General features: G+C 35.5%; 7 protein-coding genes and 1 pseudogene across 9 annotated transcripts; 3 read left to right on the forward strand and 5 right to left on the reverse strand.

Annotated features, from left to right (window-relative positions):
• Positions 1 to 9,668: 9,668 nt before the first annotated feature.
• On the forward strand, positions 9,669 to 11,254 carry LOC132169123 (ferritin-like catalase Nec2). Its single transcript, XM_059580207.1, has 3 exons — positions 9,669 to 9,991; positions 10,132 to 10,342; positions 10,877 to 11,254. The coding sequence occupies exons 1-3, from the start codon at positions 9,669 to 9,671 to the stop codon at positions 11,252 to 11,254; spliced, it is 912 nt and encodes a 303-aa protein (XP_059436190.1).
• Positions 11,255 to 15,181: 3,927 nt separating this feature from the next.
• LOC132171512 (non-specific lipid-transfer protein 3-like) lies at positions 15,182 to 16,768 on the reverse strand. The gene is made up of 2 exons (XM_059582842.1): positions 16,370 to 16,768; positions 15,182 to 15,488 (listed from the first exon to the last, which is right to left on the reverse strand). The coding sequence occupies exons 1-2, from the start codon at positions 16,723 to 16,725 to the stop codon at positions 15,479 to 15,481; spliced, it is 366 nt and encodes a 121-aa protein (XP_059438825.1). The 5' UTR covers positions 16,726 to 16,768; the 3' UTR covers positions 15,182 to 15,478.
• A 1,860-nt stretch (positions 16,769 to 18,628) lies between these two features.
• LOC132172975 (ferritin-like catalase Nec2) lies at positions 18,629 to 20,193 on the reverse strand. The gene is made up of 3 exons (XM_059584542.1): positions 19,889 to 20,193; positions 19,548 to 19,773; positions 18,629 to 19,006 (listed from the first exon to the last, which is right to left on the reverse strand). Exons 1-3 carry the CDS (start codon positions 20,191 to 20,193, stop codon positions 18,629 to 18,631), a joined length of 909 nt encoding a protein of 302 aa, XP_059440525.1.
• Positions 20,194 to 27,167: 6,974 nt separating this feature from the next.
• On the reverse strand, positions 27,168 to 28,759 carry LOC132169124 (ferritin-like catalase Nec2). The gene is made up of 3 exons (XM_059580208.1): positions 28,455 to 28,759; positions 28,087 to 28,312; positions 27,168 to 27,545 (listed from the first exon to the last, which is right to left on the reverse strand). The coding sequence occupies exons 1-3, from the start codon at positions 28,757 to 28,759 to the stop codon at positions 27,168 to 27,170; spliced, it is 909 nt and encodes a 302-aa protein (XP_059436191.1).
• Positions 28,760 to 36,577: 7,818 nt separating this feature from the next.
• Positions 36,578 to 39,314, reverse strand: LOC132170638 (putative indole-3-acetic acid-amido synthetase GH3.9). The gene is made up of 4 exons (XM_059581689.1): positions 38,905 to 39,314; positions 38,706 to 38,807; positions 37,804 to 38,627; positions 36,578 to 37,434 (listed from the first exon to the last, which is right to left on the reverse strand). The coding sequence occupies exons 1-4, from the start codon at positions 39,192 to 39,194 to the stop codon at positions 36,848 to 36,850; spliced, it is 1,803 nt and encodes a 600-aa protein (XP_059437672.1). The 5' UTR covers positions 39,195 to 39,314; the 3' UTR covers positions 36,578 to 36,847.
• A 13,366-nt stretch (positions 39,315 to 52,680) lies between these two features.
• On the reverse strand, positions 52,681 to 56,542 carry LOC132169125 (ferritin-like catalase Nec2; annotated as a pseudogene).
• A 1,257-nt stretch (positions 56,543 to 57,799) lies between these two features.
• On the forward strand, positions 57,800 to 66,635 carry LOC132170531 (protein LOW PSII ACCUMULATION 1, chloroplastic). 3 transcript variants are annotated; one of them, XM_059581540.1, is made up of 9 exons: positions 57,800 to 58,074; positions 59,185 to 59,288; positions 59,817 to 59,952; positions 61,567 to 61,798; positions 61,974 to 62,131; positions 62,904 to 63,092; positions 63,467 to 63,567; positions 65,817 to 65,913; positions 66,381 to 66,635. In XM_059581540.1, exons 1-9 carry the CDS (start codon positions 57,838 to 57,840, stop codon positions 66,453 to 66,455), a joined length of 1,329 nt encoding a protein of 442 aa, XP_059437523.1. In that variant the 5' UTR covers positions 57,800 to 57,837; the 3' UTR covers positions 66,456 to 66,635. The 3 variants fall into 3 exon arrangements, 2 of the variants coding, with proteins under 2 accessions (XP_059437523.1, XP_059437524.1); XM_059581541.1 differs by having other exon boundaries at positions 57,986 to 58,074; positions 59,813 to 59,952; XR_009438972.1 differs by lacking the exon at positions 66,381 to 66,635 and having other exon boundaries at positions 63,471 to 63,567; positions 65,817 to 65,907.
• A 2,729-nt stretch (positions 66,636 to 69,364) lies between these two features.
• On the forward strand, positions 69,365 to 69,812 carry LOC132172678 (protein RALF-like 33). Its single transcript, XM_059584219.1, has one exon. The coding sequence runs from the start codon at positions 69,365 to 69,367 to the stop codon at positions 69,725 to 69,727; it is 363 nt and encodes a 120-aa protein (XP_059440202.1). The 3' UTR covers positions 69,728 to 69,812.
• Positions 69,813 to 70,808: the final 996 nt, after the last annotated feature.

Raw genomic sequence — 70,808 nt, forward strand, 5'->3', positions numbered from 1 at the left:
TTTTTAGTTTTTAATTTTTAAGTATATATTGATATATTCTCTGCAGTAATGCATATTTCAAATTTTGTATATGTATATAAAATTGATTCCTGTAATGTATTGGTTTATAGAATATTGTATATGTATATATATGTTCAATTTTTTTTTGTTAGCTAATTAACTGATTAATTTGGTTGAATTATATATTATTTTTAGTGTCCTATGTTTGTATGTAAAAATGTAGAATTGTTCAAGGTGAGCATGTATGCAAAATATTTATAGACACGTCTTTAGGTAAGTAGTTTGAAATTAGGTAAATTTTTTTAATTTTGTGTATGTTTTACAAACCTAGCTTTTATATAAATGATCATTTATATAATAAATAAAATGTAGAAAATAGATTTATATAAATCATTTATATAAATGATTACAAAAATAATAATAAAAAATACATAATGCTAAAAAAAGAAAAAAAAACGACCTACGTAGCTAGTTAGATGAATTATATTTAGGGTCCCCATATGAAGTTCAAATTATGTAACTTTATATTTTTTTTAAAAATTACGACAAAAACATAACTTAAATTTATTTTATTTAGGTCCTCCTAACAAATTACAACATTTTCAATTTGTTTAATATAATTTGGTTTAGGTTTTACAACTTTATATTAGAGTACATGTTATTAAATAAACAACGAACGTAGATGTTTTTTTTAAGTACAGTACTCATGAAAAATGTTTTTAATTTTGTATTATAATATGGTTCAAGGTTTGGAAATTTACTTCATGTCAATTTTAAGCAGAAAAATAAAAAAATAAAAAGGAAAGAAAAGAATAACAACAAAGTAATGAATCTAGTTTTACTTATTCATTGTTAGGGTCCCAATTGGCCATAGTAATGCATTTATGTGTAAGTTTGGCGTAAATCTTATATATTTATGTTTCTAATATACGTAGTAACACTATGAACAAGAGTTTGATGAAGAAGAATAGGGGTACAAAGGAATACAGAGACGGATGTAAAGCGTTTGTGGACTTCGCAGTTCAGAACTGTGACACTCCAGACAAATTGATTGTGTGCCCTTGTAAGACGTGTCGCCGTAACAGGAGACACCTTCCAAGTTTGGTATACGACCACCTGACAGGGGGGAAAGGAATGTGGCCCCAATATACATACTGGATTTATCATGGCAAGAGGCCTATTAGAGCTCCCGTTGATGGCTCGAATTCATCACGTCCTGCAACAGCTGCGGGTGCAAGCACTGAACAGGGTAAAAATATGCACGCCATGTTGCGTGATGCATTCGGCATGCACGAAGTCAGAGATGATAATAGTGAGCCTCGGGCTGAGGTGCAGGGAGAGGAAGAAGACATTGTGCATGATGAAGCCGATGGAGGTGACGTACGAAGGTACGAGGAATTGCTTAAACAGGCAGACAAACCACTTCATGATAAGACCAAACACAGCAAGCTGAGTGCTACTGTACATCTATACAATTTGAAGTGTGTGGGTGGAGGAGTTGTTAGAAAATGACCCTGCAGAACAGGTAGATGGGTCCCAAGGGACGGTTAGGTGGACACCAGATGACGCTTATGCTCGGGCGCACGACAATAAGCCTGAGTATGCGGGTCGTGTTCGTGGGGTCAGCAAGAACATTCTGCATGCACACGGCACCATCCACTCATATTATACACCGTCCCAAGCACGGTCGCAAAACCATGGCGGGACAATGGTCTTGCGTGAAGAACTCGAAAGAGCCATTGAAGCCAAGAGGGAGAAGCACAGGGAGCAAATGGATGCAAGGCTAGCGTAGCAGAGTGAGGAGATTACTGCGGCGGTGACCGCGCGGGTGACTCAGCAGATGGTTGAGCAGATGGCTGCTCAGATGGCGGCGTATGAGGCGCGGATTCGCAGCCTTGAGGGGTCAAGACGTATGGGGTCGGAGCCGGGGGTGACGACAATCAAGAATCTGCAAGATGCAGAGTCCCCAACACGAGTGATTGTGAGATCCTCAGTTGATAGCCGATCAGGTAATGCATATATTCTTATTGTTTCTATTTGAGTATCATTGTGATCTTACGAGATGAATATCATTTTAAGGGCTAGTAATTTTGTATGGTAAATAAACTTTGTTCGTTTATAGACACAATTGTACATAACACAATTGCAACGTAATATGCATGTGTAGATGACGTAAGAGTAGAAGTTGAGGACGACGATCAGAATGAAATCCAACACCAGACGCCGGCTGGACAGAAGTCTCGTTTGTCAAGACATTATACCCGTCGTTCAGGCACCCCGTGAGTGAATACATTAAACTAATCTACTTTGTTGTTCCTAGTTGGTTTGGTTGTGATTGGAGCTTTGCATAGTTAATCTTACCATATTTGTTGAAGCCGCCTCATTGAATAAATGTATATGTGTTTTTGTATGTCGTACAAATATAGGCATAGGTCTTGCATATACTATATCACAAATGTCGAGGTTGTTTATGTATGTATGTCGATTGTTTATTTGACAATTATTCGATTGTTTTCTCACTTACCTATTAGGAGTTGATAATATTATATCACAAATGTCAATTAGCTAATTGATTCCTTGTTTTATTATTTGCAGTTAGTGCGGGGAAGCCGGGAGATAATGGTCATGATGATATTCACTTGGCTTTGGTCGGAGTAGTATTTGTTTAAGGCTTCTGTTTTTTGTATTTGTGTATAACCTTAGTTGGATTAATTGTGTTTGTTTAGTGTTGGATTAATTGTGGTATGTAGTTGGTTTGTGGTTATATATATATATATATATATATATATATATATATATATATATAGTTGAATTGATCAAATATATGTTGGATTGTTGAATATATAGTTGGATTGTTGGATTAATTGTGGTATGTATAGTAGTTGGATTGTGGTTATATATATATATATATATATAACGAGCAGAGAAAATTTAATTTTTTTTTTCTATCTCAATTTTGTAACGTGGCAGATTCCTGCCACGTTACAAAATTGTAACTGGCAGAAGCTGCCACGTACCACACATGGTACCACGTTACCACATATGGTAACGTGTCAGACTCTGACACGTGACCAAATGGTAACGCGTTACAGTCTGACACGTTATTAAAGTTGCAATAGTTACGTCCAATTTAACCACCCGTCAAACACGTTGCTATAGACACGTTACTACACTTTAGTAACGTGTTAACACCATATACATGTTACTAATGGTCCGTAGCAAAAAAATTATATTCTTGTAGTGCATGGTCCCAACCGATTGAGTTACCTCTTGAAGACAGGATTTAACATATATTAGGTAGTCATAAGAGCTTATTTGTGATGTGCCAGCATGAAATAGCTTCAATGCCTAAGTTAGTTATGGGCTCCGAAGAAATTATGACAATAACAACTAGTATTTTTCTTTTGCTAAAGTAGAACCATTTTTACATGGAATGACTTTTCCTTTTCTGGGAGAGATTGTAGCCATTGTCAATAATTAGTTTCCAACAATTTTGAGATTGGCATGATCCCAAGAATTTCAGGATTTGTGGCATATCTTGGAAGCTTATCCTATTTTTCCAGATGCAGCCGAATTTATAGTGGTATACCTGAGATTCCCTACGGTGGATCTCGGGTTCTTCAGTATGGAATATTCAAGATTTCCCGTAGCATATATATCCGGGATTCCTTGGTATTGAAGAGGATGATCCTTCAAATGTACATCCTAGTTGTCCCAAGTTGTTGTTTTTGTTGTTAAACTGACACGTGTCATGACGTGTCACACGATCCAACACGTGTTGATGATGAGGCATCCACTTGACATAGATCTAACATGTGGCATGATGTGGATCACTAGAAAAAAACAAGCAGGAAATGAATAGGGAAAAACTGGAAAAGGAATACAAGGAAAAAAGAGACAAAAGCCAAAAAACCACAAAAATAGAAAGCGACGCCGGAAGAAAACAAGCCTCAGAGCGAGGCTACCGGAAAGTGATGCAAGGAGGCGATGGACACAGACGGAGCCAAAGAGCCATTGGGAAGAGTGCGAGTCGACGTGGGTTTGACGGGAGACCGTAGATCGGGCTTAGACCAGTTCGATCCAAGAGCCAGGATAAAACCGGAAAATGACTTGGCGGATCTGAGTTGAGGGGGTGTAGGAGAAGTGCTAAAACAAAAAATGGGACAAAGGAGGGGAAAGAGGCGGAAAGGAAGGGGAAAAAAACACCACACAAGGAGGTAGAGAGCATCATGTAAATAGTTTAGCTCATAAGGTGAAGAGGGAGATGAGAGGTAGTAAAGGATGAGGGGAGGAGGGGAAGATCTGAAGTTCTCCTCCTCCTCCTATGCGGCACTCTCTGTTAGGAGAAGAAACCCTTGCAGAGAGGGAAAAGGAGAGGGATTCGCCGACTTATAGATTCTAATTGCTTGTTGTTAATTATGGATTTAATTACTTAATTTCAGATCAAGGGTAGTTGGTGGTGTTGGCCCATTTACAATGACTGTTGTAATGCTATTCAACACTTTGGATGCGTGTGATGGAACATTGAATCCATGTCTTTATTCAATTCATATAAATAAATAAAAACCACTTTATTCAAACGTGGACAGCAGACAAGACTGGTCTATATTTTTTATAATTTTTTTTTTGACAGGTTTACACAAGAGAAAGGAAAGGAAATTCAAACTAGTGACTTCCACTTCATGAGGTGTGATCCACAGCTAATTGAGCTACTAGGGTCAAGTTAGCCTACAGTTTTTAATAAATAATTTTATTATTTGACTTATAATGTCTCACAAATATATATAACTGGTTAATAAAAATAAAAAGTCAATATAATATAATTTTGAGGTTTGATTAGAGGACTGCGGCTTATTATTGGTCAATGGTTGTTAATGGCTGACAATGTTAGGTAAGCAAAGTGAAAACGACAAGGAGTAGGTGAAGTAGGACTAAACCATTTTGCCCATTGCTCTGGGCGAAAGGTTAAAAGGAGTCAAAGGAGTATTGTACTAATTATGCTCATTGCGGTAGTCGAAAGGTTAAAAGCATATTCTGACACAGTAAAACAAGTAACAAAAAGAAAGGGTTAAATAACATATATTTAAGTCTTTTAAAAAAAAAATTTAGGAACGGATAGGTGTGATATTTAGATACATTAAATTATTATTTTGTTGTAATTAAGTAACTGTTTGTCATATATATATATATATATTTTTAAAAAAAATATCCATATTTCTTTAAAAAAATAAAATTTAAAAACCAAAATTTCATGCAAATTCTTTCTATACTAATCGAACCTTACTCTATGTAATTTAGTATTTAATTAAATTTATTTATTATTATAAATTCGTTTAATTTTTTGCTTATTTATGTGTATTTTAGGAAGAATACAAAAAAGTTGCCTAATTGCAATAAAATGGTAGTTTGATATATTCAAGTGTTATACATGTCATTTTCTGCTTCTCTCATTTTAGAGAGAGAAGCTCCTCCTTCTCTCTAGCTAGGTAGAGAATACAAACCACCTCCTTGTGAGGTTTACCACCACCATTTGTGTGGTTTTTTGGGGAGGAGGGATCCCTTCCCTCCCTCTTTTCCGTTTATTCTTCTCTGGTTTACTTGTTTTTTTGTTGCCCGTCCTCACAGTGTTTTCGCTCCATCTCCTGCCGTCCACTGCTCCACTGCCCTAGGCTACACTCCTCCTTCCCTGTTTGGCCGCTCGCTGCCCGCCATCCACAACGATGCAACCCGGATCTTCCTTGGTTCATAGATGGGTTTTTCTAAAAATCTGATCTACTTTCCTCAGATTGATCCGAGCCTACACAAGCCACTCCACCACCATCGCCAACCTCACAGCTTTCGATCGACACCTTGCAATCCGCCGCAAGCACTGCACCCATCGGAGCGTGAGCTCCACACACTTGAGCGTGGATCTCACACGCCAACGCATGTCCACCACGCCCTGGACAGTAGACTCTTCCGGCCGCTCCTCCACCTTCATCACTGCCGCCACCGTTGGTTGTTGGGGTTTTTGTTTCTTTTCAGCTTGTTGTCTTTATTTTTCAGTTTTCTCCTTTGCTTCTATGTATTTCTTGTTGTTTTGCTAGGGTTTTGTGGGTTTTAGTCTTATTTATAAGGAATTGGCACTCCTCTCTTATTGAACCGGTTTTATGAGATGAGTTAGGCGAGGCGCACAAATTTTTTCACGGTATCAGAACCTACCACAGGATGAATGGGGTGCACATTACTTACCCCGTGACAAGGATCAGAAAAAATACTAGCTTGCATGTGAGGGAGGGTGTTGAGGAATAATCTCACATTGCCTGTGGGCAAGATCTTGAGCATGTTTTTAATGAATGGGGAACCGTCTCTTATTGAATCGGTTTTTATGAGATGAGTTAGGTCCACGAATTTCTTCAAGTCTCCCTCTGTATTTAAGGTCTATTTTTGTAATGGAGACCGGAGACAGTACTACCTATCCATCGGTCCCAGATTCGGATCTGATCAGTGCCTTCCCTATATTGACTTCCTACGGGTGGTCAATGTTGTTCTTTGCTAGGAGTGTAGATGGGTTTGGACTTCATGGGGTGGTTCTTACACCTGTAATTAGGGTGTGTAAATCTCATTAGGTTTATGACTCTTTTTGCACTTTTTTTGCTTTTAAAACCGCTTTATGCGGTCCCTTGGAGAGGACAGGTTAATTATTTGGCTCATTTCCTACTTTGTTCCGGTTACTTGCATTGTTGATTTCTATGTTTGGGTCTATTGTATAGGAGCCCACCCATTTTCGGCATTTTGATCACTTGTAACCCTTTCCCAATTTGATTTGAAAAGGAAAAAAAAAATGTTACACATGTCAGTTCATGATTTTTTTTTTTTTTTTTTTTTTTTTAAACGGCTGAAAGTTGAGGGGGTTGAAGTGTATATAACCCAAACAAAAAACGAAGAATACCTATAAAAAATGTGCAAATATGAAAAAAAAAAAGAAAGAAAAAAAAAAAAGAAAGAAAATCTTTGATGCATTTGCCTTATCATTTCCAAATGACTAATCAAATTGCAATTAAATTTAGAAAAATGTCAACAATGGTTGGCTAACTTAACAAACTCATGAGGTTTAGTTACCCTGAATCTATATCATTATCTTTTTTTGTTCAAGTGCATAAAATTGTTTGATACAAAATTATTTAAATATCGATAAAAATACACTTAGCACTCAAAATTTACACCACTTTTAACACTTATACCATCAATCTTTAAAAAGTGAAGTTGAACTTCCTCCTATTACAAATAAGCTCCTCCGATAACAACTAGCATTATATGTAGGCATATAGGAAAAAAGCAATATTAAGGAGTAAAGTTTTAAAGACGACTAGACTTCTTTAAGAGTCTTTTCAAATGTAATGTCGCATTTCAAATTACCAATAAATCAAAATTAAGACGATTTGTCGCCTTGATGTACCCTTTTGATAATGTTTTTTGACAAGTTTTATTAACAAAAGATTGTCATAATTGTGTTTTCTTTCTCTATCTGAGATTGTTCATAAAATTTTCTGAAATCTATGGAATAACAAAAGATTGCTTTCATGCATATTATAATTTTTACTGCAAGTTTATAAATTGACTTTCCAATCATCTCAATCATTAAATAATTAAATTTATTTACTAAATTTCCTTAATTTTTTTTACGCATATTATATCACATAAATTTGTAAGAAAATTGTATAATACGAAATAATCACCATCTCAGACATGGGTGGGGCCATATATATTATATTATTATCAAGAAAAGACAAACCATTCTAAAAGCAAGCGAATGATTCTATCTTAGTACTAACTTAACAAGCTCTAGAAGAACACATAATATATATATATAAACTCAAACAGCGGTTGGCTGCTTTGAAATTCCCTAATTGTTTGCCACTGTTCCACGTGGGCTGCTGAGCCCTTGTTCCGAATTCCATTCGCACTCCTTTTTACTGCATTTCTTATCTTAAAAAACTTAGTTTAATAGGAAATAACAAATTTAATTATTTAATTAATATTTTAATTTTTTTAATTTTTTTTAACAAAGACTAATTCAAATATTATTTTATGGAACTATCATATCAACACTTTAAAATAATTGTATAATAAAAAAAAAAAAGTAAGTTTACTTGGCATAGAAAATAACGTTTGTTAAATAAATTTATTAAGTTACGCATAGGAGCAAGCTCTCCCGTCATTTTGTTAATTTTTTCTTGTCTTTTAGGTGACCCCGTCATCTTATCTGAGCGGTCTGACCGCCCAAAAATATACTTTTGGGCAACTATAAATTACTTGCACCGACAATTGAGTTAGTGGGAAATTTTCATGTCGTCAGGCTAGTCTAATCACGGAAAAAGCCTAAGCTTACAAAGTTAGAACGTGTTGATGAATATCACCATAAAATTACTACATTTATATTCTGGATATGATATGAAAGTTGATTGTATAGGTTGAGACGATTGCTTGCATAAGCTGAGGTTTGACAATTCAGGGGAATATCATTATCAAACATTTACAATTGTAACAAATCTCATTGACAAAATATTTTGCTGTATTAAGTTGATACAATTTTTTCTTTCTGTTCATGATAGGCCCCCATTGTCGTAGTGTTTAAGGAATGATTGAATTTAAGAATTTAAGGGAAAAACATCATTTACACCATTTGCAATTATAATCTAGAAGTTTTTTTAAAAAAATTGCAATATTGGTATCCCATTTGTTTTGATCTCTTTTAATTTTACCCCCCATTTTTTTAAAGTGATAATTTCACTTAGGACCCCTAAATTACCACTAGTTTTGAGAAGACCCCTCAAATTTTAAAAACTCTTAATTCTACACCCTAAACTTTTAATTTGATGCAATTAACCCCTCTTTGTCAATTTTTGTCATTGAAACCTAACGGAAACCATTAAAAAGATCAAATTACCCTCACTCTTTTTAATTTTTGATTTGAAATTAAGTGTAAATTTAGAATTTTAAAATGTAAGGGGTATAAAAGGTCATTTTATCACTCATAGTTCAGGAGCCTTAAGTAAAGTTTTCGCTTTTTTAAATGTCCAAAATGCTCACATTTTAATTTGATGCAAATTTTTACTTTGTTCTTTTGTTTTTGTTTTTTTGTTTTTTGTTTTTTTTTTTTTTTTAAGGGGCATTTTTTTTTTTTTTTTAACAAACAAGGGATGAAATAAAGAGGGGTTGAAATATGAGATATCGACATTACAAATTTAAAAACTTCGAGATTATAATTGCAAAACCACTTATTCTTTAGGGGGCGTAAGTGAAGTTTTTCATAGTTTAATTAATATTTGAGCGCTCTCTTCCATGTATGGGTTCAAACTTCTCTTTAATAAATGAGACTCAACACATGGCATATTTAATTATAATGAGAGGTAAACTATAGAATTAAAAATTGAACTTAGCACGTTTATTCTAATATCATGTTAAATCACTTGTTGTACTAAAAATTTAAACCGATAAATAATTAATAATTTATTCATATTGTGAGGCACATGTGTCAAATTTGACGTGCGGTCTATTGACATAAAGTTTTGCGAACTAAATTCTCTCTTCCAAGACTTGTCTCTATATAACTTGGTAATGCCTCAATCATGCATATACGTACCCACCTAAAGTTGCTTTAGTTATAAGTTAATTAGCAAGAAGCAATGGCCAGAGCTCTCTTCCTTGTCTTTATCTTTCTAATTAGATTGAAAGTTAGCCAGGTGATGGGTGCTGCCAATCAATGCGGGCCAATTGTAGCCGATGATATTGATTATATTCAATTTGCTCTTAACCTTGAATTCCTTGAAGCTGAGTTTTTCTTGCATGGTGCACTTGGTAGAGGGCTTGACACTATCGCTCCGACTTTTGCTAGCGGTGGTCTGCCTCCGGTCGGTGCTAAGAAAGCCAACCTTGACCCACTGATTGGCCGGATTATTGAGGAATTTGGATATCAAGAGGTTGGTCACGTCAGGTCCTACGAAAAAACATATATATTTGATTTTCATTTACTAATTTATAATCACCTCCATTTTCCCTAATTTGACTAGTCATTTCATTTTGGCAGATGAATAATATTTAATAAATTGATGCTCTTTGACAACGATTTTTCTGGGGTATAATTACAACAATAGGGGGAATTCCAAGGCCGCTGTTGGATCTTAGCCCTCAGAATTTTGCAAAACTATTTGATGAAGCAGTTGGTTTCAAATTGAGCCCTCCATTCGACCCTTACTTGGACTCAGTACACTATCTCTTAGCATCTTATGTGATCCCCTATGTAGGACTCGTGGGTTATGTTGGCATCGTTCCAAACCTTTCCAACAAAACTTCTGTAAGTGTAAGACCTCTATCACTCTCTTTAAGATATCACTTATTTCAGAAAAAAAAAAAAAAAAAAAAATTTGTTTGTCTCGACGTGAAATATTTTTTAGGTTTCAGTTATATGAAAAATTAGTAAATATTTCTTATATTTTCATTTAATCATATTAACTTATAAATATATTTTATTGGTAACATAAAATACTAGTATAAAACATTTGAGAATGAGAATAGATGGCCTTTGGGGTGTGAGATTGGGATACAATGCAATTATCTGTTCATATTGCTTGATATTTGGACATATAATTGTGAGAGGCTAGGGTCCTTGTAAGACCAGCATAGCTAGCTAGGCAGATATTTGGGCAGCCCAAGACCTGCTTGAACAGGTAGATCTCTCACACGTACTTATTTGGAGATGTTGTAGAGCAGTCGAAAATAGTTTACAATAGACTATTTTACATTTTGTGAAGATTATTTTCCTTCGTTATTTGAAACCATTTTCTTTCACCATGCAAATATTACCCTATAACTAATCAACACTCTTTCTTGGTAGTTGGTTGCATCGCTTTTGGGCGTGGAAACCGGACAGGATGCGGTTATAAGAACACTACTATACGAGAGAGCTAACCAAAAAGTTCTGCCATACAACATGACAGTGGCAGAGTTTACAAACAGAATCTCTGGGCTCAGAAACAAGTTGGGCATGTGTGGCAACAAAGATGAAGGCATACAAGTACCTCTCTTTCTTGGGGCTGAAAATCTTACAAACAGCAACATCCTCTCCGCTGATTCTAATTCCCTGTCATATGCTCGAACTCCACCAGAGATCTTGAGGATAATATATGGAAGTGGCAGTGAGTACAAATCTGGTGGCTTTTATCCTAATGGTGCAGGTGGAAACATTGCAATGAGCTTTCGTCACAAAGCTTAGGAAATAATGATGAATAATTTTATAATTATGGTGCACGAATAAATAAATGCATGGATGTGCTTAGAATGGATGTTAAAATAAAAAATAAATTATTATAAAGGACTTTTATAACGTGTTATTGGGGGTTTAATTCTTGATATCTGTACGCGTTCGTTTAATTACAAAGGGCTTTCATAACGTGCATGTTAGCATATCCATTAAAAAAAAAAAACAAAAACAAAAACAAAAAATTATATGGTCAAAAAGTGAACATGTTAACGCTATATGGCATGTCGCGGAAATAAAATGAATGGTCCAAATCATGACAACAAGAAAAGCTTTTTGGCTTAGAGTGGTAAGAGGTGGTTCAAGGTCGGCACCCTCTTTATTATAGGGATGGTTCAGTTACCCCACCCAAACTAGCCAATGGGAGTGACTAATCCACCCCAAAATTAGTCATTAGTGGCCAAGAGAATGATTTGTCCACCTCCAAATCATCTATATGTAACATGCTCAAAAGAAGTGGTTTAGCCACCCCAACAGCCAGAGATGAAGTGAGGAAGTCTTATGGGAAGGGGTCAAAACAAATTATTATTATTATTATTATTATTTATTATTTATTATTTTTAATTTGGTTGTATTTTATGAACCAAAGACTACCCTAACTATAATTATCAAATTAAAAAATAAAAAATAAAAAAAATAAATCTGTCTACAATCAAATAACTATAATAATTAAATAACACTAAATAACTATAATTTCTTATAAATACCAATAAAAGAGGAAACCCCATGTACAAACTTTTCAAGATGCCCATTTGGCATCCATTTTGTTTTTTTTTTTTTAAAAAAAAAAAATTCTTTATCCAAAAAAGTTGCTCATTCTTTCACATTTGCAAACAATTTTCTTCATTTTTTACTCATAAAACATTCAAAACTCATTTTACTCACATTAACCCGCCGTTATGTCTTATGATCAATCTATTTCTTTCTCATTTCCATTCGACTGGCTTGTTTGCTTGTGGTAGCCTGGTAGGGACTAACAAAATTTGTATACAATTAGGGTTTCTAAGTTTGAATGGGTAAGTACCAAAAGATTTATTGGGTAGGGATTACAAAATTTTTTTTATACAATTAGGGCTTCTACATTTGAATTCGTAAGGGCCAAAAGATTTATTGAGTGAGCCAAAAAAAATTAATGAATAGGGCCAAAATTTTTAAGAATTACGTACACATAAGACCTTAATTTGGAAAGTGTTAGTTCTTATGTTGGCTTAATTCAGTTCCAAAATGCAGAGGCTATGGTTCATGGGCTCAAACACTGATATAGAATGTTCAGAATCAAATCTCCACCGTTCATAATGTAGATTCATATGTCATGAACGTCCCTACAAAATTTCAGCTCAATTGGACCACAAACGCCTATCGATCAGAGCTGTTGATCAAGATTGGACAGCATTTTCAAAATGCTGTTTCACCCGGGTCCGGACCAGCCTTCCCCGTGTCCGGACCGCAATTCCAGAAACCTTATTTTTGCTCCGCAAGGCCGTGTCCAGACAGCCCATTAACCTGTCCGGACACCCCTTACCTATTATGCCCAAAAACATGTTTTTAGTGGGCCTAGGTCTAGGGTTTGATGTACTGATATATATACATTATTATAGAAGAGAGATGTACGAATTTTCACCCCCAGAGAGTTCGTCGGAGGCTGTACTAAGAGAGATCATATGTGGTGAGTGTTAAATTGAATCTCTTAGAGTTTTAGTTATTCATTTGATAAATCTACGGTTGAGAAGTCTATCGAAAGGGTCCGGTAAAGGAGAATCACGTTGAAGAAGATTGTGAGCAAGGAGACGAGTTGAAGGTTTGTCGATCTTACAAAGCCAAGGTCTTGCAAATGGTTGTAAGTGTTCCTAGTGTTTGTAATCTCTGAATAATCTTTTGATAGTGATTTTCTGGGTTTGGCTGCCCTGGAGAAGTTTTACTTTTAGATCGGTTTCTAAAAGGTTTCCTCTTCGTAACCAAAATATTTGTGTCTGCCTCTTTATTGCTTTATATATTTTGGGTGATTGAATTGTTTATTACTTCATAGTATTAATTCCGCATAAATTATGGTAAACAAGTTTTTGGAGTTGACATAGCATTTTTCAGAAAGCCTTCTTCAGCTCATATGCCGTGGCTTTGTTATCTAAAATCCATCGTTTTCATATTCGAAAAACTGTTTTAAATTATTTCTTATTATATCTAAGAAATATTGGTTTTGTTTAGGGTTCTCTAAATTTTCTTGTTATCTATTTATTTATCTCGAGTATCATACTCTCCTGGGTCACCAAGATAATGTCGATCGGGATACTAGACGTCTCAACCAGCCTGGATCTCCATTACCATTAATGTTGGTGGGGATATCAGATAATCCCAACCCAATAGAGACTCGATTACAATTTTTGCATGAGAAAATCCCCATCAGGTTGGATGTCTGCAACGAAGATCACCACGTACAAAGTCACAATCTTCAACATTTTGTACTTCACAAAGATCCACTCTTCTTTCATAATTGCCTCTCACATGTGCTAAATGACACATATCACTCCATGTTCGGAGAAATATTTACCATCCGAAAAGAGGAAAAAAAAAACAGAGTCTTTGTCTAAAGAAATGCTTTGAGAAAGGGTAGATGTATAGAACCTTTCAACAAGATAATGCTTTTTCAACTCTCTCAAAATGGAATCTATTCCAAACATATATGCCATGGTTCCTTACTTGTACAAATATCTAAATTTGATATTTTTAAATATATTTTTTCTAACCTATTGCCGATACTAAGTAGCAGCCAAAAATTTGTATCCATTTTTCATGATGATAGTATGCATGGATCAGATATATCGTAGAAGCCAAAAATTTGTATCCATTAATTTTTCATGATGATATTATGCATGGATTAAATATATCATGGCGAATTCTTCAGAAAAAAATTGTGGAAGACACAATGCTTAGGTAAAAATTTGTCTCATTTAATTAAAAACTTATTCTTGTTCATTCATAGTAGAAGATTTAACTAATTAATTAAACCAAATCTTGTAATTTTCTCTTGAAAGGGTTTTCTATGTAAAAGTGAATTTATAGCTAACTCTTCTCGCATTCAATTTTGTCTCCCATTTTTGTCTATAGATTATTAGCTCTCTCTTAAACTTGATATTTAAATACCAACTGAGCAGGTGGTACAGTTACTACAAATTTACTTCCCGACAGGGACGTAGCCAGCCTTGAGAATGGGCAGGGGCCATAGCTGAAAAAATTTAATGGGCAGGGGCCCATTAGCAAAAAAAAAAAAAAAAAAAAAAAACCATAAAAAATTGTTTTTAATTACCTTTGAAAAAAAAATTTGTCATTTGGGCCGGGGACTTCCTCCGTCCCTGCTTCCCAACATATTGTAGTTCGATCTTATTAGAGAGAGAACCAATTAAATCTAGTGATCCTCGATCGATGGGTATGTGTGGACCACATTTCCCCACTGTGATCCCCGATTATTTTAACATTAGAAATGTCGAGTATTTTTAACTTGTTCATATTTTTTTATTTTTTATTTTTTTTATAAATTTAATAAATCAACTATTAGATTTGTGAGACTTATTATTAACTTATACAAGATTCACATAAATTTACAAATCTAATGGTTGATTTGTATTAATCTATTCACTATATATATGGTTAAAACTTAAAAGACGATTAAAAAAGAATAAATTTTATTATTTCACCTTTTTTTTTTTTTTTTTGAAGTTCTGCAGAGTTTAATTCCAAGCCAAGTTTATCTCATTAGTGAGTCATAATCTTAATATATAGTATGACAAAATTAGTCCTAGATTTAAATTAAATTCCAGTTCTCTTTCCTATTGTTTTCTCGTGCTTAATTAAAACTCCTTTTGGTCGTCATTAATTAACACAAATCACTCATCCAAAACTTACATATATTGCGTACGTAAGAGAAGCCAAATACAATTAGTGGCGTTCTAGACGCTAGCTAGCTTTTCAGAGAAAACTGACATATATATATCCATGCCACCAATTTAATCTCCTCAGATCCGTAGGCAAAGTACTTGGAAGCAAAAAGCAAGATCCAACTTAGATAAGAGTCATCAGAAGATCCATCAACTACAAAGACGAAGCTGGGAGACAAAATCACCCATTTATTTATTCTCACGCTACAAGATCCTCCAGAGGAAACCCTCCAGTACTTCTCCATCAACCTCACTTTATGCTGCAACATGGAATTGCAAGCCACATATCATACAGAAAAGAGTTACAAACATTCCATAAAAAATAACAAAATAAAAAAGGAAAAATAACTCCACTTATGCCCCTTCTTTAGAGTATAAGCGGTCTTACAATTATAACTTTGAAATGTAAAAATTTGCAATATCGGTTAATATCTTTTAATTTCACCGCTTTGCCCAGAATGCCTCAATTATTTAAAAAATGAAACGGCGGGGCCTTTTTGAATTCTCTCTTTGTTTTCTTATTTAATAATAAAGGGATTTTGGGCATTTTCAAAAAATTGGGTGAAATTAAAAGACATCGCTACATATGAAAAAAAAAATAAATAAATAAAATAAAGATTTCCTGCAAATCGGATTAGAGGAACAATCTTTAAAAAAACTTATGTCCCTTAGCTAGCAACGCGTTTTTTTAATAACATGTAAAATGCATATACTTTTTTAATAAAATTTCTTTTCACTTCGTCCTTATTATTAAAAAAAATAAAATGCTACGGTTTCTCCTGATTCGATGTGAATATTATTTTCTAAGAAGGTAGGAAAAAAAAAAAACGTGTTTTTACTTTCTTTATTGTTTTTTTAGAAAATAATATTATCGAACTAGGAAAATATTAGGAGAACACTTAATATTCTTTATTAAAAAAATATGTGCAAAACACATTGTGAAGGGACACATTATTTTTATAAATTCCTCAAAATCAGCTTGAAAAAGAACTGCCTCATGGAATACTGAGATTACAAATTTTCGAATTTCGAGATTATAATTGCAAAATCGCTTATATATGGGAGATGGAAGTAGTGAAGATTCTCCAAGAATAAAATTTACTAAAAGCAAAGAGGTCTAGAGAAAGGCAGTGATATATACTTGTTGCAGTCTGAAGAGGGGCTGATCTTGTAGGGAAGGTTGACGCCACATTTGTTAGGAAGTCCAGCTGCGAGCCCAAGATTGTAACTGGTGTATGGAATCCCGTTAATGGCTTGCTTTAGGCATTTACAAACGCTCTGGCGGTCAGCCGTGGTCTTAGCCGCATTGTAGAGGGACTTGATCCCGCTGCAGCAGGCGGCGGCCACAGAGCCACCGTTGGCTACATAAGAAATGCATGGCGTCAGGTTTCTCACAACCTGGTCGCATGATATGTCCGCTTTGGCGCCCTTAGGTGCACTTATCGCCATGCACGCAAGCACCAAGCAACTCAGCTTAAACACAACAGAGCTAGCCATGTTCAAGACTCTTATCAGAATTCCTAGTTTTAAGGTAATTTTGAGAGCTCCTAGATTGGTGTTTATATAATGAATGCAGAGGGTGGTGCATGTCGGAAGATATTTTATTTGTTTTCATGGGGGAGATTGTTTGGTAGTTGGGTTAATTAGTGTTCTCTGGTGGAATTTGGCTGGGTGTGTTAAATGCTCTACTTCTTTGGAGAGGAAGCAAAAGTCAAAAATTTGAAATTACTGCTTTGCATGTGAGAATCGTACCAAAACTGAGCGACTTTCTTAAATGAGGACAATAATGGTAGCTGGGGTGGGATTAAATGGAGTCCGGCCACCAACCAGTAAAATGTGAAAATGTATACGTAATTCATTTATCTTCTTTGTTAGTACTATTTTTTAAAAAATTATTTTTATTTTTTATGTCACATAAATTATTTTTTATTATTGTTAAAATAAAAAAATTCATTACAAAACATTTTTTTTTTTACTTTTCATATATATATATATATATATATATATATATATATATATTTGGAATAACTTCATTGAAGATCCCAAATCCCTCATAAACTTCAAAATTGTTCAATTTAGTCCCTTAAACTTTCAATTGCTCTCAATTAGTCAAATTTAGAAGTTAAAAATATCAAAAAAGACCAAAATATCCCTAATTTTTGTTTTTTTTTAATAAAAAAATTAGGGGTAAAGTTGGAATTTTACAAAAAAGAATTCAAGGGTATAAACGTTATTTAACGTTTAAGATTCGATGGAAGGGTCTAAATTGATTGCAATTGAAAGTTCATGAGACTAAATTGAGATATTTTAAAGTTTGAAGGAGGTTTGTCAAATTGGATAAAAATTCAAAGGTTTTAAGTGAAGTTATCCTTATATATTTTTTACATCAATTAAATCTTGCTATAGTTTCAACCTTCAGCTGGCCACCAAACAGTAATTATCGGATGTCAAACAGCCCCACAAATACTGCATAAAAATAAATGAAGCATCCACAAACAAATTAACAAGACAGCAGTTGTTGTTTGAAGTCTAAATTGGATCTTTCGAGTTTGACTAATCCCCTCTCTCGAGTGTTTTTTTTTGCCATTAATGCCGTATATAAGGTCGAAATCACCATTCTGCAATGTTGTACATTTTAGGAAGAAATATCAAATGGGAGTAACTCTAAAGTACTATCATTTTGTGCAAACATGTCTTTTCTTCACCTATCTGTCATATGGTCACCAATCTTGATTGCACAATGGTAGAATGGTCGGTTTAGTCATCTATATAAAATGAAACCATCCTGACAGCAAGGGTCATCAAAACTTAGAGAAAGACAATCGTTGTTCACAAAATCACAGGACAATCACAATCACAACCACACGTAACGGACATAATTAAGTGAGAAAAGAAAAAGAGAAAGTTCGCAAACAAGTGTGGGAGAGTGGCTACAGTACTGACTTATATACTCCCATGCGTAAGTGTTAAAGCCCCTTAAAAAAAATAAAAATTTCCACGTCAATTTAGCTCATGTCACGTACGTCATTACTTATATATTTATCTATAAGTATATTAATTGCACTTACGTTAGGGTGAAAAAATCAAATTGCTGACATGGACAAGACATGCATATATAGTATTACAAACCCCATTCCTTGCTCAATGACTCCAAATGATTCATTCAATAGTTTTCAACATTAAAAATAGTTTTCAAGATTAACACCCTTGAAAAATTCTTCCAAACCTTTATGATTACACATGTCAATTTTGTGTGAGATATTTACGTTTATTGATGGCTCATAGCATTTTACAGGAGCTACAATCATTGATTTTATTGTATATATATCCATACACCCATCAATTTATTGGTACACCACTATACCATATTTAACATTTCAAGCTTCGAGTAGAGATACTCCTAGTGTTTTGGAAGAAAGCTCTGCGCAATCTTCCCACCCCCACCGTTAGGATAAAACCCGCCAGGTTTGTACTCATTGCCACTTCCATATATTATCCTCAAGATCTCTGGCGGCGTCCGAGCATACGAACGGGAGTTAGAATCAGCAGAGAGGACATTGCTATGCGTACGATTTTCCGCCCCAAAAAAGAAAGGTATTTTTACGCCTTCATCTTTGTTGCCACACCTGCCTAACTTGTTTCTGAGCCAAGAGATTCTGTTCGTAAACGTAGATACGGTCAGGTTATATGGCAGCACCTTCTGATCGGCTCTCTCGTATAATAGTGTTCTTATAACCGCATCTTGTCCAGCCTCAACGCCCAAAAGTGACGCCACCAACTACCAAGAGAGAATATTGATTAGTTATAGGGTGATACTTACATGGTTGAAAGAAAATGGTTTAAGCACTTGTGATAAATAATAATTAGCCTCCAACATCTAGGCTACAACAATTCTATATGATCTCAATCCCATCCTTGAGGTCCTTCTATTCCCACACACTATTTTCCTCCGAAACTACTCAAATTATATGAAAATATCAGAAATATTTGGTGACTTTTCATATGGGACAAACGTGAAAAAATGTGTTTTAACCCCTTTTTAGGGTTGTAAACAAATTCATGTTTTTAGCTGAATATATTGCTTGACAGAAAATTAATATTTTACGCCAAAACAAAACGGGCTTTATTATGCTATCAGAGAAACTATTCTAGTTCAAATCTTATATCTGTCATTAATCTTGATACCGTATCAATGAAATATTAATTTTCTCTATTGAGTGTCATCACTTATTAATGCCACGTGTGGGGAAGAGTGTTAGAATATAATTAAATCAACTACTTTCTATCAGCTTAAAATGAGTACTAGTAGAGGTTCTTACACTTTGAGAAGTTTCGTTGGTAAGGCTTGGAATGGTGCCAACATAACCCACAAGTCCTACATAAGGGATTGCATAACATGCTAAGAGATAGTGGACTGTATCATAGTAAGGGTCGAATGGAGGGTTCAATTTGAAACCAACTGCTTTGTCAAATAAGTTTGCAAAACTCTGAGGGCTAAGATCCAACTTGGACCTTGGAATTCCTCCTATTGATGTAATTATAGCCCTGAAAAATCATTGTCAATTTATTAAATATTGTTTATCTACTAAAATGAAAGAAAAATGGAGGAGATTACAAAGTAAATGAAAATAAATCAAATATATTTTTTCATCTATCGAACCTGAGATGACCGACTTCCTGGTATGCAAATTCCTCAATGATCTTACCAACTACAGGCTCAAGATTGGCCTTCTTAGCACCAACAGGAGGTGGACCACCAGCAGCAAAAGTTGGAGCGATGGCGTCGAGTCCTTTACCAAGTGCACCATACAAGAAAAATTCAGCTTCAAGGAATTCAAGGTTAAAAGCAAATTGAATCCGGTCAATATCATCAGCAACAATTGGCCCACAGTTGGGATTACCCAAGACGTGACTAAGCTTCAATGAAATAAGAAAGATAAAGGCATAAAAGGAAGGGCTGGCCATTGTTTATAATGTTTAAAGCACGCAGCTTAGGTGAGATGTGCATGATTGAGGTATGCATTAGCAGCTTATATAGAGAAGAATTGTTAGGGATGAGATTAGGAAGAATGAGATATGTTTAGTATTTGAGTTGGAATTATTAGAATTAGGTTATTTAAAATTAGTATTGGGATTAATTAGGACTTCTTATCCATCAGTTTAGGTGTCATCCTATAAATTGCATTCTATTTAAAGATCAATTTGTTGTTAATAAAAAAAAAAAATTAAGATAAAGTATTTGTGAATCTATTGTATGATCTGTCGCCTTGAATGGAGTTTTGAGTCGCCGCATATAATGGCGACCCGTAAAGATAGCATTTATAATTTCCTTAATTTTCAGTTTATTGGCAGTCAACCTTGGCTCAGTGCTATACCTACATACTTTTCGGTATTTGGATCTTGCCGGTAAGATTTGAGGTTAGAGCTATTTTGGAACTTAAGTGCCTTTTTCTTTGTTTTTTTCACACTACAACTGAGTCTTGGGTGCCCCTGAGTGCAGACCAATTTGGACAGAACATGGAGATTTTGAAAGCTGAGTTTTTCTTTAACGGTTTTAAAAATCAAAACATTTTTTAAATCTGATCCATGATATATATATAATCACCATATGCATTGCTTACATTTCACAAATCTGATAATGTGTGTATGCTTTTTGTGTAGGTCACTCTAGCTAGATATGAATATAACTATGGATATACCTCTTCACTAGATGAATCAATATTCGATAAAGTTTTTCTTTAGGGAAAAATATAATTTAGCCCCCTAAATTACCAGTCATTTTCATTTTAGCTTCCTAATGTTCAAAAAAGTGATAAAATAGCCCCCAAACTACCAAATAGTTGCAATTTGGCTACTCCGTTAGTCATTACCGTCAAATATGATGAAAAATTCAAAACTATGTCGTTTTGGCAAGGTTAAGTTACTAAAATGCCCTTTTGAAAAAAAAAATTAAAAAATGCCCACCAAAACGACGTCATTTTGAGGGGGAAAAAAAAAAAACCCGGTGGTTTCCAGCCACCCCCATTGCATCAATATCTCTCTTAAACTACTAAAAAAATTTAATTCTTTCATAATTATTTCTTCTTCTTCGTTGATATTTTGTTGTGCATGTGGCCGATGTGAAATCTAACTAGCAAACGAGAAAATACTGGCAGCTGCCTCTAGCAGTACTCAAACCTTGCATAATTTGCATTATATGGGAACACAGAAATATTTCGTTCCATCAAATCCGATTGAGTTTATCTTCAAGAAGGACTTGGCATAAAAGAGCCATTTTGTGCCTTCCAATAATAGCTTGCCACAACATGTTGAAACACAAAAACACTATAAGCATAAAACAGCCGATTACCCATAAGAAAAGATAATCCTTTGAACAAAAGGACATTATTGACCATATCAAATCTTTGATGCTACATTTACACAGTAACACACAGCTTCTCTTCCGCGGCAACCAAAACTCTCCTCTCCTTGATTTTTTTTTTTTTTTTTTTTAGTTTATGCGATCAGGCTTTGTGGCGGTGACTCTTTAACATTTTTCATTTCTTTTTTCTTTGTTAATTTTTTAGAATGTTTTTCCTAAGGTTGTGGTGAATGGAGACGCCGCTGATTCTCTCTTCATTTCACTATGAAATTGACTTTTCCAAATTCTAATGATTTTGTTAATTTTGTGGCCAATAAATTTGGTGTGAAAGGGGTTTTAAGCTAAATGTGTCTTACTGCTCCAAACTAACATGGCCGGCAAGCTGTTATTGAAGGAATTAATCCTACTACCCTATACCCATGAAATGTGAAAAATAAGAAGAATCGCGGAATAACAAAGATTAAGCAATCAACATACGATACCAAGATTTAAGTGATTCGGCTTAATAATCCTACATTCATTGGCAGAGACAACCCGAAAAAAATTTACTATCAAAATATGGAGTACAAAAATAGAAGAGAGAAAATCACTCAAATCCCAAAGCCCAAAACACCAAAATCTTACTATCACACAAGGGAGACTATTCTCAAAAGAGAAAACAAAAGACAAAAAATACAAACTCTTCTTTTGCTGGAATAGATTGCGGCTGATCTCTATTTTTCTCTCTAACTCTGCAACACTTTTTCTTCTTCTCTCTTGTTTTTGGCTTCTCCAAAAAACTCAAGAAGAAAACACTACTTGCTTGATGCCCTTGCACACACTTTTAAGTTCTCTCTCTCATGCGGCAGACATAACTTCTACGGCACTCTCTTCTCCTAACCTGCAGCCCACACTGAAAGTATAAAATATACTCCAAACTACACCTAGAAGGGGGTGAATAGATGTTTATAAAAAACAACGTGGAATTAAAACTAAGAACCATGCACCAATTAATCACCAAAATATGTAAGGCAATAAAGGATATAGACACAGATATTTTGAGGATGAAGTGAAAACCTTCGAAGAACTCTTTAAATGGAAAAACCACTCCATGGCAATCAAACCCATGAAATCATGCACTATAGAAGAATGAGAAATTACAAGTTATTCATACTTACAAAACCTTTGTAGTTGACACAGACTTGTCTAGACAAGTGACCCTTCTTGCCTTCTATCGAGGTAGTTCTCACAGAACCTCTAGAAACTTCTTCTATTGATTTCCCATGTCAGAACCTCTAACAGGCTTTTTGATTGTCGTTGAAGAACAACTTCTCAAATATCAGCAACACTAAGAGAAATATAATACTCACGCTCTGAATTTCTAAAAATTCTCTCTTAACACAATATAGAATTTTTCCCCTTAGTTGCTTGAACAAATCTTGCTTTGAAGAGCCCTATATAAAAGCAACTAAGAATTAGGTTTCCTTGTTGAAAAGGAAAACCTTTATATGAAAAATCCAAGGCAGCGTTCAGACGTCTGACAGTCCAATTCGAACGCATCTGGAGTTATATAAAAATCCAAGCTGAAGTTCGAAAAATCTTAAAACGACAATTGACAACTTTCATTCAGACAAACTGGATACTCGTTCGGACACGGCTAAGTTAAAGTTCATCTTTGTCATCTCTTGTCCCAACCCACAGCAAACGGGCTTGCGAATGGAGCTCTCGAAATTCACTATGTACAACTCTCGTTCGGACGGCCCAACAAACCCCCTGCGAACGAAGGTCTCGAATTTTACTATGGACTGCATCCGTTCGGAGGTCTAGCAAACACCTAGCGAACGAAGCATCATGCCTTCTCTTGTATCATTAGCCGTTCAGATGCCAGGAAACGCTCTAGTGAATGAGGCCTTCTAGAAAACATGCAGAGGCTTGCCGTATCAACTTCACCGAATGCGCTTGCACACCGAAGCTCCACAAAAAGAAAACTTACAAATTTTGACCACTAAATTAGCCAATAAAAAATAACTAACACACACTTTCCCTTGTGCGGTTTTATGCTTGTCGCATTGCACCATTCCACACGGACACAACATGTCCTTTTATAAGAGCACTAAGTTGGTGCCAAGTCCAAGTTGAAGGTCATCTAATACTCTGAAAGGAAAACCAATTCCAAGAGCAATTGGGATTGAGAATGAAACGTGAAAAAAAGGAATTCTCTTTTAAAGCCAATGGATCCCACTTCAAGACTTGTTAATTCAAGTCACTCCATAACACAAAGAAGCTCTATTATGCCAAGTCCTAATAGAAGTTTAATCTCAATTCAACCGGGGTGATGTGAGAAGAGAAATGAATTTTGGATTAATTTCTACGTTCTTTGTGATTCCATTTTATTTCGTATCACTTTTGACTTGTGTGCATAGGGTGAACTCGTTGTGGCATCCATTCCACCACAACTTGTATGCATCGTTCAATTAGGCTAAAATCTAACCATAACATTAATGCACATGCAACAAAGTTCTAAAGTTTTCCATTTTATGGTATGTTTGCTTGGACTTTTTCCATAACAGGAGCCTCATCTGATTATGACAAACGTCATAACATATTGGGGTAATTACATTTTCCGCCCATCAACTATAACTCATTGTCACTTTGCCCCATGAACTGACAACCATACTTCCCGACCCTATCAAACTACAATTTTGTGCCCAAAACCCCCTTCTATTAGTTAAAGGTGTTAACTTAGACGGTCAACCTGTAACGTGCGCCCCACATGCCATTTTATCAATTTTTATACCACTTTTGCCCTTGCTTTGAATTATTAAAGCAAGCTGGCCCATTTCACTATACTTACCACATGTAAGTGCATGATAGGGTGAGGAGAAAACAAAAAGATAAAACATAAATAGCAGCCTTCATCCACCTTCAAACCGCAGGCCATGGGTCATCTGCATCTGTGGGTTTTTTTTTTTTCTTAATTTGATGCATCACGTCATCTCTTGAATGCATTGATGTGTTGGCTCAGATCCGAGTAATAGCCACCACTTTAGCCTCAAGTTCCTTCCAATCTCTATCAGCCATATCTTCTGGTTTCTTCCCATACAACACCTTCACCATCTCTTGTTGCACCAACAAATCCTTGATATGTCTCTGCCATAACCTGAAATTATCGGATTCATCGAACTTCATCACGTTGAATTTTGTAGAAGATGTACCAACCCCAGCCATCATAGAATTATGCTCTGATACCAATTGTTGTTACAGTGCACAATACTGATAAACAATATAGAATCGAAAAGAGAGAGAGATTAAGTGAGAGAGTCGAGAAACTGATTTAACGTGGTTTGGTAATGTGCTTACGTCCACAAAGAAATGACTGTATTTTACTCTTAATGATTCAGGGTTACATCATAACATATATATATAGGAAAAACCCTAAACCCTAATTGTACAGATGTATTTTGGAAATTTTCAAAATACCCTGTACTGTATGGTGAACGTCGCTCTACTCCCGTCTACTTGGCATTCCACTAGTGTTAATATAAGCCACTAGTTCCAACAACTTTCTTAATTTTTAATAATGATTCTATTTCTTCCAACCTATAGAATCTCTCATAAGCAATCTTCCAGTCTATATCTAATGGAGCTTTTTGGCTTGGATTCCCCATTCAAATCATCAGATATGGACAAATTTGTGTCCTATAAGTTCCAATTCATGCTCAGAAGTTGAAAAAGTTGCCGCAAAACCTTATTACCGAGAGACCCGAGAAGCATGTTGGGGTGGAACTGTGTGCCATGAGGTAGCTGATTTAGCAGAGAGACGAAGGAATTGTTGTTGTCATCCATCCCTCTTGAGCGTTCGCTATTAAGATCGCCGTGGAATCGCTTCCCAGAGGAAGACCCCCCCATCGGCCTTCTCGTCATTTCATTCCAAAATTGTGATGGTAGCGTGCGTTTCACCGCCAGTGTGTGTTTGGAGCTTGAAGAGGCTAGCTGATGAGAAATATTGGAAGCGATGTTTTGCTACTGCATGCCTTCGGCTGTTAATATCCCATCAAAATAATTCTCATCGTTTTCAAGTAATAAGCCGTAGTTTGCAGTATAAAATAGTGTGATGTGCACAGGAGGGTCCTAGCCATTTTGGTTATGCTCACTAGTGTAGTGTAACTTGTATTTAGTCATATGGTGGGTCCATCAACATTGGAAGACCTATTTTGTTGGCTCACGTGATTTATGGTTTCCTAGTTAGTTTTCGAATCTTTTTTTTCCTTGTAGGATTGGTACTTGGTATTCGCTTTCAACTTGGACTTTGACTCCTTCTCCACGTTGGTTTCGGAGTTTTTTTTGACCGACTTCATACAATATAAAAGGGAGGCTTTGCTACATAGCAAAGTGGAGGGAGAAAAAAAATGCACTGTGTGCCGTACAAGAGAAGTGTTAAGGTTCAACAATGCCGTTGTTCTGCTCATTTGGATGGCTCTTAGATACCTTGTGGGGTGCGATTTCGAATGCCGTAAAAGGATTTGGCTTCCCTCATTGGAAATTAATTGGTTTTCAGATGAAATGGTCAAAGGCCCGATCCTACAAATGGTATTAGAGACAGGGTCATGGGTTCGAGTCACAGGAGCGTCATGTTGAGGGAGGGATTGTTGAGGTTCAACAGTGCCGCTTCTCTGCTCACTTGGACAGCTCTTAGATACCTTGCGGGGTGCGATTTCGAATGCCATAAAAGAATTTGGCTTCCCTCACTAGACACCAATTGATTTTCAGATGAGATGGTCAAAGGCCCAATTCTACAAGAAGAGAAGCCAAAGTGGGTGTTTTTCTTCTTGGGTTTAATTTTGTAAGATAAACAAGAAAGAAAAAACACAAGAAGCCTATTTGTCCTTTGTCCATTACTAGGCACTTGTGTGAGAGAGTGAGTTTTGGGTGTATTGAGGCTTTGGGTTCTGAGTGGTTTTTTTTCTCCCCACTACTCTTGTACTCCATATTTTAAGAAGAACTATTTAAATCTTGGCGTTGTGTGTGATTGCCTAATCTTTATTATTCCTTATTTTTTTAGCATCTCAAAAGTCTTGGGAAATAGTTGTAATTTCTTAACACTCACTTCACACCAATTGATGTGACATGTGCCAAATGACCACTTAAAATAACCAAACCTTCCACGTTAATTCGAATCATGTCACGTCATTGGTAATTTGGTATGAAATGGATATGGTAAAATGGTCATGGAGAATATATTTATGTATTAGCATATTAATTGCACATACGTTTGGGTGAAAACAATCAAATTGCTAATCTAGACAAGACACAATATTACAAATCTCCCCTTCCTTGATCAAATCGATGACTCAAAATGATCATTCAATAGTTTTCAACATTAAAAGTAGTTTTCAAGACTAACACTTGGAAAATTCTTCCAAACCTTTATGATTACACATGTAACTTTGTGAAAGATATTGACATTTCTCGATGGCTCATAGCATTTTAAAGAAGCTAGAACCATTGATTTTATTGTAACATACAATTATCCATCCATCAATTTCTTCTCACACCACAATAACATAATTAACATTCCGAGATTCGACTAGAAAGGCTCCTAGGCTTTTGGAAGAAAGCTCCTTGCGATGTTCCCACCTCCACCATTAGGATAAAACCCGCCAGGTTTGTACTCATTTCCACTTCCATATATTATCCTCAAGATCTCTGGTGGCGTCCGAGCATATGAACGGGAGTTAGAATTGGCGGAGAGGACATTGCTGTGTGTGCGATTTTCCGCTCCAAAAGAGAAAGGCACTTTTACGCCTTCATCTTTGTTGCCACAGCCACCCAGCTTGTTTCTGAGCCAAGAGATTCTGTTTGTAAACGTAGCTACGGTCAGGTTATATGGAAGCACCTTCTGGTCGGCTCTCTCGTATAGTAGTGTTCTTATAACCGCATCTTGTCCGGCCTCAACGCCTAAAAGCGACGCCACCAACTACAAAGGGAGAGTATTGATTAGTTATAGGGTGATACTCGCATGGTTGAAGGAAAATTGTTTAAGGTTTTCTAATAAATAGAAATTAGCCTCGGTCATGTAGACCACACACAATTCTATATGATCTCAATCCCATCCTCGAAGCCCTTCTATTCTCACACGATCTTCCACCAAAACTCCTCAAATTATATGAAAATATAAAAAATATTTGGTGACTTTCCATACGAGACAACTGTAGGAAAATTTGATTTAAACCCATTTTTGGGTTGTAAACAAATTAATGTTTTCAACTGAATACATTTTCTGACAGAAAATAAATATTTTGCGCCAAAACAAAAGGGGCTTTATTATGGTATCAGAGCAAATGTTCTAGTTCAAATCTTATATATGTCATTCACCTTGATACCATATCAATCAAATATTAATTTTGTGTATTGAGCGTCATCACTTGTTAATGCCACGTGTGGGGGAAAAGTGTTAGAATATAATTAAATCAACTACTTTCTATTAGCTTAAAATGAGTATTAGTAGAGGTTCTTACACTTCGAGAAGTTTCGTTGGTAAGGCTTGGAATGGTGCCAACATAACCGACGAGTCCTACATAAGGGATTGCATAACATGCTAAGAGATAGTGAACTGTGTCATAGTAAGGGTCGAATGGAGGGTTCAATTTGAAACCAATTGCATTGTCAAATAAGTTTGCAAAACTCTGAGGGCTAAGATCCAACTTCGACCTTGGAATTCCTCCTATTGATGTAATTATAGCCCTGAAAAGTCATTGTCAATTTATTAAATACTGTTTATTTGCTAAACTGAAAAAAATAAAAATAAATAAATAAATAAATAAAAACCGGAGGAGATAGCAAAGTAAATGAAAATAAGTCAAATATATATATATATATATATAACCTGAGATGACCAACTTCCTGATATGCGAATTCCTCGATGATCTTGCCAACTTCAGGCTCAAGATTGGCCTTCTTAGCACCAACGGGAGGCGGACCACCTGCAGCAAACGTTGGAGCGATAGCATCGAGTCCTTTACCAAGTGCACCATACAAGAAAAATTCAGCTTCAAGGAATTCAAGGTTAAAAGCAAATTGAATCCGATCAATATCATTGGCAACAATTGGCCCACAGTTGGGAGTACCTAAGACCTGGCTAAGTTTCAGTGAAATAATAAAGATAAAGACATAAAAGGAAGGGCTAGCCATTGTTTATAATGTCTAAAGCATGTAGCTTAGGTGAGATGTGAATGATTGAGGTATGCATTAGCAGCTTATATAGAGAAGAATTGTTAGGGATAAGATTAGGGTACATGAGATATATTTAGTATTTGAGTTAGAATTATTAGAATTAGGTTAATTAAAATTAGTATTTGGATTAATTAGGAGTTCTTATATATCCATCAGTTTTGGTGTCATACTATAAATTGCATTCTATATAAAGATCATTTTGTTGTCATTAAGAAAAATAAGATAATGTATTTGTGAATATGTTGTATTCTCTCGCCTTGAATGGAGTTTTGAGTCTCCGCTAATATTTTTGCCACTATTGCTACAATTTATTGTAGTGTGGTAAAGATAGCATTTATATTTTCCTTAATTTTCAGCTTGTTGGCTGTCAACCTTGGTCAGTGCTATAATTTTCTTTGTGATTCCATTTTATTTCGTATCACTTTGGACTTGTGTGCATAGGGTGAAGTAGTGACAGCCTGTATGCATGGATCAATTAGGCTTACATCTAACCATAACATTAATGCACATGCAACAAAGTTCTAAAAATTTTCATTTTACAGTATGTTTGCTTGGAATTTTTCCACAACAGAACCCTCATCCAGTCATGACAGAGGCTAGAACATATAAATGTTTATGCAATGTCATCATTATTAATGTATACCGTTATAATTATAACCAAGCTCCCCTAAGAAAGTTATATCATTTTTCTTAATTTCTAAGTAAAATCTTAACTTAGTTGATGTATAATTTGTGATAGATGTTTAGGCATTAAAATCTAAACCATTTGTTTTAATCCATTCAAAACCATCCTAATAAACACGAATTTTAAATAAATCAAAAGGAGTTTGAAAGAGATAGAAGAAGAGGAGATTTTCAATGTGTAAAAACTACTCTGACAGTAGGCTGCATATAGTGTAACTATAATCGTTTTAGTGTTTGTTCATCGACAAACATGTACTTTCGAAAATAATATAAAAATAATTATTAATTTAACAATTATTAAATTTCAACGGACACTTAATCTTAACCGTCAGATCAATCTTATAATTAACAGTTATTTAATTATAATCATTATATCATAATTAATTTTAGTAATGATTACTTAATTTCAATTGTGAGATAAAACTGATTTAATGTTACACAATTGACATTGCTAAGGGCCAAACAAATCTAACCGTTGGATCTAATTTAGAAGTATCTTTATCTAGATCTAATCGCCAGATTGAATGATAACAACCGTCCAAACATTAACGATTCCTTAGCCAGTTTTTTTTATTTTTTTTATATTCACGCAAGAGGGGGAGATAAATTTAAACTAGTGACTTTCATTTTATTAGGCGTAATTCTAGCCGATTAAGCTACCTTGGGGACAGCCAATGTTGCTTTTGATAAGTTATATATGGACTTGATTGAATATCTTTTTTTATTTCAAAAAAGTCCAAACAGAACTTTTTAAACTATACTTGAGATTACAAGTACAAAAGCATAACCTTAGAAAAAAAAAAATGTAAGTGAATATGTCTAATCTTTTAAATTAATGGTATAAATTCGCACTTGATTAAATATTTAAAACATTTGTTTTATACTCTGTTAACTTTTCCGCATAGGAATGAAAGGAAAACTCAATTTTAGTAATTGTAATTTTAAAAAGTGGAGAATAATCGAGTCTCAAAGGAGTAATTCAATCAGTTAAGAATTACGCCTCATGTAATGGAGATTATTAGTTTAAACCTACCCTTCTTGTATGGACATGTAAAAAAAAAAAAAGTACAATTAAGAAACTGGTTTAAGAACTAGAAGAGGAAATTGAAATCATTTATTTCTTTCTAATCTAATGAAAATAAATAAAAAATGAAAAATAAAAATCAATAAGAGTTTTAGGGAAAAACTTTTCACAAAGGTAATTAATAAAAAAATGAAAAATAAAATAATCCCCTCTCTCTCTCTCTCTCTCTCTCTTTATACTATGGCAGGAAAGGTAGCACCTAGAAAAATAGGATCCCACCAGTAGGCACTTGACAAATATATCTCACGTTTTCTCAAAATATCACAAGTAAAGCTGATAAATTTTTACACTATCATATATATGTGAAATTGACACGAATTAAACACGAAATTAATAAGTTAAGGTTGAAAAGTCTGACATTTAAACTAAATGAATCAAGTCAGAATTAACTTATATAATATTATACCTATACTTCAAAATGATCTAAACCCATTGCACGACAAATTGTTTGACAACTTTTTACACGACTCGTAAACTCAACACAAACCCAACACAAAATTACCGAATTTGAATTGACCTATATAATTTTATACTTATTTTTAATACGGCCCAAACTCAAAATACGAACACGAATTATCGCCACTAATCTCAAATAATTAGAAGAGGTTAAAATTATCAAAATAAACAATTTGAGGAAAGTACGAAATTAAACTCAGCCCAAGTTTGAGAAACTTGGGCAGGAAACCCATCTCATCCTTGTCATTGGGACCTGATGAATCGAGCTTAGCTGGCATAAAGATAGGGTAGGAGATAAATGCCAGATCATATTTCCTGACGTTTATTATGTGATTAATGACATTTAAAAAACGTCAATAAAACACTCTTTTTTTTCTTTTTTTTTGGTTGGAGATAAATGCCATGATTATATTTCCTGACGTTTATTATGTGATTAGTGACATTTAAAAAACGTCAATAAAACACTTTTTTTTTCTTTTTGTTTTTTTTTTCGGTTGTGAACCCAAGCTCAAATTTCATATATTTCTAATGGGTACTGAGGTTCAAACCAAAACCCGGTTGGTAAAGTTCGGTTCACACTTATTTGTGGCGGACGTAAGTCTTTAAAACCAAATCGTCTTAAATCTCGTGTTCCCTTTCTCTCCCTGTTTTCGCTACTCTTCTCGTATTTTATATTTCACATAAATTTTATTCTCCACAAATGATCAACAACCTTATCCAAAAAAATCTTTGCCCCAAGGTATGTGACTGAGAGAGAGCACTCCAAACTTTTTAGCTTTTCTTAATGAAATTATGAAACTACTTTACATGTCGTTCGACCTCCACACTCCTGTCTTGTCCGCAAACATAGGCTTTCATCATTTACAGACAGACTTTGAAGCTTTTCTCATTGACAAATTGGCTGCATGGACCATTGATAATGGCTATATGTGACCAAATATAGATGTATTCAAACAAAGGGGTCTTTGAGTGTGCTCCAATTTTGATCTAATTCGTTGAGCTTTAAGGATAATGGTAACTGAAATATACAGTGATAGGCTGATAGCTTACCTACTATATGTAAATTCTCGTTGCAACTAATGCAACCTTCATCATAATGTTCTTAAGACATGACACAGTGCGCATGCATGATGGTTTGATTATTCATGGACTTTATATATATAATAATATAATTGTAAAAGATGATGTGACATCAATGCATGTTCGTTTGATGATCATGTACTCAACGTGTAGAGTATATATATATATGCATCATCTGTTTTGGCTTTCTCTCTGGCATACAATTGATATGTGCTAAAGCACATAGCAATCTTTGTGGTGGGGGAAGATTTGGATCCATCCCCGATCGTCATAGGGCTATTGATGGAAAGATATGTACCCTCTCCACATTTGATTTACATAAACGTGCTTCTTGAAAATAATGCTCACAGTTTTAATTGGTTCAAAGACAATTCAGGTCAACCTCTAAACCCATTTTTACTTTATCGTATGTAACACATTTTCAATGAGTCTTTACCATGTTGAAGGTTGTGGAAAAAACTAAATATGGAAATAATAGCAGAAGTAAGAGAGATAAAAGAAAGTCAAAAAATTAGACACTTACGACATGCGCTCACATTTACTTGATTGTTTAGAGTATATAGGCCCTTAATCTATACAAGAAAATATAAATCGGCCTATACTAAGAATATAAATTAATAATATAAAATATAAAATATATTCTATCACGGTATTTGGATTGAGAGGAAAATAATTTTTCGAGTGAGATCCATACATCACAAGAAGGAGAGACTATTGTAATAAATTGACTTAGACACAGATGATCATTGTCATCAATTAGGTAAGGAAGAATGTGTTTTCCATAAGAGGTAATTTTCTCGAGTGAGTTTTGAGCAAAATTTGATGAAGAATAATTTATGTTGTGAAAGTGATACAAGAGGAACTTATAGGATTACTTCCAACTTCCGTGAATGTTACTATACGATCAAGTTCTATTTATAAGAAGTTTTATAACTTGTTTCTTCCTACGGAAACTACTAGCTATGGATACATAGTTCATGATATATTCTATCAATCTTAAGCTTATGATGATCTTAATTCCTTTGGTGGATATTGGTTTAGGGATAATTGTGTTCCAATAACATAGCATCCAGGCAAGTGGATCTCTTTTTAGAGCACACAGAAGCAGTCAACTCTTTCAAAATCCACGAGGAAATTGCATGCGCATGTTGGGGCACGCTCGAACATGGTGTCCGGCGCATCCACTTTATAACCATGATGAGGTGCATGACTGCACAAATTTCAAACCGGAAGGGCACTTTAAATTTCAAAGCTGGTGGACCAACAAAAAGTGAAAGTATTTCTTATGATTTACAGTGGCCATTTCTGTTTGGACTGTCTCAAAGAAAGTGTCATATCCTATTATCGTACGTATTAGGACATTTCACTTCCTCAATATAAGCATACGAAATCCTGCCCCCTCCCTCTTTCCATGTATATATATATATATATCTTGCTCAAAAAAAAAAAAAAAAAAAAAAAAAAAAAAAAAGCGCATGGGAAATCCTGGTGAATATCTGCAGGATTCAAACTAACCTTCAATTCCTACTTTCTTAGTGCTTGTACTAATGGCCACGAGCCAAGGACAGTGGATTTTTGTCAAAATTATTCTACCCATCTACTTTGTCACAACTCAGGAAAAGTTTAGTCACATGTGTGGCTGTGTGATATATTTCAAAGAACTATAATTGGAGCTCTTTAAAATTACTCATGAAACGCAATTTTACTACATGGTATTACTATATATAATATTGGTTCTACCAATTGTCACGATTGAGGAAAAATTCTAGTCATGTCTAGATTATATCCTCCAAAATGACTAATCAAATAATTACAATTGAAACTTTCTAAAATCAGTTGTGAAACTTAATTTTAGCTAATTAATAAGAAATGAATATATATATATATATATGACTTAACATTGATACAATGTATTTACAATCCACCCATCTAATATAGGATTTAACTCTATGAGAGTCATATCTTGGTCCATACCTAAGAATAAGATTTGCATTATGCTCACATGAGTAGATGTAAGCCAAGTCTCCATAATTAACCAATTATATTCTTTTTAATGGGTTGTAGTTGTTTGGGAGAGAATCGCCTAAGAAGTCCATAAAGAGCACATTAATGTATACGTTTGGACACCACTCTAACCCCAAAGCTCAAACTAATTATGTGTTTGGGTCCACTTATATATATTAACTATTTATTTTGTTTATTTTTCCTTAATGTATGACTCAACACTAATATGTACACTCATAACACATCTTCCTCTCATGTGTAAGTCTCTTCTACATTGCACAACTCCTCCTTGCATGTGAGTCCTTTACAAATCTAAGAGTGTCATATATACAAAAGTTCTAAGAGCCATCCACACTCTTTATTAGAGCCAAACCAAACACGTCAATGACAAAGACACCCATTTAAGTGAAAGCTGAAACGTAGCTCTCATACCAATTTGTTAGGGAGAGAATTGCCTAGTGAGTCCACAAATAGCACATTAACATACATATTTGGACACCACTCCAACTTCAAAGCTTGAGTTAATGGGTTTTGTTCTATTATGTATATTAACTACTCAAATTTCTTTAAATAAAATCTCTCTCTAAGGCCTCTCCACTCTCTCTCATAAAGTATGTCCCTTCCTATCCTCTGGCCTTCTCCATTTCTCTCAGTCATAAACCCTGACCTAGAAGATATTGAGTATCGGATTACCCAAATAAAGGCCCTTAATTGACAGGATAATTAGAGAATTATGGAAAGTGATCGCGCTGGAGATCTTTCAAATCACAAAATCAATTAGCCTTCCCCTTTCTATATTGACCGAAATCCTTGATTGGTTCATTAATGTTCTAGCTGTCAAAAGCCAACTAAATAATCTATGTTAGGGAGATTGATATTTGGAAAGTCTTTTTTAAGTGAGTCCATAATATAGAATGTAGAGACACTACATAACCCAAAAGCTTAAACTTATGAGTTTGGGCCCAATAATACCATATTAACCACTTATACTTCTTACATATTTCCAAGGTGAGACTCTGTCCATCTCACACATATATACTTAACATTATCCCCCTTATGTGTGAGTTCATCACCACAGTGCTACACTTCTCTCAAACGGAAGCCTTTTATCAATCTTATGTGGGCTATATGGGTTTGTCTGCGCCACACATCTTTGTCCTTACTCCATAGACTCTCGTTGTGCCTTGTGTATGTGCCATGAACCTTTTTGCTCATTTTCTAGTGATCATTGTTCATTCTCATAACTTGCACATTTGTTCTTATTCCAAGAATCATTGTCAAGCCCATGCCATGAACCTTTGACATTCACTTCAAGGACGCTCATCCATGCTCACATCTTGTATCTTTTTGTCCATACTCTAGTAACTTTTTTGTTTATGCCTATGCCACTTCACCATTGCCCATCACTTCAAGGACGCTCATAGCACCTTGCACCTTTTTGTCCGTACTTTAGGGACTTTTTTGTCTGTGTCTGTGTCTGTACCAGTGAACTCACGTATACCACCATTGACTCTTATACCACTTATTAGGGAGATTGATACTTGGAGAATCTTTTTTAAGTGAGCTCATAATATATAGTATGTTGAGACACCACATAATCCAAAAATTTAAACTTAAAGGTTTGGGTCCAACAATACTATATAAACCACTCACATTTCTTACATATTAAACTCTATCATTTTAAACTCACACATATATACTGAATAATCTCGTCATCGACAATGAAATGACCCAATAGTAAATCCTCACTCCCCTTGCGATCCCTCCGCGATAAGGTATATAACACATGTCCTACATGTGACAACCAGTCGTATATATGGTGCTTTTATTTTGTCATGAAGGCATGGCTTTTCATGTTGTGTAGTTGTTGCAGATTCCGATTCTTAGTGTCTAGTTAATGTTTCGCATTAATTTCATACTGCGAATGAGGTGAGCAGTGACATAATGAAGTTCCGTCGAGATCAAAATCAAGTGGCCTTTGGTAAATTAAACAGAACGTACAAGGGAAAATGTGCACCTAGTTTTTTAGTACCTTTTGCTTTGTCTTGTCCGACTACGAGACACATTGAGAAATGACACCGCAGGTTATCCTGTTTCCATGTTGCGTAACAGCTGGCAACTTCAACTCCATTGCTTCAGATATACATTCGACAATTAGCTACCAAAGTCTCTTCCCATTTAGATCACTTGGGATTGATTTTTTTTCCTTTTTCTTTTTGAGTTGTTTTATTTGGACGGAAATTTCGTGCAAGAAGATTGTTCTATTGTAAAATATCTCATGAAAGCGTATAAACAGGCTTTATTTGTTCGGACAGATATTCGAACAGATGCAATTTAAATTGTTCAGACACTCCTATCTAAAAAGATAAAAGTTGTCTATACTTTCACATGAATTGTCATTTTGCAAACAATCTTATTGCACTATATCGGAATCCATCTTATCTAATTGCTTGTTATGGGATCACGTCATACCCAAACATTCTTGCTCCCCTTTTTTCATAAAGTCATAGATAAATGATGAATACATGAGTTCACCAAAAAGGCATATATATATATAAAATTGCTCCACATGCAAAGGCAGTGGCACCAACTTATGATGCACCCCGGCCCCTTCAAACTGCTAAAGACTATATATATTATATGTCTAGCTAGCTACTAGCATGAAAGGAAGATTATTAGCATAGCTAGTACTATAGGTAAGATAAGTCTAGCTTGCACATACATAAGACAATAGTATTCTAAGGAACCCACTTTGGATCCCTAGGGCTAAAAAAAGATGCCTTGACATGAGAATTAAGCAGCTTGAGAGCTGCTTTAGATTTGATGCACCTCGGCGTTTTATATTGGTTTATCGACCCACCTCGGTCGATGAACAAGTCCATCAATTCCTCAAAAGTGCCAGGCTCCACCACACGAATCTCAAGGGGCCCTACAGACCTCTCATTTACTCGGCATCCTCTGTATATGTAGTCAAGCTCTTCTTCCACAGCAATGCAACATTCTTGGAGCACCTTATCATCAAGTACTGCAATGGCTGCACCCATGCCTGCAGCCTTTGATCCATGAAGTTGGATTTCCCAAAACAATACATAATGTCCAGGCAAAGTTGACGTGTCTGCATAGCTTGTGTACTCCACCAGCAAAGCATTGTAAGGCTCCAGCAATTTCTTTGCCGCAGTGATGCTCTTATGCAAATCCTCTTCGTTGGTTTTGTCATTGTCAATGCTGAGGAGGACATTTCTCCTGCAGATGAATCTGAACTGAGGGGCTGTATTGTGGAATCCAGTCACTTGCAGCACATCACCAATACGATATCGATATAGCCCTATATCATTTACCAAAAAAGCTTAGCATTAATGCTACTACAACCCTTACCAATTGGTACCACAAAAAAAAAAAAAAAAAAAAGGCTTTTGAAGTAAGAATCTTTTTAATCTGTACTTTATCATATATAGAAAAAGAAATGTTACACGAACTCTCTTTTATGACCTTTTTTAATCCCTTTTACTTAGGTGCTTCTTACATAACGTAAACAGTTGCTACGTTTGCTTTTCACTACACTATTTTTTTAATCTCATATGCTTATTAACTTGGGTGTAAAAATAAATGGAAATTAACAATGTTTTTAAACCATGAATATGAGAGGAAGCAAGAAGGGAAAGAAAATGGTTTAATATTTAAAGAGTAGTCTTACCAGCAAAAGTAGTGACGACCAATTCATAATAGCAGCCGAGCCTAACCTGCACCAGGTCGACAAGCTTATCACTGTTCACCTCCTCTTCTTCACCGACGTCCATTAACATTGTACCATTCTCTCCCAATGGTATAAATTCAAAATAACACATGTTGGGCATGAGGGTAAACGCAACGTCGGCGGGGTCACATAACGGCTTCAAGTTGACGCCGAAGTAACATTCCGACGAGGCGTACATGGTGGAAACCAAGGGCAATTTCCCATCACTGTAATACTCCAGCGCCGGTATATACTGTGCCATGGAGCCGGTCACCACAGCCTCAATGTACTTAGCTCTAGGCCAAAGGCGGCACAAAACACCCTTCCACGATGAACGGCTGCAGATGTCGTAGATCTCGCTCGCAAGACGCGGGTCCGGCGACGAAAGCACAGCGGACATCCCCGAACGGCATCGGGGGTCGGTGATGGTCAGGTCCAGTTGGCCGGTGCGGATGTCGTCGCAGAGACGAACCCAATTCCGTTCGAGGAACGAGATTGCTCGGAGAAAAGCAGAGGCAAAAACCGCCCCTAGCCGGAGGACTTGGTGGCGGTGGATTAGCCCCGCGAGCAGCTGGCAATACATGCTTTGGCTGCTGTCGTTGGACAAAATGGCTTGGTCGGGGCTTGTATAGTCGTTGAAAGGGTCGCGCGCGCGGCACTTGAAGTGCTTGCTTTTGTAGAAGCTCGTCAGCACAGCCCGCGCGGGTAATCCGCAGGGTGTAGACATTTCTGCCTTGATAAAATAAAGGTACATCGCCTTTCCCCCGTCAAGACCGGAGACATATCTGCCATTTTTAAATTGATTTAATTAGCTGCTCAAAATGATTTTAAATGTCTCTGAAAATAATGTAAATTGGATTAACTGATTCATGATTGGCATGATGAGATTGTATAAAAATGTTCTTCTGTCAAGATCTTCTGCTATTGAAGGCATCAACTTAGGCGCTCCAGCTGAAGTCCCTGAACTGCAAATATATACCATGATGACACAAGTTTATTAATATATAGAAAACCCAGAAACAGAACTCAAAAAAAAAAAAATGAGAATCATGCACAGATCACCTGCTAAGCATTTCCGTAATGGGGTGACCAGAAATGAGAGAGGAGTCTTCACCATTAGCAATTCTTTGGATAAAGGGGCGGATACCCTTGTAAGTAATGACAGGAACATTAAGCTTGAACTCTAAGACATCTTTTGATCCTTTCATATACTTGTTGAGATACTCAGTTTCTCTGTTTCGGGTTAAGATTTCTTTCAAGATGTTCTTTTGAACTTCGTCAGCCTTTTGTGTGAGCCTCTCAATCTCCTTCAATGCCTCCTCGCCTTTGTACTCCAATTTCTTCCCATCCATTGTCTCAGACGGAGGAAGATGAGCAGAAGAGCACTTTTGATCGACTTGGAAAAATATTATATTCTTCTTGTTGAAACGCTATAGAACCCACAGGGGGTTTATATAAAATCTCTCTCTACACTCTACACGTACACATCATATGGTGCTGAATGCTGATGCCATTCATATTAATGCATATGATGTGGCCCCTCACAAGCTTTTCTTGATTTGAAGTTTTTTCCTCTCTGCTTAATCTACCATACTGCTTTAAAACCTTAAACATCTTTCTGATCAAATTACCGTTTTTCCTTAAGAGCATTAATTACAAATCCACACGACTAATCAAAGACGTACGTTTATGATGCACGGAATGATGATCATCTTATTATCTGTAGATGTATTTAAGCAAAAGCATTATCCTTATCCTCTGCCCCCAGCTGATAACTTTGAAATTATGTATATATTAAAAGCATCAGGATTAATTCTAGAATCAATATTCTTGCGTAACACACAAGTGCACTTGTTCAATGTCACCTGCATTTCAAACTTATTATGGAATGAGAAAAATTAATTAGCATGTAATTTACTAGAAATATTTAGAAACCGCCTTTATAACATGTGGGTTTTATTCGATAGTGTGCACGTAAAATTGATATTAAAAAATGGAAAATTATTAAGAAGGTATGATTGACAAGTTAATCACTAACTTATTAAATTGACAAATTATAAATTGTATATATGTACCTATCAAGTTAGTTTGTAAAAACTTTATAGTAAAAATTGAAGTACTTTAATGCGAGCATGCGTGTATATATAAGAACGTGGCCTAAATGAAATATTCATACGGCATATAAAACTATATAATGGACAACATTGAGGTTGTAATTAGTATCTGGTTCTATGTCTCATGGGATTATCCACATACCAAAGCTTTTTTCTCTTTCCTTGTCTCACTAAAAGCAAGAGAAGAAAAGCAGGTAAAATCAAATCTCCTTTATAGTATATGTTTCCCTCTCTCAAAACGGAATGTGACGTGTAAAACACGCAAACAAAACCCTACTTCTTTCCTTTCAATAGCAAAGGTAGTGCCTTACAAGCTGTGCTAGAAAGGTGCATTTAAAACAAACCCAAGTTGCAGGCACAAAGAGTCATTCAAAGGCCCCATTAACATGATAAAGTGATTCCTAAATACCATGCACATATATATATATATATATATATATAAAAAGGAATTGCATGCAGCTTCAATCCATCCTCTTCAATAGTGAAAAAATAAGAGACAATCTCAGCCGTTGGATGGCTCCTGATCATCTGTGTATATCAGCAATATCCTTATCCAGATGGAAATCAAACCCCAAGTGTCGTCAGCATCGACATCTTTAAGAGATGTACCATTCAATGAGGTTGGTGCCCGCCGCATCTGTTTACAATCTTTCTTCACCTTTTTCAAGGTCCTGAGAATGATTCACTGTATCAATAAGGAAGCTCTCTTGCTCTCAAGCCCCCACAATGACAATTCAGGCAAGACATTAACACTAGTGCAATCGAATTTCTTTTGCCATTGCAGGGAAGTTTTTGATAATGGAGGAGAAAGTGAACTTTTCGGGGCATCATTTTTCCATGACTAGATTGAGCACATCGCGTGCTTCACTCAAATCATGATGTCCCCCAATACCTCCTTGGAAGTATTCACCGTACCATCTTTCTACACTTACCAACATTACATCCATCATCCCCTTCAGTGCCCTTTTTTTTTAATTTTTTCTATGTACTTTACCGTCCACGATCTCCTTTTCTTTCTCTAGGATTGTTCATAATTTTGATGCAGCATGGCGTAATGGGTTTGTAAAGACAAACAGCATAAGAGTCGCTACTCTTTTTAAAATTAAGGGTTGTTTGGCAAACAACACCCCCACCTCCAAACACTATTTACTTTATTCCTAAAAAAAATCAACATCAAAGCATTCTCATTTTTATTTTACATCATTCACTTTTTATATCATATCATTTACTTTTTACTAATAAAAAAATTTAAAAAAAAATCTCACTATAAAATAAAACTTTTTCACTTTTCAATACACTTTTTCACTTCTCGATCAATACTAATCACTATTTTTATTTTTATTTTTTTTAGGTGAACAGTGTGTGGGGGTGTTTGTGTTGTTTAACAAATTAAACACCCCCTAAGATTTGAGCAATATTTATTAAAAAAAAAAAAAACTAAAAAACTATTGAAAAGCGACGCTTTAGGTTGCATGTCCATAACATGTATCTATACAAAACGAACTTCTAAATCTAGTAGAAGGCTTAAATAAAATCGATTTAACAAAATTATCGACAGCTTGTACAAATGGGATCACTTACTCGTTTGCAATAAAATTTAAAATTTCATTCTTAGATCGTAAGGAACACCCAAACAAGATAGCGAACGGGGCATTTTAGAACCTTTCCTCAGACTTTTGCCCTGCCTAGATAGTATGAACGAGCCGTATACCTCTTACGAACGCCTATGCTAGTTCCATTTGTTTTCTTAAATTCAAATGCTACCTGGTCTACATCAATCTTATTTGCTGTTTAGATGTAACTCACTTCATACATGCCATAGTAACAACAATAGACATGAAGGAAGACATATAATACAAGAGCTTTGAAAGTAAATGAATTAAGAGCAATAATATGTGCGAAACCCTTTCACAAGGAATTTGCTGGCAAAAGCAAATTATCACTATAAATAGGAAAAATGCAATGCGTGTGTACGTGGCAATATTGTTTCAATGTGTGATAATATCTTTCTCAATGTCTATAAATGGGGGTCACATGGGGCCTCATTAACTGAAACCCATCATAAATATCTTTGAGATTTTTCACAAAACGTGGCACTTTTTTGAGGATAGGGCTTCATCTAGTTCTGAAGACTCTTATCCCTTCTCTGATGAAATATAACCGTACGTACAATGAATATTATTTTGCACGACAAGCACTATGCTCTATGACAAAAAAGGCCTACGATAAAAGCTTCCTATAAGGATGTATAGGCCAGCATTTTTCTTGCAAGAAGCATTATGGAGGCCACCTTTTGGGTAGTGTGAGGAAGGTGAGAAAGATCCACCAAATGAGACGTACAAATTAACCAGCTGCTTTAACATATCATGAAATATATATATATATATATATATATATATATATATATATAAAATAGTTCTTCTTTTTTTTTCTTTTGGAAAATGTAGGTGTAATGACGTGTATAATTCCTGAATAAGCATAGCATATTATGTATGCATGATATGATGTGACTATGTATAGTAGGTGCGTCGGTGACACTCATTTTACTCTCTTTCTCTCATGACTTCGCTCCATCATGAGAAGGGGTTTTCATATACAGAAACATGCATTGTTTCTGGCCAACTTCTTCAATTCAATGCCAATGCCATGACTTCACTTTTGGGACATTCAATTCTAGGCGTTAATGGAATATTTTATTCTCTTCCATGTTCTTACTAGCTTTTAATCATAGCTCTTAATGAGTACTGAGTATGCATCAATAATGAGACATTTCATGTATGTTTCAATAAAGCACTCTTAGCCAAGCAGTGTTGGCGACTTATGCAATACCCCGAAAGTTTGGCAGCAAAAATCATTAAAGCAAAGTATTACCCCAATGGGTCTTTTTTGTCGGCTAAGATGGGGAATAAGCCGTCGTATGCTTGGAGGAGTATCATGGCAGGCAGGGAATTATATGAAGAAGGGATCTTTTGGCGTATTGGTGATGGTAGGTCAATCTGGATCCGAGAAGACAAATGGATTCCACTACCTATCACGTACTCACCACAATTGGCTAGTCCCAACATACGTGGGCAAGCAGTGGTGGCTGATTTACTAGATGACAACCTAGTTTAGTGGAACAGGTCTTATATTTTCCAGAATTTTGGTGCAGATGAAGCAGCTGTAATTTGTAATATCCCTTTGAGTAGATATAACCAAGCGGACAAACTTATTTGGCGAGGGTCCAAGTCGGGGGAATTCTCAGTTAGAAGCGCTTACCACCTCAAAAAAGAGAGACAGGCTCGGAGGAAGGGGGAAAGCTCCCAGGGAGCCCAATTACAGGCCGTATGGAAAATGATTTGGAGGCTGAGGATTTCGAACGCGTCAAAGGTGTTTTTATGGAGGGCTTGCAACAATATCCTTCCAACAAAAAAAAACCTTAAGAAGAGGAAAGTCATCGCAAATGACACATGTTTTTTCTATTGTAGGGCCACTGAAACTGTCCATCATATTCTTTGGGACTGTCCTTCATCCCAGGATGTCTGGAGTGTAAGTGGCAGTAAACTCCAAAAACAGAGGACAGGGGGTGACAACTTTAGGGAGGCGGTGGAGTATCTAAAGGATTCCTTACGCAGAGAAGACATGGAGTTATTCGTTTTGACTGCCAAGAGGATCTGGAAAAGGAGAAATGGGATGGTACATGGGGATCAGTTCACCCATCCATGTGTGGTATCGAAAGAAGCCAGGGATGAAGTGCAGCAATACCAGCGGGCCAACGAAAAACATCAAGAGGACTCTACAATCTCGCAGGTGATTAAGCAGAAATGGGAAGCTCCTCCATCGAGAATCTTTAAAGTCAATTGGGATGTTGCTATTGTCGAAGCGAAGGAACGAATGGGAGTGGGGTTTGTTATACGAGATGAAAGGGGGGCTGTTATTGTTGATAAGTGCCAAATATTGCATATTTGGACCCCTATATTTACATTAGTTAATCCTTTAGCTGTGTCGTTATTTAATATTTTGTGTTAGTTTTGTGTTTTTAGTATTTTGTAAGTCATTGAAGAAAAACTGCAGCTTTAAAGGGAAAAATGCAAAGTTTGGAAGAAAGAATACTTTGAGAAGACCTAGATTGTGTGGTTAAGTCTAACCAAATCCAAGAAAAGGTTAAATCAGATTAAAGTTCAGATTGGATAAGATTTCGGATCGGATTCAAATTTAGATTCTGCACACGTCTTAGTATTTTGACCATAACTCTTTGCTCAAATATCTGATTGAAGTGATTCAAATGGCATTGGAAAGATAGCTCAAAATACTACAATTTGTTGTGAAATAGGATTTTCGTAATTCGGACGGTTTCTATGCCAAAATCACCCCATAATTAAAGGACACAAATCTGGAATAATCTTATTCCGATTTCAGACTTCTATTTTGACTAGGAGATAGACCTTCGAATTATGTAGGTTTACTTGGGCTTCTAGGACTTTCCTAAGCCTATAAATAGACTTCTTTGCATTCAAGAAAAGACACAATACCAGAGAGCAAAATTCTTTTGTTTCGTTTTTCTTTAGGTTTAGATTTAGGTTTAGATTTTATTTTTATGTGGAGCTAAATTCCCAACTAAGGTTGGGGATAAAGCCTCACCAATGAAGAACATCAATACTTTTATGTAAGTTTTTATTATTCTGATTTTATTGGGTTTTATATTTCAATTGTTTTACTTTTAATCAATTGTATGGAGTGATTCTTGGATATCTCTTGTGATTCAAGGATACATATGATGATTTGAGATAATTTCATATGATTGATTGCTTGGCTTTTAACTCATAAAAATTGGATATCCCTTGTGATTTGTTCTACGGATACATCTGGTGTTTCAATTGAATTTGGATTCCTTTTGTGATTTGGTCAATGAATGGATACATGGGATGATTTTGATTAATTCTTTGAAGCATAGTAAAACATATCTATGATTTAATTTGTGAGAACTTCGGATTAATATTGATGAACATAAAGTATGTTGTTATGATTTGGTAAGTGTGAATTCCCAAACCTTAGTACCTTTATCCTTAGATTTACTTATTTTATTTAGTTTATGTTTATCCTTTAATTTTTAAAACTCAAAAATCAAAACCCTTTTGGAACTAGATTAGGATTTAATTAGTTTAGATATAAATTGCTCTTTCAAAAATACAATTCTCTGTGGGATCGACCTCGCACTTGCAATCCATTAAACTACAATTGATTCGTGCACTTGGGAGTTAAATAAATTTGCACAACAAGTTTTTGGACACTCCCAAACTTACATTTTGCTAGTCCCTTAGCAAAACAAAACGACAAATAAAATGAAAGCAAGAAACATAAATCCTCTTTCGTGGGAGAGACGATTGCATTTAGCATATGCAACAAGCCTTTTAAACCCCTAGGCATCCCTAGTGGATGAGTGAAGTCTCGTGAGGGCTTAACAAGAATGATACCCACAAACATTGTGCACTATGTTGTTAACAAGAAAGAAGTTTCACATAAACCATGGTTCTTGTTCATGAGGAAACTTAAAAAGACAAACACCATCATCACTGTCAAAAGGAAATCCAGAATCAAATCACTTATAAATGGACAATTAAGACCTCATATATTTTGAAATGTGTAAAGTGTAATTAGCATACAATCATGAAGCTTTCAGTTTAAACTCAAGACAAGTTCTATAAAGTTTGTAAAAATCTCTATCAAATGAAACAACCAAGGCAAGATATGCATTTTTTTTTTTTTACAGGCTCTGCAATGTTTAACTCCCTTAAGCTTTCTAATTGACTCATGTAACAAGTATTAGGCCAATGACTCCCAAGCCAGTGGCTTTAGGACACTAGATGTAAAACATCCCTAAGGGCTTATTAACTTAAGTCAAAAAGGCTACGAAGTCAGACTAGCCATATCATAAATCAACACTGAACTTCACACCTTTTGACGCGAACACTCAATGCTTAATGAGGCAAGAGGTCCGGTTACTCAGTGAAAAACTCAACATGATCTTTCTTTTCTTTTTCCTTCTCTTTTTTATTTATTTATTTTATATCTTTCAAGCCAATAGTTATTCATCAATAGGTCATCCAACAAATCTCAAAGAGAACAAGCTTAAGCTTAAACATCATACCTCACAGAAAACATGCTAATGTGCTCATGAAAATTTATCTCAAAACAAGTGAAATCTCTTTTATCCAAAAATAAGTCAAGGGACTCAGACTCCTAATGACATAATAATGTTGTTCAACCCTTTAAGTAAGCTAATGAAATGCAAACCATAGTCACAGTTTAACTCAAACTTGACAACAACATAGCACTTTTTTTTTTTTTTTTTTTTTGTAGAAACAAAAATCAAAAGATTAATTGCTGTTAGAAACAAAAAAAAATAAAAATAACATGTAATGAGAAAGGAAAGAAAGAATTTGTGGAGTGAAGTGCAGAAAATAAACTGGAGGAGAAAACTTTACAGCGCTTCCCCCTATCATGCGGATGTCCAACCAATCCCTTCCACCCTTTCTTCTTCAAAACTTCATACCCCTCTGGAAGGATATTTCGCCATCTTATGTAAAATTTCTTGCTTCGGAGGATCTTTTTAGGAAAGTGGCTCCTAGATTTGTGTGCTTGTGTGCACAAGTCCTTGAGTATCTTGACATAAGATGGCTCTTTGAGACTTTTAGGCAATGAAGCTTTGGGCTCTTGATATGTCTCAAGAGGGACAATGATGCAGGCAGGAGCTTCAGTACTCACTTCCATGTCACTGGCAGATTAGGATCCATTGAGGGTTCACTATTTTCATGGTGCTCAACTTGCTCAGAATGCTCAACTTGCTCATCTTTCTCTTCCTCCTCTTTGTTATCCACAATTTCCTCACTCTCAAGTGTGATGGTGACTTGGGCATGCTCATGATAAGAATTTTCGGAATCATCCTCATCCATCATGTAGTGCCTTTCAGCCATCAGCTGACTTTGAAGCTCTTCTTCCTCTATTCTGTTGAAGTCAGGAACTAGATGACCGATCTGTCCTTCTATCTTGGTCATGGCCTGCTTAAGTTCTTGTATGTCTCTACCATTAGTCATGTTGGAATTCTTCAGCTCCTGTACAGCTTGATTGGTAAAACCTTTTAGCTCTTGTATAGCTTGGAGTTGGAATTTTTGAGCTCTTGTATAGCTTGGGAGTTGGACTGGTCGACTTTTTCTATTAGTGTTTTCATCATGGCTTCCAATGATGACTGTGGTGCAGGCTGTGACACTTGAGTAATGGATTGATAAACAGGAGGTTGAGCTTGATGATCGAACTGCGGATATTCTGAATGGTGCAATTCATCAAATTGGTGAGCATAATTTCCTGTAGTCTGAGCTGATCCTAAGAAATCAAATTGGTTGCTCCAGTCCGGGTTATAAAAATTGGAATTTGAATCAAACCCTGGACTGGAGAAACTAGTATTCATTTGCTCATATGAAAAATTAGAAACTTGTCCCCAGGATGGACAGTCACTATAATGATGATAAGGATTGGAGCAGTATGAACATGGCTCATGTGGGTAAAAATTTTGAGAAGAGTTAGTAGGAGCTGGTGTCCTATAACTAGGAGAGGCATTAAAATCATTACAATGAAAATTCATGCTTCCCCCTCACTTTTTAGCATGTAGATTTCCCATATATAACATTTACCATTTTTTAAAAAAAAATTAAAAATAAAATAAAATAAAACGACTAACTAACAAAAAATAAAATAAAACTAAAATTTAAAAACTCACAAAAAGGACCAAAAATAAATTTTTGGCAAAGATCTACGGAACTGCTGCAATTGTTGCCTTTGCTGTGAGTGCGCTTGATCATACTGATGTGCGGAAGGTGCTACGGTAGAACTGTAAAACAAGCCAAACAAAACAAAAAACAACAAGAAATTTTTTTTTTTTTTTTTATAAGTAACACGAATAAAATAAAACAAATTGCAGAAAAATAAAATCCTAATTATAACTAGTAGAAGAATAAAACTAATTTAGAAATAAATTGGTTTCAAAAATTGAACAATTCCCCGGCAACGGCGCCAAATACTTGTTGTGCAAATTTATTTAACTCGCAAGTGCACGAATCAATTGTAGTTTAATGGATTGCAAGTGCGAGGTCGATCTCACAGAGAATTGTATTTTTGAAAGAGCAATTTATATCTAAACTAATTAAATCCTAATTTAGTTCCAAAAGGGTTTTGATTTTTTAGTTTTGAAAATTAAAGGATAAACATAAACTAAATAAAATAAGTAAATCTAAGGATAAAGGTACTAAGGTTTGGGAATTCACACTCACCAAATCATAACAACATACTTTATGTTCATCAATATTAATCCGAAGTTCTTACAAATTAAATCATAGATATGTTTTACTATGCTTCAAGGAATTAATCAAAACCATCCCATGTATCCATTCATTGCATGAATGCTTTCATCATGTCTTCCAGTGATGACTGTGGTGTAGGCTGTGGCACTTGAGTGGCAGACTGATAAACAAGAGGTTGAGCTTGATAATCGAACTACAGGAAATTATGCTCACCAATTTGATGAATTGCACCATTCAGAATATCCGCAGTTCGATTATCAAGCTCAACCTCCTGTTTATCAGTCTGCCACTCAAGTGCCACAACCTGCACCACAGTCATCACTGGAAGACATGATGAAAGCATTCATGCAATGAATGGATATATGGGATGGTTTTGATTAATTCCTTGAAGCATAGTAAAACATATCTATGATTTAATTTGTAAGAACTTCGGATTAATATTGATGAACATAAAGTATGTTGTTATGATTTGGTGAGTGTGAATTCCCAAACCTTAGTACCTTTATCCTTAGATTTACTTATTTTATTTAGTTTATGTTTATCCTTTAATTTTCAAAACTCAAAAATCAAAACCCTTTTGGAACTAGATTAGGATTTAATTAGTTTAGATATAAATTACTCTTTCAAAAATACAATTCTCTGTGGGATCAACCTCGCACTTGCAATCCATTAAACTACAATTGATTCGTGCACTTGCGAGTTAAATAAATTTGCACAACAATTGTAGCGCTATGTAAGCCAGTAGATGGGCTCCACGACCCAGTAGAAGCCGAAGTAGCTACTGCTCTCAGCGCCGTAGAATTTTGCATGGAGGTGGGAGTACACGATATTCTCCTAGAAGGGGATTCGTCTCTCGTGGTAAAGGCGGTAAGAGATTCGATCCCAAACTGGCTCCACTATGGGCAGATAATTGATGACATTAAAATTGTTTTGGGGTCTCTATGTTGATGGAGTATTCGACATGTTAAACAGGAGGCGAACTTAGCGACACATGGTCTGGCCAAAAATGCAACCAGAAATCCAAATCCTCAAGTTTGGCTGGGGGAACCACCTAATTGTATCCTTGATATGGTTATTTTAAAGCAGTTGGCTCTATCTTTGTAAGGTTTTGGCCTAAATATTTTCTAAATTATGAATGAAGTTTATCATTCCTAAAAAAAAAGACATTTCATGTTCAATTATCTTATTATTTTATCAATATTGGGTCATTAATGGTGGGGTTCAAGTAATTAAACAGATTGATAGCAATTAGTTTGCTAGAGAAATGTAAAAAATAAGATGGAGAAAAAGTATGTGTGTGTTATGTGGGTATTCTTTCCTTAGTTTAAAACATGATTTACATTTTGAAACCATTTATATAAATTAAATAATTAAATTAACAATTTTCTATCAACTTAAGCTTTTAGGATAAATAATAATTTAACACGGTGATTTAACATATTTAACAAAACTGTGTTTCATGAGCAAATTTCAAAATATTGATTAATTTCTGGTTTTTTCCTTGATGATTATGTATGTGGTTTTATATCAATTAAAAAAATAATTGATATACAAAATGCATTTTAATTCTCATGGCTTATTATTTGAAGAAGTTAATAAGAAACAATCATTAGGGTTTTCTCATCCTCATCAATATCGTAGGGCTTGTTTGGATGCAATATTAAACAATGATATTTATGGGCTGAAGCAAAGCCCCACGGGCCCAATTATGCTAATTGAGCTCGAAATTACAAAAAATGGACTTCTCTACTTCTCAGTCTCATTCATTACGTTTTGTACTTCAAGAAGCTTCTCATGACGTCATCCACTGCGATTGATTCCTTAATCCACTCATTCAATTTGGATTTTGCGATAAAAACAAGTTGGTGATCTTCATTATAATGGTCTCTTGCTCTCACAAAGGCAACACATCATCAATTGGCTTAACATACTCATATGCTACACAGCGATATTATAAATTTAATATAAAGTTATTTATAAAGTGATGGTGATAATTTATAATTGAGGAAATAATTAAGTAAAAAAAGTTGGCTTATCAATTTCTCTAATTGGGGGGAAAATACACTTTACTCCCCGAAATATCCATGCATTTGTGTTTTAGCGCAAATGTTTAAAAAGTGACGAAAGACCCCCACAATGTATTTGACATTGGCAAAAACCACCATTTGTCCATCAAATCCGTCTATTTGGACGGAAACCAAGTCATATGGTGGCACGAGACATTTTTCAATTGAAACTTTCGAAAATGTCATCGGGAATAAAGTGTAAACATAAATGACTTTTGGGGTAAAGTGTAAACATAAAAATTTAATAAAAAAAAATTTTAAAAAAATAAAATAAAAACACTAGACCTAAAACTTAAAACAAAAATTTTATATTAAAAATTAAAATTAACAGAAAAAACCAAAAACTAAACCTAAACTAAACTAAACCTAAACTTAAAACAGAAAGTTTATATACAAAATAAAAAATCAATGAAAAAAAAAAAAAAAAAAAGTGGGGGGTGGCCAAGCCATTTGGGGTAGCTTGGCCCCCTCAATTTGGCCAAGGGGGCGGCTTGGCTACCCCAATTCAACCGGTATGGGGTACTGAACCACGTATGTGCCCTATGGGGGTGGTCCAACCACTTCATATGCTTGAATAGAGGTGGGCGAAACAACCCCAAATGGGTTTGAGGGTGGCCGATCGTCCGAGAGCTCATCCCTTAATAGGAGGCAAAAGAAAGTTGTTGATGAGGGAACATCTTTCAAATACTTTAAATTCTACTAAAAAATCTTTAGTTTGCTCTTTTTCTGGGCGTGGAGCAATATGGGCACCGAGGTAAATCAATTTGCTCGTAACTCCTGTTTGTCTGCTATGATGGGTGAAGAAGAAGATTCTCTCCCAAGTTTAGAGGTATTGGGAATGGAATTGATTGAAGGTTATTGAGATGGATCCTCTAGAGTACTTCCCTCATAAGGGGGTATGATCACAACGTCTAACTTAGCCAACAAGGGAGGGTTTTGTGGCCATGGATGTAAGGCAGAATGGGAAGGCTAGTTACAATTAGAAGTCCTCATTCGGTTGGTCTAGGGGTAGCTTGGCTAAGTAAAAGTTTTTTTTAGGGGTTTCTTCTTCTTCTTATTTTTTTGTAGTTTTTGATTTTTTTTTTCTTTTAATTTCTTTTTTATTTTGTATATAAACCTTTTGTTTTAAGTTTTAAGTTTTTTTTTTTTTTTTGTTTAGTTTTTGGTTTTTGATTTTTCTTTAATTTTGTTTTTTATTTTTTACATAAGCTTTTTTCTTTTTCTTTTTTTACACTTTATCCCCCTCCCCCCAAAAAAAAAAAAAAAGTCATTTATGTTTACAGAGGTTATTTTTGAAAGTTTTTGTTAAAAAAGGTCACGTGCCACTCACGTGACTTGGTTTCCGTCCAAATAGATGGATTTCATAGACAGGTGACTTTTTTGTCAACGTCAAATACATTGTAGGGATCTTTTGTCACTTTTTAAACATTGAGTGCCAAAAAGCAAATGCGTTGATACTTTAGGAGGCTAAAGTGTATTTTTCCCCTTAATTATTTTATTAATGATAGATTGTCAGGTTAGTTTGTAAATGATTTTGTCGTAATAGTTTTAGTACTACCCCTAGTACCCCGAGTATTTTCCTATAAAGGAAACATCACTTATACCCCATGAAGTTTCATCACTTTTGAGAAAAAAAAAAATAATAATAATAAGAGAGAGAGAGAGAGAGAGTTTGAGGGTAGAACAGCTCTTATATCCTATTTGGGAAACAACCAAATGTTAAAATACCACCTTCCCATATAAGAGACCACTTGTTAAACAACCACCTGTTAGACCTCTGATTGTGGAATAGTATAATGTACATAGGAGGCTCCTAGCCTTTTTGGTTATGATCACTTCACACCAATTGATGTCACTGTGTCAAATGGCCACTTAAAATAATAAAACTTTTCACATCGATTCAGCTCATGTCACGTCATTGGTATGAAGTGCATATGATAAAATGGGTGTGAAGAATATATTTATATATTAGCATATTAATTGCAACTAGGTTTGGGCGGAAAAAAATAAAATTGTTGATATGAACAAGACATAGTATTACAAATCCCCCATTCCTTGATCAAATCAATGACTCCAAATGATCATTCAATAGTTTCAACATTAAAAATAGTTTTCAAGACTAACACTTGGAAAGTTCTTCCAAACCTTTATGAATACACATGTAACTTTGTGTAAGATATCGACGTTTCTTGATGGCTCATAGCATTTGAAAGAAGCTACACCTACAACCATTGCTTTTATTGTAACATACAACCATCCAACCATCGATTTAATAGTACTCCACAATACCATAATTAACATTCCAAGCTTCGATTAGAGAGGCTCCTAGGCTTTTGGAAAAAAGCTCTTTGCGATGTTCCCGCCACCACCATTAGGATAAAACCCGCCAGGTTTGCGCTCATCGCCATTTCCATATATTATCCTCAAGATCTCTGGCGGCGTCCGAGCATATGAACGAGAGTTAGAATTGGCGAAAAGAACATTGTTGTACGTAGGATTTTCCGCTGAACGAAAGAAAGGTACTGTTACTCCTTCATCTTTGTTGCCACACTTGCCTAGCTTGTTTCTGAGCCAAGAGATTATGTTCGTAAACATAGCAACAGTAATGTTATATGGAAGCACCTTTTGGTAGGCTCTCTCGTATAGTAGTGTTCTTATAACCGTATCCTGTCAAGCCTCCATGCCTAAAAGTGACGCCACCAACTACCAAGAGAGAATATTGATTAATTATAAAGTGATACTTGCATGGTTGAAAGAAAATTGTCTAAACTTTTGGGATAAATAGTAATTTATGCTCGGACGGGTTGGCCACACATAATTCTACTAGATCTCAATCACATCTTCGAAGACATTCTATTCCCACACACTATCTTCCTCCAAAACTCCTTAAATTATATGAAAATAAAAGAAATATTTGGTGACTTTCCATATGAGACAAACGTAGAAAATTGTGCTTTAAACCCTTTTTAAGGTTGTAGAGTGTAGACAAATTAATGTTTTCAGCTGAATACATTTCCCAACAGAATATTTTACGCCAAAACAAAATGGGCTTTATTATGGTATTAGAGCAATTGTTCTAGTTCAAATCTTATATCTGTCATTCATCTCGATACCATATCAATGAAATATTAATTTTGTGTATTGAGCATCATCACTTATTAATCCCATGTGTGGGGAGTGTTAGAATATAATTAAATCAATTACTTTTTATTAGCTTAAAAGGAGTACAAGTAGAGGTTCTTACACTTCGAGAAGTTTCGTTGGTAAGGCTTGGAATGGTGCCAACATAACCCACGAGTCCTACATAAGGGATTGCATAACATGCTAAGAGATAGTGGACAGTGTCATAGTAAGGGTCGAATGGAGGATTCAATTTGAAACCAAATGCTTTGTCAAATAAGTTTGCAAAACTTTGAGGGCTAAGATCCAACTTGGACCTTGGAATTCCTCCTATTGATGTAATTATAGCCCTGAAAAATCATTGTCAATTTATTAAATATTGTGTATCTGCTAAAATGAAACAAAAATGGAGGACCTACAGTTGGGTTTACCCAAGACCTGGCTAAGTTTCAATGAAATAAGAAAGATAAAGACATAAAAGGAAGGGCTAGCCATTGTCTATAATGTCTAAAGCATGCAGCTTATGTGAGATGTGCATTATTGAAGTATGCATTTGCAGCTTATATAGAGAAGATTTGTTAGGGATAAGATTAGGGTGCATGAGATATGTTTAGTATTTGTGTTGGAATTATTAGAATTAGGTTAATTAAAATTCGTATTGGGATTAATTAGAAGTTCTTATATATCCATCAACTTAGGTGTCACCCTATAAATTGCATTCTAAATAAAGATCATTTTGTTGTGGATAAAAATAAAAATAAAATAAAATAAAAAAAAAAATTAAAAAAAAAAAAATCAGATAATGTATTAATTTGTGAATCTGTTGTATTCTCTTGCCTTGAATGGAGTTTTGAGTCGCCGCTTATATTATCAATGCTATTGCTACAATTTATTGTAGTGTGGTAAAGATAGCATTTATAATTTCCTTAATTTTCAATTTGATGACTGTTGTAACACCCAGTGAAAATCAATTAACTGTTAATTGATCTCATGGTTCATCTCTCAGCCTTATTCCGCAGGAAACAAGACCAAAGGATCTCTACTCCTCAAAAAGAGAGGATACTAAGCAGCAGAAAACATTAAGATTTTATAAACATTAATCATTACAACCAGATCATTTACCAAGGAAAATCACAGTAGATGTAATCACACCATACATATCATCTATACAGGGGATTCATTATATACCTTAATATGCAAACATGCATAAAAGCTCTTAAGTCTACAGCATAACCCAAAAGTACTAGTTACCATAAGCACCTGCCTAAGCTTGCAATCAGTCTTCAAGGATCTCCCGGATCGAATCTTCCACAATAACCAGATGTTTCGCGGTATCCATCTTCTGCTAAACTATCTATAACAGCATGTACATATGGAGAAAAAAGAAGAAGGAAAGAATGCAAAGGTAAGTCCGACGACTTAGTGAGTATAAATGTACATGAAGTACCCATCATTAAATGGTAAACTCGGTTATTTATAAAGAACATGGAACATTATATGAGATGACAATTTATCATGTATGCAATATAGATATAATATATATTGTAATATGATAATCAATGATATTTCAACTGTATAGTCTACTCGAGATATTACCTCTTCCCGGCATGGTTGGCGTTGTCCCGAGGGACCTGTATTATAATACCAGTGCCCCGAATATTTTACGCTACCGTCCATAAAACTAATAGTCCGACCGTGTCCGACCTTGGGTGGCCCATACTACTAGTGATGTATGTCCTGTCAGTGGCGGAGCCAGAATTTTGATTCAAAGGGTCAAGATTAAAAAATGAAGTTGAACGAAAATTGATTAAAAATTTTTAAAATAGAAGTAAGGAAATAAATTAACAATTCAACAAAATGTAATTATTGTTTAAAACATATAAATATAACTTCTTTTTTTGGTCACACATAATGTTAATTTAGTCAGTTGTCATCGATGAGTGACATGAGTCTTTATATTTTAAAACTGCTACATAATTTACTGTCTTTAATATATTTTTCTCAATATACTTAACCATATAATAATTCTTCTACTAATATCCATTCGGTTATGTAAATGATTTTTAATAATATTTATTGTTAAAAATGCTCTTTCAGTTGTAAATGTTGCAACTAAATCAATAACAATGTTACAAATAAATAATTGAATAGGAATAAAGCAAAAGAGGAGAATTGTATGAAAAAAGGTTATACAAATAATTCAAATGGAATTCGCAACTACCAACACAATTTAGGTTCACTTTTTTTTATTTATATATAATATGCTAATATTTCGGTCATTTTTTTTATGTATAATATACTAATATATATTTTTTTTTCAAGAGTCACTTTTTACATTTAATCATAAAGGTTAAATGAAACGGTGCATATTTTGATCTCTCGAGTTTGGCACTACACGTCTTCTCGCAATTCAACTGTCAGGCATGAAAAACGTAATGTTTTATCTTGGATGCCCTCAAGATATCCAAAAAAAATCTAGTGGGGGCGAGGGAAATTTTATGCCCCGATTGTAACATTTCACCCCAATGACACACAATATTGTTCGTTTTTGGCTCCCCTCGAACCAGACTTCCCAGGGTGGTCACCCATCCTGGTATTACTCCAGCAGAAGCACGCTTAACTGCGGAGTTCTGATGGAATCATGACCATCACGGCTTTAAAGCGCATTGTTTGGAATCAGAGATACACAGTAGCATAGCAGAGCCCTTCCCACAACAATATTGTCCTCTTTGGCGCCTACCAGGAGTCGATCCCACGACCTCCTAGCATCCCTCAAGGCTTTGTTCCTCCCTAGCCACCACTAGGCTAGGAGAATGCGTTGTTTTCATTAAGGGTGTAGTATACATTTAAGCACATCCTCATCTCTATACCCAGACGATGTGGGATGTCACACCGATCAACCCCCCTCCCTCCGCTCCTACGTCCTGTAGTGACCAACCGTTAGGCATGGCTACGTCGGTCACGAAATAATCATTGGATCCAAGGACCACATACACATACATTTGACCATAAAATTAATCTGTATAGTAAGCTTATGACTATTATCCTGCACGTACCGATGTACCATGTCATACGATGCAACTAATTTTATCCATCTCTTACATGTATACTTTTACAAGTCTCATCATTATCTTGTTAATTAACATACGTTTTTCATAAAAGAGAATTTATAGTAGTTCCAAAAAATGTATTCCATGAGAGTTGTAAATATGTATGTTTAACATAAATAAAATAGACGTGCAATGTGGGAAAAGAAATAACAAGTATCCATGTGAGTTTGTACTCACCCGAGTCATAAGGCTCTTCCATAAAATCTCCTCAAGGCTCCATAACCTCGAATACTAAGAAAAAAACCTATCATTAGTTTTAAGCTCGAGCTAAAACGAACCTATAACATAAAATAAGGACTATAGAACATCGGACCAAGATGATGTTCCCTGGAATGTGGAAAACTTTTTACAAAAAATATTTTATATCGAAACAAACGAACTATAAGTACAACCCTTGTTTTTCATTCGCGAATGAAACATGTGAAGATTGACTTCTACTTTGTGAGGAAAAAGGTTGAAAGAGGAGCAGTGGGAACATCTCTAACAAGCCAACCGACAAAAGGCAACAGCATTACAGATTCTTAATGAATTGTTTGAAGAACAACAAAAATCATGCTGATCGAAGCATCAATGTCAGTGATTGTGAGATGAGAGCTGCCTAGAGTAATACTAAAAGGAAGATTAGAATCATTCTTGAGTTCTCCAAATGTGACTTCACTTTTAAAATTACCATTGAATTTGAAATGATAATTATTAAATTTTAATCTGCTGGTAATTTTAAAAATCAAGTCAGATTTAAGAGGATTTTTCTCCTTTTTGCATTACTCGAACGACTTAATACTATGGATTAATGCTATAAGTCACTCTTGTGTCCTTCCAAGAATGATGTAACTCTTAAAATTAATATTTAGCTTGTAATTGATTATTATTGAATTTTGATCAAATTATAATTTTAAAAGCCATATTATTTTTTGAGTAACACAATAAAGACTTATAGAAGTACTTAATATTATGACATAACATTGAACAAAATCAGGTTGGATCCTGAGTACAAAGATCGCATCGAAGAATAAGGTAGTTGTAACAAAGCATGCACATATGAAACGACAATAACAACAGTGTTGTTGGGAAACGACATGGATCTTAATGCCGTATAAAAAAACGATCAGAACCGTTCCTTCTTACAAGCAACGTACCTACACACGGCTCAGATTTGAGCTGCAGGAGATAAGGGCCCCACTCTCGAAGCTATTCGGATAGATTGACAACGATAATCTGCGACTTGAACTCTCTGTGTCTCAAGTATCTCTCGATGGCCGTGGCTGCTTTTGCTTTGCACCTCCAATTGTTCAGCTTCACAAACTCAGAAACAAGTGCAAGGCCATGGCTTTCATACAAAACAAACTTTTTGCATTCTCAAAAGAAAACTCATTTCTGTTTAATTTCTTGCTCTTCCTCTTCTTCTTCTACTTCAGAGTCTCCAGAAGCCAATATAGAGACAGCTGAGTCCTGCGTCAACTTGGGTCTCCAGCTCTTCTCCAACGGACGGGTATGAATTTTATGGTTTTGTGAAATGGGTATGTTGGAATTTGGTGATTTTTGGTCATAGACTGACAAATTTGACGATGTACAACCTGGGTTATGATTTTTCGGTGAAAATTTCCTATAGAGACTGTAGTGATTAATTTTTAGCCGAATTGTGTTTCGCATATTTGAGAAGTTTGAGGCTTTGATTTGGAGAGAGGGGGTGACTTTTACTCTTTGTTGGGAGCTGAAACTTTTACTGTGTTGGAAATCATCCTGTCCTACTGTTGTTCCTTAAAAATCCAGGTTTTTTGTACAGCACAGAGGTAAGTTGTGTCACACTTCGCTTAGAAAATCTTTAACACTCAAGTCCCACGTTGGAAAGATGATTAGCCCACGTATAATTACTAGAATATAAAGGAGCTCTTGAGTGCTAAGTCCTAGTTCCTTGCTAGGTGAGACTTGTCTTTATAAGCAATTCTATGGAACTTCAATTGCAATTTGATTAATCCTTTTGAAATAGTAACGCAAATGTAACTAGCACTTAATAAATGATACTGATGCAACTTAGCAACGCAATGTAGTAATGGAGCGGACGTCATAGATTTAAGGAAGGAGAATATAACACCCAAATCCCACATTGAAAAGATGATGATCCCACATTGAGTGGGTAGATTATAAAATAGCTCATAGGTGCTAAGTCTTGCATAGTTTCCTTACTAGGCGAGACTAAGTTTTATATGCGATTCTACAGAGCTCCAATTATAACTTCACTACTTCTTTTGGAGTATGGCTATCGCTTGCCCTAAGTTGCTACAAATTCTCTATAACTCATGAACTCTTTTTTAGGTGTTTGTACTGGTATCATGGTTAATGACTTGCCTAAACAATATTCCCTCCTCCAGTTTTAACTCAATATATGTCCAAGCCACATGTCTCAGAAGGCTGTATTGTCCAATCATTTAATTTTTCCCACGGGACCAGTAACAACATGTCTTTGCATGATGTAATCTTTGTTTTTGTACATCAAGTAGGTATATTTTGTTCTTATATCTATTTTTTTGTTCTGCAGAGTTCACTTTTTGAGAATATGTAAATAAATTTAATTTGATCTCCATAATGATGGATTTATCAGGTAAAAGATGCTCTGGTCCAGTTTGAAACAGCACTTAATTTGGATCCTAACCCAATGGAGGCCCAAGCTGCACTTTATAACAAAGCATGTTGTCACGCCTACCGGTAATTTTTTTTTTTTTCTGGATGATATGGTTTTCAGGATTTCCTTTTGTTTTGTCACTATTCATGTCATTTCATTGGACCTATTTCTTCCTTTGTTTTAGTATCAACATTATTCAATTACATGGAAATCACTTGTAAAGGGTGAAATGAATGATAAGCATTATTAAAATGATACAATATGAACTCCTGTTAAGGAGTATGTTACATTAATGCTTACTTGAAATTGCTTCCCAACCATATAGTGTAGCTTGTCTATTAAAACTCAAAATTTAGAATCTTCTTTCAAAGAAAGGCCTTGAATAGTCACAGATACTTACATATGGTTATTAGGCAAGCATCGAATCCAATCAATTTTCCTGACATCCACATGCTCTTCTTAAAAAGAATTACCTAGATAAACAGCTGTTAAAAGGTTTTCTTTGTATCTTTCTCTTAGCCTAGTGTTTCAAACCAAATTTTGAATTCATCTTTAAGAATTGCTTTACAAAGCTGATGGATCTAGTTTTTTTCATTCTTATTTGGAGGAAGAGGGGAAGGAAAAAAAGCCGCTGATTGTCTACGAACTGCATTGAGAGAATATAACCTTAAATTTGGTACAATTCTGAATGATCCTGACTTGGCCTCCTTTAGAGCTTTGCCTGAATTCAAAGAATTGCAAGAAGAGGTTTGTTGCTAAACTTTGGGTTCTTAAGTTGTGTTTGTTTCAACATAAAACATTCTTCAGAGATTATCTACATTTTCCATTCTTAGGTGTAGTTAAAAACCTTATTTAACAGAAAACAATTTCCTAGTCCGCAGAAAACTAAGCAAAACAAGCGAAAAATGATTCTTTCTAAAAAGGTAAACATTTTCCAAACGTTAAAACAAGCGAAAAATGATTCTTTCTAAAAAGGTAAACATTTTCCAAACGTTAAAAGCCTCTCTCTTGAGGCCTTAGCCCTTGCCACCATGGCCAACCTAAGCCCCAGTGTCACTACCCTTGTCATTGAAGTCCTTGTCAGACATGCTGGTCTAGATGATGTTGTTGGATCAAGTGCCACCATTGATGACCTGGCCACTCCAGATTGTCAGCCTTGAGTACACCATCATGATAATAACATGGATGTGCATGAGGAGTGTGGCAGCAAAGTGGATGCTACTGATGCTACAGAGGATGACGACAAGGGCCATAGAGATCTTGGCATACTTGTGGTCAAGCTTCTCAAGGTGAGGTTGATGCCTTGACAGGCCATGCTGACCATTCGGACAATGCTACCAACGATGACCTTGCCGCTCAAGTAGCAAGCACGGAGTGCACCATCTTGATAATAACATCATTGTGATGGAGGCAAGCAGGCGGCAATTTGGATGCTATTGGTGCAACAAAGGATGATGTCAAGGTCCATATATATCTCAGCATACTTGCAGTTCTCAGGGTGAGATTGATGCCTCGGCAGGCCAAGATGATCACATGAATGGCCTAGTTGACTATGTGCAGGCACTCAAAGACGTTGACAACGGAGTTATCGTTGTTGTGGTCCGCGGTGGTGATACCGAGATGGTACATCAAGAGGTAGTTACTCTCCACACTGACAAATGGCCTGGCTTGTTGAGGTGCCAAGGGGTTGTCACCACAGGAGGCACTGGGGTCGTCATCAACAGCAAGAAGCATCAGATTGTTCTATCAAGAGTTAGCAGAAAAGCTTAAGCAGGTTTGGCGGAAGGCAGAAACTGCAACGAGTGTACGGGCTGGTGGAAACCGCTCACGAGTCTAGACGAGGCTCTTGAATTAGTTTGCGAGTTGGAGAGAGAGAGAGAGGAGGGGAGGGGGGGCTAAATAGGAGATTGTAAAGAACTTAGGACTGATTTTCAATACAATCCAAACTACAAAAGAATGTTTTCGAGATTATTTTTAAGGTTTTAAGCCAAACAACAGAAACGTTAATACTTTTTTCTTAAGATATTTTCTACTGAAAACATTTTCCAATGGAAAATATTTTATAGTGAAACAAATAGATCCTTAATGTCTATTCCTGTTTTGTCCTTTTCTTTTTACTTTTATCTTTTTTGCGCAATGGAATTTTGTCAAGCCACCTTTAACCTTTAGAACTAAATATTTCACCTCATCTTCAGCTTCTTCTTTTTTTTCTTTTTCTTTTTTTCTAACCATGCCAAAATAGGAATTGATAGAATCTCTTGAAAGGATTTTAACTATGATTAAACCCTCACCATGATTTCTTCTATCTATGGATTCAAATTCTAAGACGTTATATCTCACAACTATTTGTTATTTTTACAGGCTAGGTTGGGTGGGGAAGACATAGGCTACGGTTTCCGAAGAGATCTCAAACTCATTAGTGAAGTCCAAGCACCATTCCGGGGTGTTAGGAGATTCTTTTATGTGGCATTCTCTGCAGCTGCAGGAATATCAACGTTCTTTACTATACCCAGGCTATTTCGTGCAATTAAAGGTGGTGATGATGCACCTGATTTATGGGAAACTGCTGGAAATGTTGCCATTAATGTTGGAGGTAAACACTGAGCTTTTACTTACATAAGAAGAGATTGGAATGTAATTGATATACGTTGTCTTTGGTGAATGATCTTAAGTTTAAAATGGTCAATAGGGAAAAAGTATGATTATTTAGAAAATGCTTTATAACTTGTTTCTTAAAATGACTAAGCTTTTGAATCAGCATTCTACAGGTATCATTGTCCTGGTGGCACTGTTTTTATGGGACAACAAGAAAGAGGAGGAACAACTTGCCCAGATATCCCGAGATGAAACCCTATCAAGGTTGCCTTTGCGCCTTACCACTAATCGAGTTGTTGAACTCGTGCAGCTGCGAGACACTGTTAGGCCAGTTAGTATCAACACTTAATTTTACTTAAATTGTTCCTGTCAGAATTTGTGTGCACTATTCTAGATTACTTTTCATGCACCAATGTCATCAAAAGTATTGCCCTAAATATTGGTTGCATCTTTCTTCATCTCTACTTATAAAGCAAGAGAAGAATGTTATGCAAATTCAGATTAGACAGTTTCAGTTTTTCTGAAAATGTCTATTCCTCTGTATATTCATGAATATATTGTGATACTTTCCAGAGTGGTACTACTTCAACATGAACTACTAGGTTACTTTTAAAATTTTAGGACTGTTATGTCAAGGCAGAGTGGTAAATTTTGCTTCCAATGCAGTTTGAAGCATCTCATTGATGCTCATGCATGTCGAAAGCAACCAGAAATTTCTGGCAATGATATGTCTTTTACTTTCTTCCCCCTTTTCCATATTTTCTGAGAAATTAACATCAACTGGGGAGAATGGGGAGTGGGGCATAAATATGGAGAGAATCAAATGTATAAGGAGAGGGACTGTAAAATTGAAAAACTTTGGGCTTTTGCACTTGAAGATTTCATCAGAAATCTGGGACTAGATTTTGAGTGTGTGTCCATCTCTTTAAGTACTATTGCTTTCTTTTTTCTGCATTGAATTTCTTACTCCATATGCTAAGTGTAATCTATATGTGTCTCCATGTGTGTGTGTGCATGCAAATGCAACTTATATATAGATCTGCTTCCTTTTCTTTCCTGTCCATTCTTTTGTCTTTATCTGAATTTTTAAGGCTTGGATATAGGTTATTTTAGCAGGGAAAAAAGAGACTGTTTCTTTGGCCATGCAGAAGGCAGAGAGAGTCCGGACTGAGCTCCTTAAGCGAGGTGTTCTTTTAGTCCCTGTTATCTGGGGTCAAGGTAAGGAACCACAAATTGAGAAGAAAGGATTTGGTGTACCGCCAAAGGCAGCTGCTGCTCTTCCTTCTATTGGAGTAAGACGTGAAGGCTCAAATCTGAAATTGTCCTGCAAACATCATTAAAATCATTTTAGTCATTGAGTTTTCATATCATCTGTCATGTGTATAGTAACATTTTTGGGTAATTGATATGAATGTGATCTATTTTACATGATGCTGCATCTGCATGCTTGTGTGTGTCCGTGTTTCTTTCTTATGCTACAAAAGGCTATATCCAAAAGTATCACCACCAGTTTGATAGGTATGTAATAGATTGGTTAATGTCTTATGGAAATGAATTAAATACATGGGTTATAGAACGGGATAGATCCATGCATGTTTCAAGCTTACTTTTTAGATATAAAGATTTTGTTCCTTTCTTGACACTATATGTAATGGCACCATGGTAGGAAGATTTCGAGAAACGGGCTCAGTCCATAAGTGCAAAATCAAGGTTGAAAGCCGAAATTCGATTTAAGGCTGAGGTTGTATCACCTGCAGAATGGGAAAGGTCACATGCCACTCTACCTTGTTTACATGCTTGTTTTGCTAAAAGTTCTTTGTGCTTCTCCATAATTTGTTTGCATATATTTTGACTAGTTCTTATGCTTTTTATCTTTATATATTAGATGCGATCCCACGATTTTTGGTTTAATTAGTCAATAATTATCTATTAGTACTAGAGATTTAGAGTGTTGTTGCCAATTTATAATTAAGAATTCTTGTCATTAGAGATTAGGAATCCTTTTCTATTACGGATTAGGAGTCTTTATTTATAATCAATAGAACTTATGTCCATTAGGGATTAAAAGTTTTGGGAAGTCAGAGCCACTGTCCTGTAAGCCACACAAAATTGTTTCAGAACACCTTAGAGCCACGGTCCCGTTAGCTCTCTCAAGGCTACTTAAACAAGAAACCACAATTAGGGACCATCAACCAAGATACCTTATCCCGAATAATGCCTCTAAGATCCAAAATCTTTCTCCGAGACCAAGAGCAATTCCCTAGAATCTTGACATCCAGGAAACTCCTTTTTCTTAGAAACTTGAATTAACCTAACTGGACAAGATAAAGCTACCACTATTGGAGCAATGCCACACATGTTTCAACATTTTATTCCACAACTCCAAGTTTTTTGACACCCAAACCACCTTCTTTCTTGGGAAGGCAAACAGAATTCTAAGCCACTTTAGCCCCTGAACTATTAAGCTCACCTCTTTTCCATAAGAAAGACCTAAGGATCTGCTTCACTTGATTGATAACTTCTTTAGGAAGAATAAAAAGGGAGGACTAGAACACTTGCATGGCAAAAATAATTGAATTAAATCAACTAAAGCCTTCCTACATAAGAAAGGGCTCGGCTTGCAGCTTTTGGCCTTGGTTGCAGTCCTCTCTGCCTACACTGCACAATCAGCCTTCTTCAATCTAAAAGAAATTAGAGGAACCCCCAAATACCTCATTGGAAGTTTAACTTCTTGATACCCCAGAATACCCAACATTTGATTCTTAACAAGTCCTGCAACTCCACAAGTAAGCAAATAGCTCTTATCAAAGTTAGTAGCCAACCCTACATATCCCTAAACCGATTCAAAGATGCCTTGACCATGGCAACATTGTTAATCTCGCTGCTACATAAGATTAGAATGTCATCAGCGAAGCAAAGATGGGATATTTTCTCCCTATAGCACCTCCAATGGAATCTAAATTAGGCCTCCTAGTCATACTATCCATGAGCCCCAAGAAGGCCACCATCACCAAAACAAACAGATAAGGCAACAAGGGGTGACCTTCCCTAAGACCTCTACTCCCAGGGAAGGTTAGTAGGCTTATATGAGAGAGATTATCCTTACACTGGTACTGATCATGGAACCTACAAATTTGAGAAGACCAAGATTGCAGCCAACTTCAGTGTTGTCTCCCTAGATGAGGTCAAATCACTGCTAATCCCGTGAAAAATAGCCCTCTTGTAGTGGCTATCAATATTGCGTTCATGCAGACATATGTGAACGAGTTTCATGCCCATACTTGTGCTCAAAGCAGTTTATCACGAACTGTTATTTGTCGGCTATGGTGTCTATACTCCTGTCCAGAAAAAGGGTAGCCATCAAACAAGAAAAAGAAGAGGCTAATCTATCAGTGAAGATTCTACACGGGAGCTAATCCAGAATTTGTTAATGCCCAACCTTGATGACAAGGTTGTTATTAAGGGTGGGGAATGGTACAATCCCATGATTTTTATGTTTAATTAGTCAATATTTATGTATTAATATTAGAGATAGAGAGTGTTTTTACCATTAATAGTTAGGAATCTTTACGCCCTTACTTGCAATTAATCAGGAATCCTTAATAGACAAGGATTAGGAGTCCTTATTTTCAATTATTAGGTTCCTGTCCAATAGGAGTGAAGAATTTTGGTAAGTCTATAAATTGTAATGTCCTATGGATTTGTTATTATGGAAGCAATAAAATTAAAACTTTGGCTTAAGAGGTTAGATCCCCTCAAATATATCTAGAAGGCCAGATTCACTTGAAGTGATAACTTTTTGTGTTATTTTCCTCTTTCCTTTTTTCTTCAATTTCTCAAGTTATAATTGATAGAACCCTAGGGTCCTACCAATAGGATGCCAATTGACTTACATAATAAAATGATTTTGAAATTTGATTATTAAAGCTCAAAATTTGTGCATAAATTCTGCATTCTTTTTCCTTAGCACTAATTTTGATCTATATAGACTAATAGATTTTTCTAAACCAATTTAGGTGGATAAGGGATGAGCAACAATCTGAAGGAGTTACTCCTGGTGAGGATGTCTACATTATACTGCGACTAGATGGTCGGGTTCGAAGATCAGGGAGAGTAAGTGCTTGTGGAGGAGATAATATGTTGCTTGTTCTTGGATTGAAATGAAATTAGTTGCAATTTAGCATGCTCAGTAGGTATCAAAAGGGAAATAGGGATATAATAAGTATTGGCATATCCAGCCTTATATGCTTGGGTAGCTGAGAGACAGTAAAACATTGAAATTTCAAAATTCAACAACATCCTACTTGTAATCTTAGATAAGTTTATAATTCAATTTTTTTTTTTTTCTTTTGTTGGAGTACTCAGCTGCAGCATTTAGTTTTCTGAAACTGATGATCAAGTCATGTTGCATGCACCTCTAATGGTTTAAATTTTTTGGGGGAAAAAAGCAACTTTGGATTTGTGTCATGTCACAATATCTTGCATTCTTTGAAGATTTTAAGAGGAGCATTGTTTTGACATAGTAAACATTTTTTCTCATATTCTGATGTTTTCAGTGCTAAACTGTCATATCTTCGCAGGGCATGCCTGACTGGCAAGAAATTGTGCAGGAGCTGCCACCATTGGAGGCATTGCTAAGTAAGCTAGAAAGATAGATGCTTGTTCTTTTTCTGTCTCTCTGCTTGTTATGTATAATTTTCTGGAAAGCAAGTCCTTTGATGCTGGTTAAAAATCTTTATCCATTCTTTCATATTTCCCAACTATCAATGTATTATGAAATTACAAAGCAAATTTTGGGAATGGAGAAATTGATATTGGTATTTGGAAGCTGATAATGTGATCCATCTCTACAGTTGATCAACTTTAGCTATTGATCTTCTTGGTTCCATTTATTTATTTTCCTTCAACATCATGATGTCCCATACCGCCACGCTGTTCTTTTTCCCCATGTTTGGATTCTCGCAAATTTTGTTTTGGGATTGAGCTTAGTTGATTTTAAATGGTTTTAAGGCCATAATCTATTGAATAAAGAATATCATCTTCAAGTGTTTTGGTTTTCGAGAACAGCTCGCTGCTTGTACCTTATAGGTTCTTGAGGTGTGAATAATATGGAATAACATCTTCATATAATTTTTTTTATGGATAGTGCAAAAGCATATTTTTGGACGAGACAGGTCACCTGCAAGACAAGAAGAAAATCACTGGAGTGGTGTGGGTCGGCAGCCGGTGGAAAAATCTCTGATGCATAAGTCAGTAACTTTGTTGAGAAAATATAATAGAAAGAGTTTTCAGGTAGAAAAAATTTTTATTTTATTTGAGGACGGCCTCTCTCTTTTATATTAGACACCTTATGTTATTGTCGAGGTAATGGGCTTGTACTTGTGCAATAGTAATATGTAGGCAGTGAGGCTCCTAGGCTTTTTAACATTTCTAGTGAGTAGATATTAGGCCTTAGGCTTATTTATGGTATCATTAGACAGCTTCTCTCTCTAACTTTTTAGAAAGAGAATAGATCTCTCTCCTCGCCCTTGTGTGAGGCTTTTCTCCATCCTAACGAGAGCTCGTCTTCCCCCATGTGATTACGCCCTCCTTCTCTCAATCATTTCCCCTTGTTTCTTCGCCCACACGCCACCCCTATTACCTTCATTGTCTCTGTACCACCTCCTGCCACTTCCCTCCACCATGCATATATCTCATGCACCACCCTGACTTGAGTGGGTTACACACGCAGCGCTGCTACTCTTTTTTATTTCGTGCCACAATTTCTCGATTCTCTTGTACATCATTTCCCTCCTCCATCTTTCCCCCTACGTCTACATAGTATGTACCCCTTTTTTGGCATATAGAGACTACTAGATCTAGATCCAATGTCCCTTAAACGTCAATCGCAAGGCAACTCTTTTGTCGAATATCGAGCTCTGAGTCTAGTATGTTCATGAGCGACTCTATTTATTTACGGCCCTAATTAAAGATAATAGAAAGTAATTGATGTTTAGAACTTACCAAAAACTAAAAGGACGTGACTGGAATACACAACTGTGAGGTCCTAGCTAGCAAGAAGATCAAGATGCAATTCTGAGGCACATGCTTCTAAATATATTATCGCACTTCACGACTTTTGTATCAAACTTGCATTCTTTTTTTTAAAAAAAAAAAAAATATTATTGCATACAAGTCAAATTCATACGCTATTCATAGTATCTTATCAAATTATTTATATAATTATAATTTTTTTTAAAAAAAAAAAAAAAAAAAAAGGGTCCAAGGAATGGCCGACACAATAAAAATAAAAGAAACATTACTTATTAGTTTTAATTTTGGGGGTTTGACGTTGCTAGAATATCAAAAGTACAAAACTAATGAGGAAATTAAAACTAGTTATTCAAAATGGTTCATATCATCATCAGCTGTTTGACAGAAATTGCTAGATGCACTAATAGATTTATGTCAAAATCAATCGTGCATGACTATTATAAAATTACAGTTTTATTTTTTATTTTTATAAAAAAACAAATTTAAAAAACATTATATTAAAAAATAATAATAAGAAGGAAAAAAAGGTGGTCAAACTCGGTTTGATGGAAAGGATTGTGTAAACGATACAAATTGCATATAAATTATAGGTACACAAAATGGTTAATTAAATGGTTTGAAGCTGAACAAATCAATCAATTTCGGGCAATAGTTTATATCATTTTCTGGGTAGGTTTTGAAGAAGCCACAGAGACGACAGAGTCTCAAGAATCCAGCTTTCTTTACGTAAATCACAACATATTTGAACTCTCTTCAAAGAGTCATTCAAGCAATGACCTTTCTCTCTCACAAACATATTATTATGCACCTATGTCAACTAAATTTATTTTTTATTTTCTTTCTTTATTATTATTATTATTATTATTATTAAGGAATCCAGGATTGGGACAGCCATGCTAGAACACGGTCTGATTCTTGATCCCCCCCAAGTAGTCAAACTCAATCCCTCCAAGATCCGCTTACACATGAACCCATTATCGTCCATTTAATTACACAACTGCCACTTTATTATTGTTCATATATATTTTATGCGTCTTAATTAGGTAGGTTGACAGAAGGCCTCAAAGTGGTTTTGTTTAATTACTCATACTCATCTACAGGCTGATTAGCATTATATATATATATATATATATATATATATATATATTTGAGATGCTATAGCTTTTATTATAAATGGAATATATATATATTATCCCAACCTTTAAAAGGACGCTAATGAACTTCAACGTCCTTGGATTCTAATTTCCACCCTAACTACAACATTATTAATTCTAATGTTTTATTTGTTTCGGACCTTATTTTTAATATCTTATGATCATAATAATGGTTGTGAGCAAATTACCAAATCAATTAATTATTAGGCTTTCTTGCCAATCTTAATTTCAAGAGTGGCATTTCCGTAAATATTGACAAGTTGAATGCCATTTTTTTAGAAGCAAACTAGTTTAGATTGCCACCCGCTCTAGTCCCAAGTCTCATACAATGTATATATATACATATAAACAAATGTAAAAACTGAAAAACAAGAACGATGGGTAGCTCTTCTTTCTCTATGCTCTTGGCCTTCTCCTTGTTCATGGCAGCTCTGATGATCTCCTCCAGGGCCACCGTTGCTGAGGCGAGCTTGGAGCAGAGCTTGAGGTGGGTGCCGACGAGGCACCACTGTCAAGGTTCCATTGCTGAGTGCATGGGTGCAGGGGATGATGAGTTTGAGATGGATTCTGAGATCAACCGCCGGATCTTGGCCACCACACAGTACGTAAGCTACGGGGCGCTGCAGCGGAACACCGTGCCATGCTCTCTCAGGGGTGCCTCCTACTACAACTGCCAGCCGGGTGCACAGGCTAACCCCTACAGCCGTGGTTGCAGTTCCATCACTCGTTGCCGAAGCTAAGCCTTTTTCTTTTTTTTCTTTTTTTTTCGGTCCTTTATTAGTTTGGTTTCTACCCATTTGTAATATATGATTGTAATAAAAATGGGTATTTACTATTTAGTTACATCAAAAGTGTGATTCCTCTGTGGTTATGTAGGGTGCTTTGTCTTATATAATTTTCTACGACTTTAATAGAAGGATGATTATGTTACTGTTCTTTTATATTCCCTTTTTCTTTTCTTATCATATATATTTTTTTTTTTATTTGGGTCCTTTGGCCAGTGATTTCCCAAGTAAAAATGCGTTTTTAAAAGAAAATTATGAAAGGTATATAGTCGATCGAAAGTATGAAAAATTCAAGTTAAACCGATTGCAATTTTAAAGGTTAAACTATAATTTTATTAAATGCTAACCGGCTAATTGCAATTTAAGTTGCTATTTTTCAAGGCAGTTGTTTTGCAATTGCAACCACTAAACTAATCTTTTGCAGCCTTTTTCTTGGGAGGGGGAAAGGGGGGTTTATGTACAAGGAACTCGTGATGGTTCTCATGGAGATCCACCGGAGTTTTTTGTGGCAAGAACTTCGGTTATAAAGGTTCAAAATTTTCTTATAAATGTTCCAAAAGAAGGTTAAGAGTCGGCTAATATTTTTTATATTTTGTCGATTCTCAAAGTTATGATTCCCAGCTGCTAGCCCCTGACGTGATTTAACAATCATAAACTAACATAATCAATGAACAAGAGCTTTGCAGATGGTTTTGAGATGTCATATATCAAACTTTAAACTATAATAATGCCCAAGTTGGGTCAGACTGAGGAACAGATCCACCTGCATTGATTCTCATATTCATGACTTCCCTATTTTAATCACAAAAACAAAACCAAAACATTTCGGTACTGTATTTATGGAAGGAAAACAGCAAAACATTAACTAAAGACGACAAAGGGGGCACTCATATGCCATGTAAGAGCAGTATTTGTTTCTCAGACCTAATCATAGACATAAAGCGGGCTTCAAATCAAGCTCATCAACTCAAATGTAAAACATGCACTTTGTTAACTTTATGCAGAACCTTCCTCTTTCTTCGCTTCATCTAAGTCT

Source organism: Corylus avellana, chromosome ca2 (assembly GCF_901000735.1).
Source record: "Corylus avellana chromosome ca2, CavTom2PMs-1.0".
Taxonomy (NCBI): Eukaryota; Viridiplantae; Streptophyta; class Magnoliopsida; order Fagales; family Betulaceae; genus Corylus; species Corylus avellana.

Bases quoted from the DNA above. Each gene is read 5' to 3' on its own strand.
- LOC132169124 (XM_059580208.1), bottom strand. From the start codon at position 28,759: ATGGCTAGCCCTTCCTTTTATGTCTTTATCTTTATTATTTCACTGAAA. The intron at 28,313-28,454 runs GTTATATATATA...ATGACTTTTCAG, and splicing joins CAGGAAGTTGGTCATCTCAG to GGCTATAATTACATCAATAG. The intron at 27,546-28,086 runs GTAAGAACCTCT...CTCCCTTTGTAG, and splicing joins CCAACGAAACTTCTCGAAGT to TTGGTGGCGTCGCTTTTAGG.
- LOC132170638 (XM_059581689.1), bottom strand. From the start codon at position 39,194: ATGGATGGGAAGAAATTGGAGTACAAAGGCGAGGAGGCATTGAAGGAG. The intron at 38,808-38,904 runs GTGATCTGTGCA...ATATATTTGCAG, and splicing joins ATTACGGAAATGCTTAGCAG to TTCAGGGACTTCAGCTGGAG. The intron at 37,435-37,803 runs GTAAGACTACTC...TAAATGATATAG, and splicing joins GGTCGTCACTACTTTTGCTG to GGCTATATCGATATCGTATT.
- LOC132171512 (XM_059582842.1), bottom strand. From the start codon at position 16,725: ATGGCTAGCTCTGTTGTGTTTAAGCTGAGTTGCTTGGTGCTTGCGTGC.
- LOC132170531 (XM_059581540.1), top strand. From the start codon at position 57,838: ATGGCCGTGGCTGCTTTTGCTTTGCACCTCCAATTGTTCAGCTTCACA. The intron at 59,953-61,566 runs GTTTGTTGCTAA...TTATTTTTACAG, and splicing joins TCAAAGAATTGCAAGAAGAG to GCTAGGTTGGGTGGGGAAGA. The intron at 63,093-63,466 runs GTAAGACGTGAA...GCACCATGGTAG, and splicing joins CTGCTCTTCCTTCTATTGGA to GAAGATTTCGAGAAACGGGC.
- LOC132172975 (XM_059584542.1), bottom strand. From the start codon at position 20,193: ATGGCCAGCCCTTCCTTTTATGCCTTTATCTTTCTTATTTCATTGAAG. The intron at 19,774-19,888 runs GTTCGATAGATG...ATGATTTTTCAG, and splicing joins CAGGAAGTCGGTCATCTCAG to GGCTATAATTACATCAATAG. The intron at 19,007-19,547 runs GTAAGAACCTCT...CTCTCTTGGTAG, and splicing joins CCAACGAAACTTCTCAAAGT to TTGGTGGCGTCACTTTTGGG.
- LOC132169123 (XM_059580207.1), top strand. From the start codon at position 9,669: ATGGCCAGAGCTCTCTTCCTTGTCTTTATCTTTCTAATTAGATTGAAA. The intron at 9,992-10,131 runs ATATATATTTGA...TATAATTACAAC, and splicing joins GTCAGGTCCTACGAAAAAAC to AATAGGGGGAATTCCAAGGC. The intron at 10,343-10,876 runs GTAAGACCTCTA...CTTTCTTGGTAG, and splicing joins CCAACAAAACTTCTGTAAGT to TTGGTTGCATCGCTTTTGGG.
- LOC132172678 (XM_059584219.1), top strand. From the start codon at position 69,365: ATGGGTAGCTCTTCTTTCTCTATGCTCTTGGCCTTCTCCTTGTTCATG.